The sequence below is a fragment of the Salvelinus namaycush genome, chromosome 4, assembly GCF_016432855.1.
Source record: "Salvelinus namaycush isolate Seneca chromosome 4, SaNama_1.0, whole genome shotgun sequence".
Lineage (NCBI taxonomy): Eukaryota > Metazoa > Chordata > Actinopteri > Salmoniformes > Salmonidae > Salvelinus > Salvelinus namaycush.
In genome coordinates, this window is record NC_052310.1 from 41,273,491 (window position 1) to 41,345,579 (window position 72,089).

The 72,089-nt window shown below is 42.9% G+C and overlaps 1 protein-coding gene and 1 long non-coding RNA gene across 2 annotated transcripts; both read right to left on the minus strand.

Annotated features, from left to right (window-relative positions):
- Positions 1 to 7,833: 7,833 nt before the first annotated feature.
- LOC120045621 (collagen alpha-1(XIII) chain-like) lies at positions 7,834 to 40,994 on the minus strand. Its single transcript, XM_038990529.1, has 24 exons — positions 40,958 to 40,994; positions 38,424 to 38,516; positions 38,225 to 38,266; positions 38,085 to 38,102; positions 37,436 to 37,462; positions 36,889 to 36,924; positions 35,113 to 35,139; positions 28,156 to 28,242; positions 28,022 to 28,048; positions 27,797 to 27,832; positions 27,635 to 27,691; positions 27,505 to 27,528; positions 26,801 to 26,890; positions 26,517 to 26,651; positions 25,514 to 25,558; positions 25,315 to 25,365; positions 25,154 to 25,180; positions 24,914 to 25,000; positions 21,008 to 21,061; positions 20,798 to 20,851; positions 20,458 to 20,493; positions 15,020 to 15,106; positions 9,457 to 9,495; positions 7,834 to 9,210 (listed from the first exon to the last, which is right to left on the minus strand). The coding sequence occupies exons 4-24, from the start codon at positions 38,088 to 38,090 to the stop codon at positions 9,208 to 9,210; spliced, it is 1,035 nt and encodes a 344-aa protein (XP_038846457.1). The 5' UTR covers positions 38,091 to 38,102; positions 38,225 to 38,266; positions 38,424 to 38,516; positions 40,958 to 40,994; the 3' UTR covers positions 7,834 to 9,207.
- Positions 40,995 to 44,488: 3,494 nt separating this feature from the next.
- On the minus strand, positions 44,489 to 50,522 carry LOC120045622. Its single transcript, XR_005476738.1, has 7 exons — positions 50,472 to 50,522; positions 48,093 to 48,128; positions 47,431 to 47,457; positions 47,115 to 47,141; positions 44,782 to 44,808; positions 44,606 to 44,632; positions 44,489 to 44,516 (listed from the first exon to the last, which is right to left on the minus strand). It is a non-coding gene; the product is annotated as an uncharacterized LOC120045622 (long non-coding RNA).
- Between the last annotated feature and the right edge of the window lie 21,567 nt (positions 50,523 to 72,089).

A 72,089-nucleotide genomic window follows, 5' to 3' on the forward strand; every position in this document is an offset into this window, starting at 1 on the left:
CACTGATAGGTCTCCGTCTGGTGAAAAGTCTCCTTTCTCCTTGAGAAGAATGTTATGCTTTATGTTACGGCCGGCTCTGTCCTTTTTGGGGCTCTAATCGAGATTTGGTAGCTAACAAAATCAATGGCGGCCCGCTGGAGGTCAGGGCACCTGGGCACGTGCCCTGCGTGCCTGGTCGGTATTTAGCCATGATTACTACAAGTTTAGATAGCTGGCTAAACTTCCTTACCAATCTAAAAATTGTTAGCTGACATAGCTAATTGAGTGACTGTCAGTGACTGACAGAACAAGATAAAAATTGCTGATGCACAAATGACAAAATTTTGAACTTGCACCTTGTGTATTCTACTATTCTAACTCTAAACAGTAAGTTGAGACCCTGACTGAGTGTATAAAAATAAGACTTTTGTGTGTGTGGGGGGGGGGGTGTTGGGGGCCCCCTAGCGGCCTGGGGCCCTAAGCAACTGCTTATACCTGGAGCCGTCCCTTTATGTTAAAATAGATGTGATCAGCAACAGATCATCTTGAATAGATTTTGAATCCACAGGAGATTCATCCCTACGATAATATTTAATTGACAAACTACCTCTAAATTTCCAAGCATCAATTGCATTCAGTTTAACCTCCAATGAATGAAACTTGGTGAAAGAATACTGTACAAGCCAATGACTGTGAAAATAAGGAAGCCTATATTCCTGCATTCATTGCACGGAACTGATACAATATCTTACAAATGGAAACGTTGACATAACTGAGATACAATGTATCACTATATCTTGAGAATGCTATTCTAGAGCAGTGGTTCCCAAAGTGATGTCTGCAGATGAGGTACTGCAGGGAGTCTGCGACCAGATCTTAATATATATATATATATATATATATTTATATATACTTACATTGTATTGTATTGCACTCTCTAAACGTCTTCAAAAATGTATTTAATCTGTTGTTGCTAGCAATATTCCCATCCCCAAATATCTAATTGTATGTATATTTTGCCCCATGGCAAAATGTGTATAATTGCACGAAAATAGTTCTAAAACGGCTAAATGTTTTCTCTTCCCCAAGGAAAAATGTATAGATTTGCAGGAAATTTGCTTCAATTCTGCAAAAATGTCTCTTTGATGCCAAGGGGGGGCTTTAAAATATTTTAAAGGTCCCCCCCCCCCCCCCCCCTTGGCATCAAAGAGACATTTTCCCCAGGGCCCAGGACTTCATTAGTCCGGCCATGCACTGCAACAGTAATAGTACAACTGCTTGTATACCATTTTTAATCAAACTCTAAAGTAGGAGTTGTATTCAGATATAATGAGGGTGTCCCTGAAGTATTTGCTATCACAAAGGGGGTCCCCTGATGCAAAAAAGTTTGGGGACCCCTGTTCTAGAGAATGTAATAATGATCATTTTATGATATTGAAACACTGACATGCATTACAGTATGCTGCAGCAACACAACAACAAGTATGATTAAAAATGCCATGTATATATGGTATACATGTTGTAAAATCACAAGTTCACACAGCCACACATCAGAGCTTGTCCTATCATAGCCTAAATGAAATTGCACTAGCCTGCAATATGTCACAACAATAGCCTAAGTCGTAGCTATAGTACTTACAATATCGTCGAGTACGTTCCTGGTTTCTCAAAATGTAATGCAGTATTTCATAAATGTAATGAACGAGCCTCTCCAGATGTTCAAACACTTGCGAAAAAAAACAAAGACGGTCATCTCCCTTGAATGGACTGTGATCTGTGACATCCTCCTCAGAAGCGTGTTGTCGTTAATGTGAGTACTTATGTGGAAATAATGGTACTCTTACTCCGTCCAATGACGGCAAGAAAAATCAAGGCTACCTCTGGTGGCTACCCCTGGTGGTCGCATGGTGTTAATCAATGTAGAAACGGAGTTGAATACTGGCCATATTCACACCTTGCGTTATATTATTATATTAGTATATTATACGTTTACATGATGGCCAGGCGTATGTCTTGATTACCTCTCTCAAAGTTCAGTAGATTAGCATACATTTGACTCAGTTTTATCAGAATAGATGCTCTATGCCATATAGAGCAGTCCATAGGCGACTGCAGGTTATTTCCACAAGGTTTAATTGAGGATGCCTCCAGCAACAACAATTTAAAAAACGATAACTCAATTCTTTATTTTTGGAATTATTGACAATGTTCTCAAAATGTGACATGTATTGAACAGTGAAATAACAATTGGCAATCAGTGACGTACTCTGCCATTTACGATCTATAAAAAGCAAAAACCTTTTCTGAAAAAAACCACAACTGTTAAAACACCTTTGACAGCATACTCAACGAAGTTATTGAAACATACTGAACTCTGGATCAGATTGATTTAATTCAAAGGTTTACGGATGAGTCACATTGAGTCTCAAGAAACAACATTTTTAAACCTCAGTTTAATGTTGACGTTGCAAATTGTATTCATTTTCAAGAGTCTGTAACACCAGAGGAAGTTATAAAAGGTCACTTAACTGACAGAGTTCCTCATCTTGTGCAGAATTGGCCTATCAAATATATGCCCATATATGGTGTATAGTTATTTCGCTGTTGCTATTAAATGGTAAAATAGTGCTTATAAACAATAAAATCAGCATGCAGATGGTTTTAACATCAAATGCATTGAAATAAATGCCCTCATATCAGTTCTCAGTTAGCTACTGAAACTGATTGTCACACAAACTGGTTTTAAAATATTATACATAATTTCATTTCTACCTAGCATACATACAGTATATATAGTTAAGAGAAAACAACATGTATGTCAACAGCAGATGAACTATTATACAGTACTATACAATACTATCTAAAATGGTTTCTAAACCTGAATCTCCTAAATTTCTTTAAAAGCTCAGAATGGTGATGGCATCGAGAATAGCTACATTCACTTTATACAAAACAGAATGCATTGAGCATAGACTGGCATAAGCATATCGGTAAAGTCAACCAGTGATGAACCACATAACTTTACAGTTGATACAACACCAGTCTTAAAACAAATCTGTGTACTCTTCATATAAAAAGTGAGAGTGAATTAATTGCAAATTGTCTTTGACAAAAATGAATAATGATTCGAGGACTTAATTTGAGTTTTTGCAGTAGACAACAAAAATACTTACGAAGGACCAATTTTGTGCTCAGTTCCAGAAATAATTACGCATGACCTATCATCAGTTAATAGGTGTTTTTCATGAATTACTTGTTCTAATATATAATGTGTTAAATAGTTATATGCATATTACATGAAGAGTACACTTAATATATTAACACAATATAAGATCAAGACACAGTCAAGTTGTACCAATTGGGAAATGTATACCAAAGAAACATAATACAAATAATACATGTAATAATAATGTCCAGAAAATATCTGGTAAAACTAAAGAGTACTGCCATCATTGTGCAAAATATAAGTGAGAAAAAGCTGAAATGAAATGCACACAAACTTTCAAAGATGACCCTACAGTCAATGCACTAAGGTGACTGCTGTTTTGAATGAATTGCTAGAAAATAATGAATGATTCTTAGTATATTTATATTCAATTTTCGTAGGATTATTCTGGTTAATTAAGGACTGTGGGCTGTATTGGGGACGATGGACTCTCTTGTTAAAAATATTTGAGGTGAACTAAATCATCTATTTATCAAATGAAAAGCATCAAATGGCCTAATTACACATGTATTATGTATCATTGCACAAACAGGCTCCACTAAATAAATTAGAATTTGAATCTTTGGGAGGACAACTTCTTGTTTAGAGCATTCAAAATAAATGGAAACATTCATCAATTGTTAAACACAACAATTGTGGGCAACACTTTACTTTAAGTGAAATTTACAGTAGTTACTTTAATACAGTAACAACACTTTACTTTAAGTGAAATTTACAGTAGTTACTTTAATACAGTAACAACACTTGACTTTAAGTGACATTTACAGTAGTTACTTTAATACAGTAACAACACTTTACTTTAAGTGACATTTACAGTAGTTACTTTAATACAGTAACAACACTTTACTTTAAGTGACATTTACAGTAGTTACTTTAATACAGTAACAACACTTGACTTTAAGTGACATTTACAGTAGTTACTTTAATACAGTAACAACACTTGACTTGATCCACTCTTATAAGGACCATGTTCCACAGAGGTTTTATAGGAGCAGTTCATGTGTAGTTAGTTACATGTAAATACATTCAGAATCAACTTCGTGTAAAGTATGAACAACAAGTGCAGAGTAAGCCTAGTTCTCAGACTTGATGTGGCTTTTATGAAATCTAAAGAACAACCACAATAACTGCCCCTTGTTCGCAGTACCCAATTTGGATATGAATATGGACTCTAGCAAAGCATTGTTCTGTATTCACCACTTTGAATATTCAAATAATTATCTTACGTGCATTTGGATTGAGTTGTGCGAAAGGGTAGAAGACAGTTGTCAATATGACATAAGGAATGCTTCTGTGCATTAGATTATTTTAGGAAACAGGAAAGTTTGTGTTAAACATAGTAAAAGGCACAAGACATCATAGTCGTTGACAAGACGGACATACTGGCAGTTCAGACTTCGGACGTTGTTTTCACACAAGAACGTCGTTAAATTGTAGATCAGCTCCAATAAAAACATCACAGGCGACCTAAATAAGCAATTCATTAGATTCAAAATAATCTCGGCGTCTGTTATCACCTGTCCAATAACTCCAAAAACGGGTCTTGTGCCTCCAGCCACAACAACAAAATCAGGGGATCTTTCTTTCATCAGTACTCAAGAATAAAATAGTTTGGAGGAGCTGTTCAAGGTTAGAATCTCACATAAAGATTTGCCTACAATAGGAATACACTTTCTTATGGTTCATATCGATATTTAAGGGCGACAAACAGTAACCGTAAAGCCCACTGATTCATACAGACAGGATGAACATGTGTTCAAATTATTCCAGTTGAAATTAGCTGCCCAAAACGATGCATGATGTCTTGGATTTAGTATGGCATTTCTCAGGAATATGAATCAAGTTATTCTAGAATACTCATTGAAAGCTGTCAGTATGACTGCTGACATGTATTATCTAAGACAGTCTAAAAATATATATATCGATGAGTAATTCATATGCTTGATATGTTCCGACGCCGGTTTTTTGAGAGGCTCCCATGTCACATCAATGTAATACATATACAACAACACGGAGTGAGCACTTGATAAAGTGTGAGAACCCTCTCCTACTGTACAATACTTACTCTTTCAGCATTGATATGGTGAGTATTACACCTCAGTACAAGAATGTGAATAAATGTAATATACTATGTCTTTAGTATATATAATGTATACCAACAGTATAATGCTCGTACTAAAGTTATTCCTTGGGCACAGGGCAGGCAACATAGCTACATAAACAGTTTGTTATACGCCTGCAGCACCCAGGGTAGTAGAGAAGGCAGTGAGTTTGATATCAGGAATCATCAAAAGCGTTTCCATTAGTTTTTTTGGTTTGTCTTGGAAACACATGAACAGGGAGAGAATATTTCTGTATGTTCTGTGAGCTGCTCTGAATTCTTGAATCACAGTTGTTGGTGTCAAATAAAACACAGGGAAGTGTACACTATAAAAGGTTCATGTCTTACTTTCACATAGTGAATAAAGACAGATGAAAATCAAGCATATTCATCTCAAAGAAATGCATCTGTGTCTCTCTGTGGCTTTGACGGCTTTTCTACCCTGAGAAGCCTTCAACAAAAAACTGCAAAGGAAACTGAAATCCGTTGGTTTCTGAGTCTTACTGAAGTCAGTCTGCTCATTGCTGCCACTGGAGTTCCCCCCCCCAACATTACTGGCTCTGTCTTCAGTCGGCTGGAAAATCTTTGAGTAAAATGGCAACCACAGGTCGGGTCAAAACTCAAAGATATCTCCAAATGTCTTCAAGTTTCCATTCTGTAGCTTTGAGCGAAATGTCACTGAGCAGATCTCTTGAATCTCTACTACTTGGCCAGTTGGAAAGGATTTTGACCCTTTTAAGGAAAAAGAGGTTCATGTCAATGGATAACTATTTCCATACTACCAATCTATATGCCTTTCCCCCATTCATGTGTACTGTAGTGTACTGTATGTCAGTTCAAAGACCTCACCTCAAACAGCACAATCCATGCTTTTTGGCACACACACACATTCAGGTCACTACAAACCAGAGCAGAGCAATGAAATTAAGAGACTTAAATGCACACTTCCCACAATTCATGTTAAATGGAACATTTGCATAACAAAGGCATCCCCTGATCCACAACTCTGCATGGTATTCAATGCAAAGTGATGCAACAAAAAAGGTGGTACACTCACTTCCCTACTGTGACAGTGAAGCCAACACCTTTAATTTGGCTCTATATTCCAGCATTTTGGATTTGAGGTGAAATGTTTTATATGAAGTGACAGTACAGAATGTCACCTTTATTTTGAGGGTATTTTCATACATATGTCTTACTGTTTAGAAATGAATGCACTTTATGTACAGTATCTAGTCCCCCCATTTTAATGTCTCATAAGTATTTAGACAAATTCACATATAGTGAATAACGTTTAGTCAAAAATTAAGTATTTGGTCCCATGTTCATAGCACGCAATGACTACACAAACTTGTTGGATGCATTTGCAGTTTGTTTTGGTTATGTTTGGGATTATGCTGTGCACAATATAAATGAATGGTAAATAATGTATTGTGTCATTTTGGGGTCAATTTTATTGTAGAGACACAGATGCACAAAGATCATACCCCCAAGACATGCTAACCTCTCACCATTACAATAACAGGGGAGGTTAGCATTTTATATCATACCCCCAAGACATGCTAACCTCTCACCATTACAATAACAGGGGAGGTTAGCATTTTATATCATACCCCTAAGACATGCTAACCTCTCACCATTACAATAACAGGGGAGGTTAGCATTTTATATCATACCCCCAAGACATGCTAACCTCTCACTGTTACAATAACAGGGGAGGTTAGCATTTTATATCATACCCCCAAGACATGCTAACCTCTCACCATTATAATAAGAGGGGAGATTAGCATTTTGGGGGGGGGGGGGGGGTATGATATTAATGCCTCTGTAACGATCTCACTCATCATTGTTCGCGATTTATTCATGATTATCCGTAATCATGGTAGCATGCATCCACATTAATGTAGAACTGTTCAGAAACATATTCTATTCTGATTCACAATAAAAGTGACTGCAAAATGAAACAATACATTATTTAAGAGCGCAGTCCATAAGAGCAGACAAAGGATACCAAGGATCTGGAAAGATTCTGTATGGAGGAATGGTCTCAGATACCTCCAAATGTGTTCTAATCACATAAAACATTTTAGAAAAAGTCTCAGTGCTGTTATACTCACAAGGGGAGGGTGCTAGAGAATTGAAAACAGGGGTGCCAATCATTTTGACCCCTATCTGTTTTTGACCACTAATACTTTTATGATATATTTCTCTGAGCAATTGTATTAGTATAAAATAATATAATTTCCCAATTTTTGGAGCGTACAATATGGCTCAGTATTTGTATTATATATTTTATACAGTATTTTTTGCTCATCTTTATGAAGGGTGCCAATAATTATGGACCTGACTGTGTGTTATTTTTAAAGCACACAACTGTATGTACTGTAAAAATGGTATGTTTATTTCTAATTGTCATTTTGAACATATTAGGTCAACCAACATACATGTCCACTTGAACACGGATCCTCAATGATTTCCCATGAACTATGGGTTGAACTCTAACACAAGGAGGGCAAGGCAGGGGGACAAGGCATAGTATGAGGTATAAGAACCCGATGGAGACTTTATTGAGGGTGGTAATCTGACAATCTCTTAATCTAGCTATACATTTCCAGGCAGAGCAGAACACAGAGCTTTTTTACAATGAGCAGCGGTAATGGAGCAACTCTACTCCAGTCCCCTTCATCCATTTCTTCAATACTGATTCATAAACACATAGACGTAGACTACTACATCCTATAAAACAGCTGTAAATAACAAGTCTGTTTTTTCTTATCAAAAAATATATATTTATTGTCCATTAATGGCTTTCTTCATATAAATAAATGGATGAGGTACACTGGCCGTAGAGGCTATGTGGCCGGTTGCAGCAGCATGCCTTAAGGGTGAGCAGCAATATTTCAGTCATCCAAGAGAAAGCTTGTAACATGGGTTTGTCTCAATTTGATAACGTTCTAACAAAAAGGCAAACACCCATGGTTAAAGAGAGCCTGATAGTGAAAAAGCAATGGGTGGCCCCTTAGATTTGGTCCCCCAAAAATATTTACAGATAACTTGGACAAATTGAGGTCAGGTTATATGTGAAGCTATAGCTTAGAATGGTTGGTCACTCTGGCTGTATAACTACTCAGCCAGTGAAAAAGCAGCGAACGCTAAGTATTTGTTTTCTATTTAAAAATGGCAGTTTTGCCATGGTGGAAACAATTAAAGCTTGAAATGGTCTGGCAATCTTAGTTGAAACCGCCTTCATGAGATCCCCTTTCAGAGAAAGCGACAACATGTGCTTGTGTGGCATGCTGGCTAGTCAGGATACTTTATGGGTTTGTGATATCAGAAATCCTAAACGGTTCAAATCGGATGAGATCCATGAGTATCTGTGTGCTAGTGATTCAAATGGCTATACTGTACAGTGCAGACTAAATACAGTGCTGTCTGTCACCGTGACTTGAGTTGTGTACATATTTAGACAGGAATTATTTGCGGTGCTGTTCATTTTGATAGTTTTGATCGCTACAAAGAGGGTTCAACTAAGATATTTCAATAAGCCAACGCTTCATCTTTCCAGCCCCACAATTCAGTGCAGCATGGTCACAACAAAACAAAATCACATGATACAATAAGTTAATAGGCAATATCCATTCACATTATGCACAAATATCATGCATACTGTATGTAGCCACATTGTCATTCTTCCTTATTCAAACATGTCGACATAATGCATAGCTCTAAAATAAAATCCAATACATAAACATTATTACAAGTAATAAAAATAAACAATCTGTACAAAACTCCTGGCGTATTGTTATGATTTTCTTTTTCTTCCCTCAATATAAGAAAGCACATACAAAGTACAAAAATAAATATTCTATGTACAATCACACGTGCCACCTCGAAGTTATCGTCACTGCAAGGAGAAAACAAGAGGCCACAAACCACACATTAGTTCATGCGATGTTCATCGAGGACATAATGAACATGAATACAGTTAATAATAAGCCCTTTTCTACAGTATAAATGAAGACATGATAGATGATGTTGTTGATTATACTAGCATGGGGATCATTTAAGAAGCAGAACTGCCAAGCACTTTATCACCTCAAGATGCAGATCATGTGCGTTTACAGCAGGAAACTAACACTCTTTCACTTACTTTATTCCAACACCCTGATACTGGTAGGCCGTCATCCCCCTAAGGAAAGAGAGGGAGTGAGTAAAAAAGATACACTCTGAGGTAACACTTTACATGAAGTTGTTCTAACACAGATATAAACTTAAGGTAATGTGTTAGCCACACTGCCAAGACTGTAGAATGTGACTTAATGTACAGTATAACACAACGCAGTTTACTGTTGAATAAAAATGCTTTGGTCAGGATAATACTATTGTGTGTGTATATGTGTATAATATTTATGCAATGTACTGTGCATATTGTGTTAAAAAGCAGTAACAACAAGCCAAACAGCTACTGGTACTCATTGGCAACTGACCTTTTCTGAAAGTGGGAGAGCAAAAATGTTGTAGTATTTATAATATTAAAATCATTTTCCTGCAACGCTGTTTCTTAACAGGGGGAAATCCATATTTATGAACAGAACACAACTATTTTTCTTAGGTTTTGTCACAATAAATGATATTGAAAAAGTTTTTTAATTACTTGTTTACTAATCTACTACCTTCCCTGAAAATCCCACCCATAGTGATTGATTGACAGATCTGAAACCCTACCATCTCGGTGACTCTCACAAATATCTTGCTCCTCCCTTGACAATCCCACCTACAGTTACCGACTGACACTGTTAAGAATGTGGCCAGGATAACACATGACAATGACGAAAAAATAAATAAATTGGGACGAATAATATTGTTTTACCTAATAAGGATTTTGAGTATAATTTTGCACTTGGTAGGTTAATAAAAAGCATTGTTTAAATGCACGTTGAGTTTTCGTCTTCTTTTTGTCACAAATAATGCGATCACAATAACGTAGTACAATTACAAATGCGAACTTTGGTTTATCTTTAAATTATTATTTTTTTAAAGTTATCTGGAAGGGCATTGAAGGGCATTGAACAAGAACTGTCAACTTAAAAATTCCAACTGGAGTTTTGAATTTAAATGTGATCACTGATTATGTTCATATAAAAATAATATTGCCAATGTATTATTAATTTATCATTATCATGATCAAATTAGAATTTTTGAGGCAGCTCTATATATCCATAAATTGCAGCCCCAAATCTGCAACAGAAATAATCAAATGTAGCTCCGATAATATTGATCATATTTGAACAGTTTGGGCTAGAGCAGGGGTCTTCAACCATTTATTTCATAAAAACGACTTAATCAAAAATATTTTGGGGGGGAGCTACTCATATACTGCCTGCATGTTTTCTTATTGTGTAGGCCTAATTTGATACATAGAAACAAAGAACAGCACAGCATACATAACGTAACTGTGTTTTGTTTCTTAAAACCACACAAATCATTCTACTGTAGCCTACCTTGAGAATCTTTCCTTTTTAAATGATGAGAGAATAAAAAAGTTTTACATTTGAACAAATATGTAGCCTGCAGTAACAGGATTATTCTTCAATTATTCTAAAATTGTCATTTTGAACAACAACCACAGTGAGTAGGCTATATATTTGACAACAAAAAGTGAAGAAACAGAATAATCATGAAAAGTATGAGGAATAACAAAGGTGCATTAATTGACCGTTCCGCTTTTACTCCAATATGGGTTTTCTTTGGCACCGTTTCTTGAAGCATTGTCACCATGAAAATGTTTAGAATGAACTTGTCTCAGAAGCATACATATTTGATGGAAGTAGGGTAGAAATGGCTTATTTTGTCAATTTTACTTACCAAGCAGAGCTGTTTGTTTTATCCAGATACAAATGATCCTGTGCTTTGTGGGGCATAGGCACATACTGTACAGTGCATTCGGAAAGCATTCAGACCCCTTCACTTTTTCCACATATTGTTACGTTACAACCTTATTCTAACATTTATTTAAACAAATTTCCCTTATCAATCTACACACAATAAATACCCCATCATGACAAAGCAAAAACACGTTTGTAATTTTTTGCAAATGTATTAAAAATATAAAAAATTAAATATCACATTTACATAAGTATTCAGACCCTTTACTCAGTAGTTTGTTGAAACACCTTTAACAGTGATTACAGCCTCGAGACGTCTTGGGTATGACGCTACAAGGCTGGCACACCTGTATTTAGGGAGTTTCTCCCATTCTTCTCTCCAGATCCCCTCAAACTCTGCACAGATATTTTCAGGTCTCTCCAGAGATGTTCGATCGGGATCAAGTCCAGGCTCTGGCTGGGCCACTCAAGGACATTCAGAGACTTGTCCAGATGCCACTTCTGCGTTGTCTTGGTTGTGTGCTTAAGATCGTTGTCCTGTTGGAAGGTGAACCTTCACCCCATGCTGAGGTCCTGAGAGCTCCGGAGTAGGTTTTCATCAAGGAACACTCTGTACTTTGCTCTGTTCATCTTTCCCTCGATCCGGACTAGTCTCCCAGTCCCTGCCGCTGAAAAACATTCCCACAGCATGATGCTGCCACAACCATGCTTCACCGTAGTGATGGTGCCAGGTTTCCTCCAGACGTGATGCTTTTACTGAGGAGTGGCTTCCGTCTACCATAAAGTTGGTTTTTGCTCTGACATGCACTGTCAACTTTGGGACATTATATAGACAGGTGTGTGCCTTTCCAAATCATGTCCGATCGATTGAATTTACCACAGGTGGACTCCAATCAAGTTGTAGAAACATCTCAAGGATGTCTCATTGCAAAGGGTCTGAATACTTATGGAAATAAGATATTTCTGTTTTTTATTTTTAATACATTTACAAAATTTCTAAAACAGGTTTTCGCTTTGCCATTATGGGGTATTGTGTGTAGAAGGATGAGGATTTGTATTTATTTAATCAATTTCAGATTAAATGTAAACGTAACAAAATGTGGAAAAAGTGAAGGGGTCTGAATACTTTTCAAATACACTCTATGTAGCCTACACAGCTTGACTACATTGCAACTGCAAAGAGACAATGGTGCGTTCGCATATGGGGCTCACCCAGGACTGTTACTTTTGTAACTGAATGAAAACATTTTAACAATGTATTTTAACCGATTGATGTTGGGAAAATAGATGGCAAAATGCAGAATGGTGTTAAATGCCTGTAAGCAGCTTGGGGGGTGAAATTATTTCACAGATTCAATCATGTAATATTAGGCCTACTGATTATTTCTCAATTTGTGAGCTACTTATTGACAGCCCACAAGCTACCTGGCATGCAGTTTTCTGCAAAGGTGCAACCTTTCATACGCTGATGGAAGGCTACTCAGAATCAGAGGCTGCGATACAGCAAAGTCAAGACATTCCAGGGCCAAGACATGCCCGGGCCGTGTTCAGGCAAAGTGAAATGATACATGCCGCTCAAATGATATGTAACACCATTGGACCAACACCATCGGATATGACACAACGATACAAATATGACACAACGATACAAACAGCACAACAAAATAGATAAACCATTTTTTTGCAAGTGCCTTTTCATTTTATACACCAGTGGTGCAACTAGTGCTTTCTAACTGCACTGAACTAAAACAGTGGCACATGGGAGCGAAGCAAAACTTTAGAGTGGTCAAAACAATCCATCTTGAGGCGACAGGGTGCAATCGACACAATCGCTTCATTATTATATAATATTTCAAAAGGACACATCTATTTTAATACATACTAGCTCAAAACATTATTAATCATTGAAAATAAGAAATTACCCAATGGATTATGATCATTTTGCACCCCCACTTTTTTACCAGAAAGTGGGGATGCAGCAGCTCCATTTGCTCCATTGCTCAGGCGCAGTAGTAGATGTGTATGTGTGAAAATACTCTATCGTCTAAATTCCTTCAAACTGTACTTTTTACCCCTTTTTCGTGATATCCAATTGGTAGTTACAGTCTCGTCCCATCGCTGCAACTCCCGTACGGACTCGGGAGAGGTGAAGGTCGAGAGCCATGTGTCCCCCGAAACACGACCCCGCCAAGCCGCACTGCTTCTTGACACACTGCTCGCTTAACCCGGAAGCCAGCCGCACCAATGTGTCGGAGGAAACGCCGTACAACTGGCGACCGGAGTCAGCGTGCATGCGCCCGGCCCGCCACAAGGCGTCGCTAGAGAGCGATGGGACAAGAACATCCCGGCTGGCCCGGACTACGCTGGGCCAAATGTGCGCCGCCTCATCAGTCTCCCGGTCGTGACACAGCCTGGGATCGAACCCGGGTCTGTAGTGATGCCTCTGGCACTGCGCCACTCGGGAGGCCTCATTCAAACTTTTATTTAGAAATAAGGTTTAAGCCCAGCCACTGGGCTGTTATTTTCTTTCATCTGGCAACTTCTATGAATGAATCAAACCTCCATTCCCCTTCTCCTTTTCAATACACAAACTCAAAACAGGGTTCGATGAAAATCAATGAGGAGGCCCTGGTTTTTCCAAGATAATCTTTCCCAATACAGTTCTGTTGGCCAAAAAGGTAAGGGACAAGGTGGGAAAAGGGTGCCATGCGAGTGGGACAGGGATACAAATAACGAAAAGTAAAGCCATTAACTATTAAGAGTACTTGACATTTTCAAACAAAAGTCACTGAATGCATCACGGGTTGTGATCAAGAAAATAGATTCTGTAACACATCACTAATCAGTGTAGGTGTTCTGCTACCCTTGCAAGACAAAATAACAACATTCTCAGCAAATCAATTATTAATGTTAGTAAAAGTGAAAAATCATGATGCACAGCTCATCTAAACAAGTGTTCTAAGCAGTATTTGTAGTAAATAGCTACGTCTTGATCAAGAACTTGAAGTGTGCGCATGCCTACTTGGTTAATAAAGGCGTTGCTTTTTCGGGGTAATAACCTGTTACATAACTAACGGTACTAATGTGTTAGTTCAATGTCATTTTCACGCAGCCCTGTTATATTGGCTTTTACTCATACCTGCAGCAAAGCGAATACGAGAGTGAAGGGAATTGCTATGGGTGGTTAGGGAAGCCAAAGTGATGGATAGGGAAGGAAGAGAGGAAGCATACCACAGGACAAGGGGCATCCAGCCCATCCAGGCCAGGTAGGCCCGGTTCACCCTTTTCTCCTTTAAAGCCTCGGAAACCCTGTTTGTGAAATCAACTTTGTAAACATTTGCACATTGCCCCTCCTTTAGGAGCAGTACCCCCTGCTGGCCAATGAGAGGACCTGCTGCCGCTCCATGAACAGACCGAAGCCTGTAACGACAGACACACTTAAACATGCAAGCGGCCTGAGACTGACAGGAACATACTCAATGGAGAGAATGGGCCATGTTCCTGTTAGTCTTACCCCTGAAAAGAAATCCCCCTCTGATAGTTTATGGTCCCTGGTCCTGGGGTAATTATTCAGAACTAATAATCATCCAGGCATTCACTGAACACCAAATGATCATCACTGCTGTAGTTTGTGTCGCTGGACTTAATACTGTAGAGGATGTTTGGACCAAAACCACTTCAGGGTCTATTAGAGTCAATTATCATCAGAGGCAAAAGGAAGTCAGAATCAGAATTCAGAGACTACTGATTGTCACTGCAGGTTATATGGCATTCTGAGGGTCGCTCCTTCCTTTTGCCTCCTGGCTGCACATTGAAAGCAGGACATACCAACGGACAGGGGGCATCTAATCCGGGTGCTCCTTGGTCTCCCTTATCCCCTTTAGTTCCCCTGTTGCCTTTCTTGCCCCTCTCTCCCTGAAAACAACATTGCATTAAAAGAGACAGGCTTAGGTTCCTCCTGGCTGGCTCATCCACACAGTAAGCAAATATGTGTTTTTTTTAAAAGCACAATCATGAAGCTTGAATTCTTACCTAAGTAATTTAGACATTTTACAGGTATTTAAAGATTGATGTGCTTTTTTGGGCTTACGAAGAAGAGTACTGAAGTTTAAGAATTTTGTGGTGGGGAAAGTAAGTGGAGGGAGTTAGGGAGTAGGGATACAGGCCGATGCTATTGGTGAGCGGGTTCCTTAAGTGCCCAATGTAACCTTCACAGACTTGTTGCAGGAATAAAAACACTTTATTGGTTCATCAACTACCACTGTATGGATTATTACGAGGGTATCACTAGCCCCAACACAACATAGACTTGACGACCCACATAGTACCATAACAATATCTTAATTGTCGTATATCACATTTAGAAAGCAGGCTCTCTGCGGTGCATTGTACTGCGAGTGACTGATCATCATGTTTCACTGCACATACTGTACTCTAGACCTGACAAAGAACATGACCACAAACCTCCTTTGAGTAAAGACATCATTGATTATGTCCAGTTGCACTACTATAAAGCCAGCACCGTGCAAAATACGGCATAGAAATACCAGAAATAGTATCGCTCTATTCCAATTCCAAAAAATACTGTTTCCATTCTCCGAAAATGAGAACTAAATTATGAAACGGAAAGACGCTGTTGTTTGTGTCCACTGAAGGTGGCTGGACTGGCTGCTAGCTGGCTACAAGTAAACAAGCCACTTAAGAGTATTCAAAAGCTAATATTTTTCTTTCAAGACATGTTATTCCTTTACTGCTGAAGTTACAGTTATATTTACGGGTATAACTGTATGGTTTACAATAAATTCCAAATTCATGAACCTAGTTCTCTACTGGGAGCAGATCAAATATTTCCAACCAAAGCAAACTAATCTATATAGTGATCAAAATGTATAAAACCTGACCACATTGTCATTCAAACTTCCGCTCACCAAGATCAAGGCATTTGACGGGTTGGATTAGGGGTTGGACCAGTTTATCAAGAAGGAATTGGAATTGGAAGAATAATAAACCCTGGCAAACATGTAAAAGCCCTCTCACAACTTTGCCTCAATGTTGCCTGAAAACCATCAACATTGGCTAACGTTGCGGCAACATTGTGGGGACATTACTTGTCAGCCAAGGGAGAGGAGATTACAGGCTTGCAGGGAAGGTAAATGGCAAGAGAAGGAGGAGGATGAGGAAGAGGTGGATGAGGAAGAGGAGAAGGAGGAAGATTAACCCGAGACTACGGCATTAGAATGCAGGAGGAGCAGGTTGCCAGGGTGTGTGAGAGGGAGAGAGAGGACAACACGACCCGGCAAAAAGAGCCACGGGAAACAGAGGAGGGTGGAGGGGAGGAAAAGGGGATAGGAAGACCTGCGGAAACAAAGGAAAACAGAACAAAAGTAAAAACAGCACCAGGATCCCACAGCCGGCCACAGCCCCTCCAACTGGTTTAGCAAAATACCTCATCATATCAATCTCTTATCCCTTCTTTACACCCCAATGTAGCAAATAAATGTGTTCCACAAATAGGAAGTACACATAAGTGTCAATGTCATATATTTCCTGCTGTCAAGAGCCCAGTTGGAAGTGCTGGGAGGGTCAATGACATGTTGTGACTTTTAAGTAGGGAGTCAGAATATTAAATCAGATGTTAATAGGAAGGAAACAAACATTCTCCAAGGGGAAGGGGGGGGGACATGGGTAAAATATTATTTAATACATTGGTATAATTAAAGTGCATACTCTTATTTTATTTTGCAGTGGCTATTTTACAAAATGAGAGTAGAGCATTCTGTTATTACTTGAAGTAAGAACAAAATATTCAGATACGACGGCACAAGATAAACCAAGGACAATTTATAAGACAACGTTTTGACTGGTCTTCAGAGTAAATAGAATATCATTTTGTAAGTTCTTTGATGTGTCCGTTCACATGTTCCAGTCATCTCATTATCAAGGTTGAACATCTTCAATCTCTTTTGATCTCTGACTTAATTTATACTACCTTAGTCATATTTGCATATTTGAACAAGATTCATTGAACTCTGAGGTAAAAAGGCCACTGCAAAGGTAAAGGACATATGAATATAATTTCTTCAAACATCACTTAAAAGACCATTGAAGGTCACTTTCACTATATGAATCACATAAACTCACACATACTATCAAAGAGCAGAAGATGAGGCTATTGATATTCACATTAACATTTTGATTCAGATTTGCCTAATTAAGAGAGCCTTTGAATCCACCATGGTCCTGCTCATATCACCTAATACAGGCATATCACCTAATAGAGGCCTACAGTACCATGGTCCAGCCAGTCAGTCAGTCAGTCAGTTTGGATTCTCTTAAGTGACTCACAGAAATATAGAAGGAGCTAAGAATTAAGAAAATACAGGCCCACCATGGTTCTGCTCATATCACCTATCACAAGCCCACCATGGTCCTGCTCATATCACCTATCACAAGCCCACCATGGTCCTGCTCATATCACCTATCACAAGCCCACCATGGTCCTGCTCATATCACCTATCACAAGCCCACCATGGTCCTGCTCATATCACCTATCACAGGCCCACCATGGTCCTGCTCATATCACCTATCACAGGCCCACCATGGTCCTGCTCATATCACTTATCACAAGCCCACCATGGTCCTGCTCATATCACCTATCATAGGCCCACCATGGTCCTGCTCATATCACCTTTCACAGGCCCACCATGGTCCTGCTCATATCACCTATCACAAGCCCACCATGGTCCTGCTCATATCACCTATCATAGGCCCACCATGGTCCTGCTCATATCACCTTTCACAGGCCCACCATGGTCCTGCTCATATCACCTAATATAGGCCCACCATGGTCCTGCTCATATCACCTAATATAGGCCCACCATGGTCCTGCTCATATTACCTATCACAGGCCCACCATGGTCCTGCTCATATCACCTAATGTAGGCCCACCATGGTCCTGCTCATATCACCTAATATAGGCCCACCATGGTCCTGCTAATATCACCTAATATAGGCCCACCATGGTCCTGCTCATATCACCTAATATAGGCCCACCATGGTCCTGCTCATATCACCTAATATAGGCCCACCATGGTCCTGCTCATATCACCTAATATAGGCCCACCATGGTCCTGCTCATATCACCTAATATAGGCCCACCATGGTCCTGCTCATATCACCTAATATAGGCCCACCATGGTCCTGCTCATATCACCTAATATAGGCCCACCATGGTCCTGCTCATATCACCTAATATAGGCCCACCATGGTCCTGCTCATATCACCTAATATAGGCCCACCATGGTCCTGCTCATATCACCTAATATAGGCCCACCATGGTCCTGCTCATATCACCTAATATAGGCCCACCATGGTCCTGCTAATATCACCTAATATAGGCCCACCATGGTCCTGCTCATATCACCTAATATAGGCCCACCATGGTCCTGCTCATATCACCTAATATAGGCCCACCATGGTCCTGCTCATATCACCTAATATAGGCCCACCATGGTCCTGCTCATATCACCTAATATAGGCCCACCATGGTCCTGCTCATATCACCTATCACAGGCCCACCATGGTCCTGCTCATATCACCTATCACAGGCCCACCATGGTCCTGCTCATATCACCTATCACAAGCCCACCATGGTCCTGCTCATATCACCTAATATAGGCCCACCATGGTCCTGCTCATATCACCTATCACAGGCCCACCATGGTCCTGCTCATATCACCTAATATAGGCCCACCATGGTCCTGCTCATATCATCTAATATAGGCCCACCATGGTCCTGCTCATATTACCTATCACAGGCCCACCATGGTCCTGCTCATATCACCTAATGTAGGCCCACCATGGTCCTGCTAATATCACCTAATATAGGCCCACCATGGTCCTGCTCATATCACCTAATATAGGCCCACCATGGTCCTGCTCATATCACCTAATATAGACCCACCATGGTCCTGCTAATATCACCTAATATAGGCCCACCATGGTCCTGCTCATATCACCTAATATAGGCCCACCATGGTCCTGCTCATATCACCTAATATAGGCCCACCATGGTCCTGCTCATATCACCTAATATAGGCCCACCATGGTCCTGCTCATATCACCTAATATAGGCCCACCATGGTCCTGCTCATATCACCTAATATAGGCCCACCATGGTCCTGCTAATATCACCTAATATAGGCCCACCATGGTCCTGCTCATATCACCTAATATAGGCCCACCATGGTCCTGCTAATATCACCTAATATAGGCCCACCATGGTCCTGCTCATATCACCTAATATAGGCCCACCATGGTCCTGCTCATATCACCTAATATAGGCCCACCATGGTCCTGCTCATATCACCTAATATAGGCCCACCATGGTCCTGCTCATATCACCTAATATAGGCCCACCATGGTCCTGCTCATATCACCTATCACAGGCCCACCATGGTCCTGCTCATATCACCTATCACAGGCCCACCATGGTCCTGCTCATATCACCTATCACAAGCCCACCATGGTCCTGCTCATATCACCTAATATAGGCCCACCATGGTCCTGCTCATATTACCTATCACAGGCCCACCATGGTCCTGCTCATATCACCTAATGTAGGCCCACCATGGTCCTGCTAATATCACCTAATATAGGCCCACCATGGTCCTGCTCATATCACCTAATATAGGCCCACCATGGTCCTGCTCATATCACCTAATATAGTCCCACCATGGTCCTGCTAATATCACCTAATATAGGCCCACCATGGTCCTGCTCATATCACCTAATATAGGCCCACCATGGTCCTGCTCATATCACCTAATATAGGCCCACCATGGTCCTGCTCATATCACCTAATATAGGCCCACCATGGTCCTGCTCATATCACCTAATATAGGCCCACCATGGTCCTGCTCATATCACCTAATATAGGCCCACCATGGTCCTGCTCATATCACCTAATATAGGCCCACCATGCTTTTAAGCTTGACATTCCAATGGGCTTGCAATTTAACAACTATTATGGATCTTGAACAACCAAAAAGACAAATGATAAATGAGTACTGCTTTTCAATGAAGAATATGTGGGAGAATAACATCTAGTGTTGAGTAGGAGCATGGAGGATCAGCAGCCATTTTAAATACCATAGTTTATCAGAAGTTCTAAATGTACTTAATTAGCACAGAACATGTTTTCGTCCTGTTGTTTGAACAATAATATTTTGCTCCGGAAGACACATCATTGTCAGCTGTTGTCTTACCCGGTTCCCTTTGAATCCTTGTGGTCCTACTAAACCCTGAGAAGGGGAAATTAAACACATTATGAGTTCCTGTGCAAGCGATCAGAGATGTTACCGTGAGGTATAGCTTTGTGCTGTCAATCAATTTGATCCACTCATTCCCTTAAGACTTAAATAAGAGAAGATTCATGTTTTCTCTGTCACTTTAAAGAAATATTATACAATGTTCAAAATAGCTCATTCAACATGTAGCCATTGATTGTCTTTCAGATAGTCAAGATATTGTTCACTTGATATATGAAATGCTGGAAATGCAATACTGTATTTATTTGATGTTCTTGATACTTAGGTAACTACTTACAGGGATGCCTTGAGGACCAATTGGTCCTGGGACTCCTGAATCTCCCATGAAACCCTGAAAATGTAAAAAATAAATAAACCATTCATCTCAAATAGATAAATAAGCTGTTTTGACTGAAAGCTCTTATGTGTGTGCTACTTTTGTGTGTGTATGTGTGTGTGTATGTACATGTGTCGGTGTGTGATAATGATCAGTGATGTGAGTACTCACTCTATCTCCCTTTGGTCCTGCTGGCCCTGCCACACCAACTGGTCCTATTAGACCCTGTAAGGTAAGGACAAGACAGACCCTCAGTGGACGCAGACATTACAATGGGAGGACATCAAAATAAAAATTGATTATTTCATTTCCATCATCAATAGCTCAACAAGCTTCTGGAGCACTTAAAGAGATTCTCCAGTACCTTTGTATAATTTTTAGCCAGTAGTTCTAAAAGTAGCACTCACGATCCAAAAGTGGTCCCTGAAAATTGCGAGGGGGCTGGCACAAAGTTGCTTTCAAACTAGGGATTTCGTGACTAATTTAGGTAAGACCGTAATTCTGCTCATAGATTATGCATGTATGAACTACACATTGACACATCCAGGCCCGAAGCAGGGGATTTAAAAAAAAAACGTTCTTTGTCGCCAAAGTACCGGAGCATGTCTTTAAGTGCCAAAAGAGTAGTTATCCAATTCTGTTTCGGTCGACCATTATCAAATAATAACCGATTGATTAGGTAGTGGTCTTCTCTAGGTTATCCCACTGTGCATGTTATACCAAGCTTGTTGAGCTAAAGAATGAACAGTAACAAAACAGGAGAAAAACATTGAGTTCAGCTGCAGCTCTCTCTCTGTGTGGAAGTCAGGATTCAACAGGAGGACCTTGCATCTCAGGCAGATAATACAGTATGTACAGCATATAGCATTCGGGAGCCATAACGCCATACTGTCCTGTACGCATAACAACATGCAGCAGGAGCATCCCAGCATGCTCTCCTGGTATGACATCACAACGCCAGTTCAAAGCTTTACACTGCAGGAGAGACACTGTTAAGACACCTGTTTTTGAAGATTTGCAATGGCATGAACTCTGACACTCAAACAGTTTGACTTCATGCAAGTAGGCTGAATCTTGAGATCTGATTGCGTAACTCAAAGGTCCTTATAAATCTTCCATTGACATCAACACATGATTTAGGCAGAAGTCTAGGTTATACATGCAAATCTCAAGCTAGGATTCAACGTGTAATGAACAAGGGGACTATTTCTTGCTCTTAACTGCTTATAAGTATTGAGAGCAGACGCATCAAAGGGTCCATTTTAGTACCCTAACACGTTCCATTGCCATACAAACATGGGACACAGTCATGTGAATATCATCCCTATGCCAGAGCAATCCTCGAAGAGTGCCTAAAAACAGAACTGCTCTCTCTGCAGACAATCAGACAGATAACAAAAAAGGACAAGCATGGAGGAAAGCAAGCAGACAGGCAGACAGACAAGACACCAGCGCAGACAGACAGACACGCAAGTCGTGTGGGGAGCAGAATATGGGAGGAGAGGCGGGGTAGGGGAGGAGTGTGTGTTGGGGGGTACAGGACTTGCGCCACTCACCACTCGACCAGGCCTGCCGTCTAAACCATGAGCTCCCTGGACAGTGTGTAAACAGTTAGAGAGCAGAGGTGGGAGGGAGGTGGTGGGAGAGGGGGAGGAGGTGTGGAGAGGGTTGGGGGGGTGAGTGAAGCAGTGATTCGTGTGACTCAAAAAAATACATCCAGTTGTTGATGAAGGGTGATGGTGTTGTGATGACATGAGAAACAGTAACTGCCAGTAACTCCTTTTATAGCTGCAGTTGATTATCTCTATCAAATAATTAAGTCCTGACTTTTGATAAAATAGTTTTCAATGTCTTTCAGATACATATGCATGGTTCAACTATTCAAAGCAGTTTGAATCATGCACAGTGCATTTGAAAAGTATTCAGACTCCTTGACTTTTCCCACACTTTGTTACGTTACAGCTTTATTCTAAAATGGATTTGTTTCTTCCCCTCATCAATCTACACACAATACGCCATGATGACAAAGCAAAAACAGGTTTTTTAGAAATGTTTGCAAATAAAAAACAGAAATATCACATTTCATAAGTATTTAGACCCTTTACTCATTACTTTGTTGAAGCACCTTTGGCAGCAATTTCAGTATCGAGTCTTCTTGGGTATGACGCTACAAGCTTCACACACCTGCATTTGGGGAGTTTCTCCCATGATTCTCTGCAGATCCTCTCAAGCTCTGTCAGGTTGGATGGGGTGCGTTGCTGCACAGCTATTTTCAGGTTTCTCCAGAGATGTTCAAATCGGGTTCAAGTCCAGGCTCTGGCTGGGCCACTCAATGACCTTCAGAGACTTGTCCCAAAGCCACTCCTGCGTTGTGTTGGCAGTGTGCTTAGGGTTGTTGTCCTGTTGGAAGGTTAACCTTCGCCCCATTCTGAGGTCCTGAGCGCTCTGGAGCAGGTTCTCATCAAGGATCTCTCTGTACTTTGCTCCGTTCATCTTTGCCACGAACCTGACAAGCCTCCCAGACCCTGCCGCTGAAAAACATCCCCACAGCATGATGCTGCCACCACCATGCTTCACCGTAGTGATGGTGCCAGGTTTCCTCCAGACGTGATGCTTGGCATTCAGGCCAAAGAGTTCAATCTTTGTTTCATCAGACCAGAGAATCTTGTTTCTCATGGTCTGAGAGTCTTTAGGTGCCTTTTGGAAAACTCCAAGTGGGCTGTCATGTGCCTTTTACTGAGGAGTGGCTTGCGTCTGGCCACTCTACTATAAAGGCCTGATTGGTGGAGTGCTGCAGAGATTGTTGTCCTTCTGGAAAGTTCTCCCATTTCCACAGAGGAACGATAGAGCTCTGTCAGAATGACCATCGGGTTCTTGGTCACCTCGACACAATCCTGTCTCGGAGCTCTACGGACAATTCCTCATGGCTTGGTTTTGCACTGTCAACTGTGGGACCATATACAGGTGTGCCTTTCCAAATCATGTCCAATCAATTGAATTTACCACAAGTGGACTCCAATCAAGTTGTAGAAACATCTCAAAGATAATCAATGGAAACTGGATGCACCTGAGCTCAATTTGGAGTCTCATAGCAAAGGGTCTGAATACTTATGTAAATAAGGTATTTCTGTTTTTTATTTAATAAATTAGAAAACATTTCTAAAAAACTGTTTTCGCTTTGCCATTATGGGGTATTGTAGTGTAGATTGCTCGTGATTTATTTTTTTTAAATCCATTTTAGAATAAGGCTGTAACGTAACAAAATGTGGAAAAAGTCAAGGGGTCTGAATACTTTCCGAAGGCACTGTATGTAGAGAAGTGTGAAGATATGAGTCTCTGATGATTTGCAAATAGCACGTCTTGTATTAACATTGATTAGCATATATATAAATAATAGTCCTCATCATTTCCATATAAAAGGAGTTACTGTGCCATTGATGATGTGACTAGTACATGTACTGACTGTCAGCAATGACCTTCGACACCCAAGAAGTAAACCAGAAGTTAGGAGAAGAGACCCCCCAGTGATACATATCAAACTTATTCCTTGACATGCAACTAAAAATAGAACTACAAGAGACTACATTAACAACATTTCAGAGAGATTATCAGAAAAAAGTTGGCAAAATAAAGAAAATTATCATTAACTATTTCTAACACATAATAAATCATTATTGGGTTATCTGAACATATGACAATGGCAATGGGTCATGTAGATTTCATTTGTTTGTTTTTATATTAGTGGTTGTATTGCCCCTGTGTATTGGATTGCAGCAACCATCCATCCATGCACTTTGAAAACATGAATGCAACTGCTGAGCCAGAAAACCATCCTTGGTGAGTTAGGCCTAGTTTCAAAGCGACATATGACAACGTCAGAACAATCATGCTGCCTGGTTCTAATACACAAAAGTCTGAACAAACAGTATGCCTACCCTACTGTGGTTTCCAGGGGTCTAAATAAAATGTCTAATGGCAAAATGGTCAAAGGGAATTAGAAAAAAAACGACACAAACAACAGCACAGATACAATCTACATAGGGATTGAATGGTGTCGCTCTTGATTGGTGTACTTACAGGAAGTCCAAGATGGCCCCTGTCCCCTCTATCGCCCTTCGAACCAGATGCTCCCTTCTCTCCCCGTATGCCTATGCCATGCTCCCCCTGAAAGAGGTACAGAAAAGTTATTACTGATGTTTAGTACATAGGCATTAAACTCACTTACTAAAACCAATAAATATAGCTACTGTTAACTACAGTATCAAAGGATTCTGGAGGTACAGTAAGACAACAGAGGCTACCACAACCAACTCTTACCTTTGGTCCTCCCAGTCCTTCAGGTCCCTGAGGGGTGAAGACACAATTCGAGTCAGGATATGTCAATCACTTCACGTAAATATGACATATTATCAGGTGGTTTTATGGATATTTCTGAGGGCCTATATTGCTTAATGGCGTGCCAACTGTAGTGTACTCACCGCGGGGCCAACTGGTCCTTGGGGCCCTGGAGGCCCTGGGGGCCCATAGACCTAAAGACAAACACCAGGTCATCAATGATACACTCCTTCATTAGTGGGTTCACTCTAACAACAAATCCTCTGAATCTGACCCTCTCAAGTCCACTCAAACACACATGGGTCATTAAACACAATGAGATATACAGCAGTGGGGCCTTACCATGTCTGACCTTCCTCCCTTATCTCCGGACTCGCCCTTCTGACCCTGAAGCATCAAGATACAAGGTTAGCTTAGGCTACTCTCATCATAATTAGCATGCATAAAACACTATAGTACACCCAATCAGCACTGTACAAATGAATAGCATTCTGAACAGTACTTCACTGCTCCCTAAAGCCAGGTCAGACACTTCATACTGTACGGTCAGATGCAGTCTGAGGGGCACCATTGCGTACCATTGTGCCTGGTAATCCAATGGGGCCAGGGGGCCCAGAAACCCCCTTTTCACCAGTAGGGCCGTCTAAACCCTACAGAACAAAGGAAGGGGAGATCGTGATAGACGTTAAAATATTGGCAATATTTTGTTGTTTTGGATTGCTGTTTTGTGTTTTGTGTGTTAATTTTCATATTAAACTGTTAATCAATTTACATATTTGAATATACATTTTATTTATATAGAAAATGTAGACCTCTCATTTGTCAGATGTTCGAGGTCAAAATAGATCTTGAAGGCCTCAAAATGTTACAATGAATAGTAGTAGTCTCCAACTCGTGGCTGTCAGGACATGAAACTGCCCACAACGAGGGACGCAATGTTGCCCATCCTTTCTCAGAGTCGAACCACCCAGACTGCTTGAATGAAACTCTTTTCAAACAATCCTTTCATGGTTAACAAAAATACAGTACATATATCTGTTAATATGATTAACACTGCATGGTGTCCTCATAATAACCATAAGACAACGGGTAAAGCCATTCCCACAGTATGGCGTAGTCTTGCGGTATGTTTTGGCTACATGGTCTGATGAGTGTAGCCCACTCCAGCGTCAGAACTGGAGTTGATATATTACTGTAGCCTATAGAAGGTCTCTAATTAGATAATACGTGGGTGGTAGAAAGAGCTAAGGGCCTCTCTTCCCTCTAGTTAATGATAGTGCTCTGGCTTTGGTGTGGGAGTGTGCGTAGTGGTGTGGTGTGGGTCTGTGGTTCCCCAGTCACTCACAGATGATCCAAAGGGACCCATGTCCCCCTTGTCTCCTTTGGGTCCTGAGAAACCCATCAGGCCCCCCTCCCCTCTGGGACCTTCAGGGCCCGCTGGGCCAACAGGACCTGGCTCTCCAGGCTTCCCCCGAGGACCCTGGCACACAAAACAGACATCATTGTCGTTGTTGTCTTTACTTTTATCGTCATCATTGCCATGTTGTTGTTGATGTTGTGTTTTATCATCCGTAACATCTGTACAATGGACATTTATACTGGACAATACACAATAGGGGGTGCTCTAACCTTCTCTCCGTCAAGACCTGAAGGGCCTGGAAGGCCAACTTCACCCTTTGTTCCTGGTGTTCCGGAGACCCCTGGAGGGCCAGGTGGGCCCTGGATAGATACAGAGACTCATTGAAAACTGCTAGGCCTACATTTTCTGCAGCATACAGTAACATAGAATGCGCCTCTAATTTACACATCTCCATCTGGCTTTTGGGGGTCACATTATTTTTTTATTTGAAAGATTTTTTTTTTTAATACAGCTGCAGAGTTTTAAAACAGCCAATCACTCGAATATTGTTGCTTTAAATCAGTGCTCACTCGAGCACTCTCACAGCATTTCTCTATCCATCAGTTCCATTCAAATTGCAAACAAAATAGATCTTCCTGTTCAAGATTGTTTTGTTTATTTATATATATCAGATATGTATAGAGAGTACCAGTCAAAAGTTTGGACACACCCACTCAAGTGTTTTTCTTTATTTTGACTATTTTCTACATTGTAGAATAATAGTGACTCAGAATGACTTATTGAAAACATATACTGTTTATCTAGTACCGTATTCATAATAGCAAACATTGTATTGGAATTAAAGTTGCAAAATAGAGTAGGCCTTTAAAATAGCTGTCTGATCACAACTGGCTGTCTTTTTGTTACACAGACCTGCATAAAGGCCGATACATTTCTAACGCATCATTAACAGACTTTAGAAACCGCCACTCACCATCAAAGGTACATTCCGAATATCCTAAGGAGAAAAAAAACACAATGTTAGAAGTCCTGGTACCATTTACAGTACTTCATGAATCAAACACAGGCTCATCACGGGAAGCAGTAAAGAGTTGGTGACGTACATTTTCATTGTTGATGATTTCTGATTTCCCTGGCTCCCCTGCTGCACCTGGAGGACCCTATCAAGTTGGGGGATCAACAACAAAAAAGTATATTAAGAATCATATTCATTCATTTGTGTAAATCTCCCACTGGCATTTATGCGTGACAGAGCCTGTACTTACTCTTGGTCCAGCTGGGCCATCAGATCCTGCTTCCCCCTGGAGGATGATCAAAGGTTAAGACAGTGAGCCTCTCCCCTTTCATTTATCAACCTCAACACAGCATTCAACACTAACAGGATGGGAGTGAACGTTACTCGGGCAAAATGAGAGGATCATGTTAAGTGATCATACGTTTCCTGTTGGGCCAAAATGTCAACCGAGGCTACAAAGAAGTTCCCATCTCACCTTGAGACCTTGGTCGCCTTTGTCACCCTGGGAAAGATTTAAAAAAAAATGTTTTATTGGCATGCATGATATTAGTAAACCAAGGTAGCTTTTTCTGACTAGTTTACAGCTTCTTGTTGGATAGCTTTTAGTACCTTGGATCCTGATAGGCCTGGGAGTCCTGGGGTCCCTGGTTCTCCTTTGATGCCAGTTCCTGCTGCGCTGGGTTCGCCCTTGTCACCCTGCCACAGAACAGGACATGGACAGTGTCATCGACGACCGTACAGGACAACAGACTCTACTGTACAACACTGAGACACCATCCCATTGACTGTGCCATTAACGGGAGATGAATAACACAGGTCACAACGGATCTATACGGATCTGAACCACAAAGTGAATCACATGAAAACAACCAACAGCACAGCTCCTTGTCCACAGCTTTAGTTCTTAACCCCTCAACACAGAGGCACGAACTCAAATCTGCAAAAGCATTCTCTAACAAGAGGACGTTTTCACACATTTGGCAAATCTCTGTGATTTGATGGGAACAGGGTCATGTGAGTGAACGATTTCTCTGAAATGGCCCGCTGTCACGTGAGGCATGTTATGCCGCGTCACCGCAGTACAAGCAGCTATAAGAAGAAAGTCATTCAGGAAGCAGATTTTTCAGTCCATAACTAATGCAAAGATCAAAGCACTTCTACACAAACCAAGCCTCCTGACAGAGGAGAAAGCTAAAGAAGCAACTCGAGACTCTAATCGCAGCTCTAATCAGTCACAAAGACAAACAGTGAGACGATTGACTCGATGGAGCTCTTGTTGTTATGGGAACACGGATGATTGACAGACACAGAGCACAAACACAATGTCCATTCCAGGCCTACCCTGTAGCCCCTCTTTCCAGGAAAACCAGGTGTCCCAGGGATACCAGCTTGACCCTTTATAGTGGAAAGAAGAGTTTCAGTACCCTGGATATATATAGGCTTTTGCGAGCTGTGTTAGCCACACCATTCCAAGGAAATTACCTTTCTTCCAGGAGTGCCTGGAAAACCTGGCTCTCCCTACGGTGGCCAAGATGGCACAAAGGTCAAAGGTAGGGGGAAAAGAAAGAAGACAGAAAGAATTAAAGTTCTACTCTTCTTTTTCAAATATTGATGAATCAATACGTGAAAAAGCACACACGTGCACATGCACACAGAGGGAGGTAAGCTAATTGGTACTCAGTAACCGTGCCTCTTTGAATCAGTAGCCATGCCACATATCCCTAACAAGCATTTTCTATACATTTCCTAATAGTCGGAAACAGCGCGGGGCCTGTTTACACCCACGTGTTTGTCAGTTTTCTTGGAAGAACATCATTCCCTCAGCGCAAGTAAACAACATGCACTGGGATCGATATTTGGAAAGGCATGTCTGGGTTGGTGCATTCTACGCTTGCACATAGCTGGTCTGGGTTTGGACACGGAACTGTCGCTGATTGTCATCCGTCAAGAGCTTCTAGCCCACCGCCAGCCGATTAACCCTCGAAATTGGTTGCTATAAATAGCAAAGAGCACACGAGAGTTATTTAATTCATCCCTGTGTTTGCTCCCCTCTTCAATTGGCTAGATTAACGAGGAGACACACGGCGGATGATGTACGGTCACAGCTGTGACCACAGGACCTGCACGGGTTTATGGCAGGCGGCTGTGGTCCGAGTCCCAAATGGCACCCTATTCCTGGTCAAAGGTAGTGCACTTGATATGAAACAGAGTGCCATTTGGGACGCAGGTTGTGCCTCACACTTGCTTATACAATATCTACTTGACTTCCTGAGACTCAAATGCCGTGTCTTATGCCGAAGGTTACGAGGGTGACTTCTCTCGTAACAATTTACACCCCATTTCAGATTGCTAATCATCAATGTCAAGATATGGTTCTTAAATCCAGATGCAGAACAACCATGGACCTGGAAGTATTTCTCAAAAAGGCCATACACTATTCATCATTGGTTTGACTTGTATTTTGGGGAACATTTGGATTAGGAAATGCTTTGACAGGCAGTTCTACAGACAGCATACTGGGAATACAGCCCTCTAACTCAACTCTGGACCTCCAAGTCAGTTCCACTGCTCTTTTTCATTGTTCACCTCTAACCAGGGACTGATTTAGTGGGTGCAATTAATTATCAGGTAGAACAGAAAACCAGCAGGCTCCGGACCTCGTAGGGTAAGATTTGAATACCTCTGGCATACAGTATACTACCAGTTAACAGATACAAGGCATTCTCCCCCAAAGATTTGGACAAACAAAGGTCTGAGAGGAACAATCTGGAGGGAGAAAGACACTGGACTGCTCCCATCATTTCATCTCAGATGCACAGTATGCACACTGTCAGATACACTGCATGCACAGGATGGTTTAGGACAAGGGTGAAAGGTCAGGGGATAGTTGCACATGGGTGGACTACCTTCAATCCTTGTTTCCCTGGCATTCCCGGCATACCAAAGTCCCCCTAAAAGAGGACATTGATTATCAATAACTACAGTGACAGTGTTCCCAAACAAGCAGGACAACACACAGTTAGTATTGACGAAACACACTGAAGCTCAAATAAAAACACATCAATTGGAGGCACAATTCAACCAACCAAAACAAAACTTGTTGTTGCTATGTTTCAAAGTAATGAAAACAAATGATCAATGTCCGTGACCAAGATCCTCAGGAGAAAAAGCGTATTACATAAACAAATAAGAACAGAGACATGGGGAGGAGTGGTGGAACGTCCCTGGCAGAGAGAGCAAAGGCGGCAGTCTGACTCCTCTAGGTCTGACAAAGGGGCAGGTGGCAACGCCCAACTTGGCAACCCTCCTCTCCTCTCCCCAACCCTACCAACAGACACCCAGCAAGTGCATTTCTGCTGGAGCCTCTGACAGGTGCTGTGGGTCAGGCTCACCGTGGAGGGGGGAGGAGAGTGGGAGGGGGGAAGATGGGGCACCAGTAGACTGCAGACTGTATTGGACAAATGGGGGGGGGGGGCACAGAGCCAGAGCCCCCGCAGCCACAGCATGCCCAACTGCCCCATGGCTTTCACACCAACCTGTCAGGGGGTTGTCACGTGGGGATAGAGTGTCCGTCCGTTTCTGGGAAGATGAAAGCGCCGAGCGGGCCCCCTGGCCAGGGAGGGATCAGGGCAGGTGAGCGACGATGGCTCTAATCGCATGGAGGGGCCCCCAGCAAACACAGCAAAGAAACAGGAAGCACAGCTCCCTTTGATCTCCTGATTCTCTAATCAGCTCGCACCATTCCTCCCATCTACTTAGCCATCCCTTCCCGTCAGCGTCACTCCCCACCCCCTGGTTCTATTTTCACACCGGCATGTGTGTATGAAACTCCATGGGTGTAGGCCCGCGCGTAATTTGTCGACTGATAAGCCTGGTGCTTGATTTATCAATAGGCTAATCTCTTCATTGAAACGATGCGGTCATGGCCTTTCCAGTTCAGAGGAAATGCCCTGATGGTCACAGGAGAAAAGATTCATCATCTGTTCAAAACAAACTGTAATGATCCCTCTGATTCACCAGTAAAGAGGGCGTAAACAGTGTGAGATACTTTAAGATGGCCTTAAAATGGCCACTGCAGCTACTACCACTACCAGAGTGGATCTGAGGCAAGTGAAAGGAATAATAGCACTAGGTAGGTGAATAGAGAGGCCTACTTTCTGTCTTCCCCTCTGGTCTAATGTGCTCTCCAGCTGTGCTGGTCTAGGGCTCTCTGATTTCGAGGGAGCGTGAGGGCAGAGCCCCATTCAGTCAGAGAGACGGTCGGTGTCTGAAGCGCTAGGCTTGGCAAAGTCTACCTCCTCACACACCTCTTCCCCCTGTGTTCTGAGCACCACTGTCACCTTATCCACTGTCTCTGGGTCTCTGTCGTCTGCTTTCCTGACTGGAGTGTCTGGGAGTGCCCACACAGCTCTTACCCAAGGGAGACATTTCAAAAGCAGGCTTTTCCAACAGCCTAACAGGCTCATTAAATCAACCAGTCGTCCAGACCGGGGGAGAGACATCCGCCATTACAGGGCTAATGGTGAACCCCTGTACGGTAACGGTGAGCTAGTTCACCATTACAAAAGCAGGGCAGAGGAGGAGGTCTATGGCTATCCTGTTCACTTCCTCTTTGTCTAGCCTGGTTGACTGTAGCCTGGCGACTGTAGCCTGGCGACTGTATCCTGCTGAGCGGGAGATGTGGAAGTAGCTCGGTCAGACATGTGGTCGGCACCATGTGGACATTAACGATTATGGCCCATGCCACAATCCTTTACCTGTTCTTTTTATTACAATCTGGTTGTACAATACTGTGAGCCTGGTCCAACATTGTGGAGTATAAATATAGAACAAAGTTCCCTTGGGCAGAGGCAAATCCCAAATCCTAAGGTGAATATAGTGTAGCTTTGGAACGTTTTCCTGCAAAAGCGCTTTCTCTTTACTATAAAACAATTTGAGCCATTCCTCTCACTGTTGCTGTGGATACCGTGTCTTTGCTAAAAGCACCCTTCCTTGAAGTGTTTTCCCCTCTCTTTCCCAATCCCTCCGTCTGTGGAGTGTAATGGGGAAAACACACGGCAGCTGCTACTGCTGTGTCGGGCGGCTCAGGCCGAGGAAGCGGGAATGTTCACCATTGAAACCGGTCGGGCCGTGAGTCCGAGACTCAAGGAGGGCAAAGTCGGTATGACAGGGAGCTGACAGGTAAGAAAACAAGTGGCTATGCTACATCATCCAGTCGCGTCACTGGAGAACGTCCCACAGAGGGCGCTGCTCACTGTCTATGAGAGACTGAGTCAAAGGACTGAAGAGGCCTGGGGATCACATGTGTTCAAATCCCAGGGGGGTGAATGGGAGGATGAGAGCTTGTTATTGAAGCTTTCCGGTCAGAGATGGGCAATACAGCCCCACTTCTTCTGGAAGGCTCCTCCCACCCCCCGTGTGGCGCCTTCTCCAGTGTTTACAGATTTCTATGAAATATGACCTGGTCGGCACTCCAAAAAAAGAGATTCAAGGTTTCTTTTGAGTATTTATTTCATTCAGGGGTGGTTAGATTGTATATTTGTGATGCATTATTGACATGTGTGCCTGTTCCAGGAGCACACACACGAACGCACCTGTCGGTCGTTACACCTTAACAAGCTCACAATAAAGAAGCGCACCTGAAGAGGAGACACTGATGACACTGACGAAGGCCAAAACGTTTGTCTATCTACCCACCCCTGAATTAAATAAATACTAAAAAGATACCTTGAATTTCATTTTTGAGTGTGGACCAGCTACACAATTATGGAATTCTATTCTATTTTTTTTTCTTTCTATTTCTACCTGTTCTGAGTGCAGTATGAAATATGACCTGTAATTACTTAGAATATGAGTGAAATAGTTCTCCTTTCAAAAAAATGGTAATTGGGTATGTTAAAAAGCAGCTTTTTTGTGTTGGAATGGTGTGGGAGTAGACCGCTGAGTGGCCAGCTCATCCTCCTCTAGACCATTGATTGACCAGCTCATGACATCATACTCTATGAGGAAATAGCAAGCATTTTTTAAATGGTTTGTTTGAGATCCAAGTTTTAGGTGGGGGTTTTGAAGGTTTTTTTTGTCTCCAATTTAGGCTTTGGCCACAAATACGAGTATAGGGCGAGTCCAAAAAATTATTTGGGTATGAGTTAACAGAAGAAGACATCGTAAAAGTGGGATTTTCACTGGACAGTTACTATAAAAAACATCAATGTTCAAATCAAATCAAATTTATTTATATAGCCCTTCTTACATCAGCTGATATCTCAAAGTGCTGTACAGAAACCCAGCCTAAAACCCCAAACAGCAAGCAATGCAGGTGTAGAAGCACGGTGGCTAGGAAAAACTCCCTAGAAAGGCCAAAACCTAGGAAGAAACCTAGAGAGGAACCAGGCTATGAGGGGTGGCCAGTCCTCTTCTGGCTGTGCCGGATGGAGATTATAACAGAACATGGCCAAGATGTTCAAATGTTCATAAATGACCAGCATGGTCAAATAATAATAATCACAGTAGTTGTCGAGGGTGCAGCAAGTCAGCACCTCAGGAGTAAATGTCAGTTGGCTTTTCATAGCCGATCATTAAGAGTATCTCTACCGCTCCTGCGGTCTCTAGAGAGTTGAAAACAGCAGGTCTGGGACAGGTAGCATGTCGGGTGATCAGGTTCCATAGCCGCAGGCAGAACAAATGAACTAGTTCAACAGCACAAACTATATTAGGGTAATTATCTCAAACAAGCAATAACAAAATCAAGCCACAGACAGTGCTCAATTTATCTATAAAATAACTTAAGATGGCACACTCCACATATAGCTTCCAGTATTTTTCTCCCCTCTCCCCTATGAGGCCTTTCCTCCCCTCACCTCCCTACAGTGTGGATGGAGACATCATCAGAGGAAAGACTCAAAGAGAGGGACTCAAAAGACAACCAATGCTACCCAGGGAAATAAGCCTTCCATTCTGAAAGTGGGCTACATAAATCTCCTAAAAACGTCTCCTAGCCATGTCAACGTCTAGACCTCTGGGCTCTGAGCCTCGCATGGTGGTCCCTTGACTGAAGGGGGGGTGGGGGGGGTCTAGTGAGGGAAATGAATATTCCATCAAGCCCCACTAAACAGGAGGGAATTACACAGGACAAGGCCGCACCACTTGGGCTTTTTGAACTGGGATGATATCTGGGCCAGATTCAGGAACCAGCCCAGAGTTTGTCTATGATCTATGTCTACAGAAAAATACTCCCGGTTTATTTTAGATCATATTATTTACAACCTGCTGCCGTCTGGTGGCTGCACACCCACTATCGCATGTTTCACTGTGAGGCTCCTCTCCTTTGAGGCTTTCAGTGAAAATAATTCAGCCCATTCATGAAAATACATTAATGGACCAAAGTCAGTGGTGTGGGGTCTGTGGCGTGCGTTTGTGCTTCAGCGGGTGTCGGCTAAACAATAAGCTGCCAAAACTCCCACGTCGTGTTTTCGACAGTCAGAGAAAATCACATCGAACCTGTGAGACACCGTTGCTTCTATCGAATCAAGAACACAGAGAGAGGGTGAGTTATAACACGGCTCTTACCTTCAGTCCAAGGTCTCCCTTCAGTCCCTACAGAAGGAGAGAGAAAGACAAGAGAAACACAAAACATTTAGTCACACATTATAAATCATTCCTATGATTTATTTTTCAAAATATGAAAATACAGCCAGTCAAAGTTGAGAGGAAGAGCCTTTCCTTCTGCCTCAGGAAACGGAGTTACAGCCCTGTAGAACACCACCAGATGGTGCAATACACTCTGATAGTAGTGGACCCATGAACAAACTCTTGACGCAGCTACAAAAAGGTATTGGATCCTCCATAAGGAACAGGGTGCAGTGGGAACATGGGAGAGTTTGTATTTCAATGCCTTCACACACCTCTGAACATCTAGTGCAAAACTAACTTTCAAAGCGGTGAACTTACTCTCGTAAAAACATGGCCATGGCTTTAGTTAAGCCTTGGTCTTGGTCGTCCTCTGAGCAACCGACTGTAGGGTTGTCCAACCTCCTCATAAACCAGACTGAACTTTTTTGGGGCTCTGTCATGGGAAAACAGTGAGATGGAGGAAAGCTGGAGTTGACAAGGCAATAATATAACTTGGAGCTGGACGCTGTTGGTTCTTCCAGAGTTCCTCAAAATAGGGGTCAAACATAAATTAAATGGCAATTGCCAGACAGAAATACCTATTTTAACAAACTCACAGTTTGAATCAAACTCTGTATATCTCACTTGAGGAAGTGTACTAATGACTTTGAGAGATCGTGTCATAGAGAGGCTGTGGTTTTCTGACAGCAGCAGCCAAACAGTTTGACAATGCCCAGATGGCTAAGACGTTTAACCTGCTCTAGAGGCTTGTGTGGATGTGACCCTGTTTTGTTGGGGGATGTGGGAGCCATGCAGGCTGTTGTCTCTCTCTCCCTCTCTTTTCAACCCCTATCTCTACCCCATTGTCCTATTCTCTCTTTCCCCTTTTCTCTCTCTCCCTGTATACGTTTTCTTATTTAACCTTTATTTAAATAGGCAAGTCAGTTTAGGAACAAATTCTTATTTTACAATGACGGCCTACCACGGCCAAACCCTCCCCTAACCCGGATGACGCTGGGCCAATTGTGCACCGCCCTATGGGACACCCGATCACGGCCGGTTGTGATACAGCCTGGGATCGAACCAGGGTCGGTAGTGACGCCTCTAGCATTGAGATACAGTGCCTTAGACCACTGCGCCACTTGGGAGCCACATTCCCCCCCCCCCCCCCCTCTCTATGCAGTCACGCTGTGTGCAGGCTGAACCAAGTTCAGTGAAGGGCAGCGGCTGTGAGAGTGAGCCCACCAGAGGAAGTCCATTAAGCCATGGAAAAGTGGAGAAGGACAGACACGTGGAGAGTTTAAGAGTCACGGCTCTCATGCCCCCTGCAGCACTTCAAAGCCAATGTTAGCTCCAACAGCCACCCAATGGGAGTGTGTGTGGGTGTGTATGTAGGAGAGGAATGCTCCCTCGATCAATAATGGTATGGGACCATCCCTGGATGTCCTATACAGTATAGTATAATACTAAAGGAAATGATACAAGCAGAGGGAGAGAGGGCCCATGGCTAGGGGCGAGACAGGCTGCAGTCGGGCCTGAGGTTTATAAATAGAATTTAGAATTGACTGTGAGCAGTTTAAGCTCTAAATACAAAACCTGTGCTATACCATTGACACAGGAAGTACACTGAGGTACAGGAATGGTTACGTGTTGATTCCTGGTCCTGCTGATAGTGTGGTGAGTGGAACAGGTCAAATGAGACTGATCAACAGGTAATATTGTTCATAACAATACCTTGGGGCCTTCAGGACCAGCGGGGCCAACATCACCCTATGGAAGAAAGACACAAAGGTGAAACGGAGACAGACAGAATGAGAAAGAGGAGGGTGAAAATAGAAGCGTGAAAAGGCGATGTAGAACTGCAGACGGCAGCAAGACAGATCACAATGACTTGTGTATAATCCACCTAACTCTTCCTTTTCAACTGGATTTCGCAAGTTCCTATCTGTAGTCTGCAACGTCTGCTAGAGGACGCAGCCCATTGGTGATCAGCACATTCGTTATCTGAGTGTAACAGTTCTGACAAGCCCGCAAACAGCGGATTTTTCAATCAAGTCGTGGGATGATTACATGAAATATATCTTCCTTCTGCTTCGGGTGCTTGAAAGCAGATGGATTCATCAAAAATAAAATTCCACTACTAAAGGAAAAACAGACGGTCATTACTTTTCCGCTCTCGTGAATACCTATAAATCATGCAATGCACAATTTATGAATTCCCGGAGACCACACATTTCAATTGAACTATGGATTTAAGCTTTAATTGAGATCCACAACCTACCTTTATTCCTGCCATGCCTGGCTCACCCTGAAATGACAGAAAGATTCATATTACAGTAACAGACAACACATGTACTGTAGTTACGCCTCCTCTTTCATTTACAAGCAAGGGTCAACAAAAGAGTATGCACTACTTCAATTCAATTTGGGGAGTTCAAAGACTTGTTTCCAACTAGATGGCCATATTTCGCCACAGCCCAGTTGAGGGGAAGGTATTCCTCGCTGTGAAAGCCCAATCAGAAGTTACAGGGCACATTTCTTTCAACTTCCCGCTGTGATATGAACTCGGTTTACATTTTTATGGAGAAGTTTGTTGGGCGTGCTGCTTTACAGACCCTGTCTGTTTCCATGGCCCACAATCTAAATTCCCCATTCTTAATAATCCACGGCAATGAACGTAATCAAGGGAAATATAGTCCGCTAGTCCAATAGCAATGCAGAGAACACAAATGTAGGCTTCCCAACATGAATTGGTCTGCAGATACAGGAAGTCTGGAAGCTACACTTGGACAATTGAGAGATGTGTGCCAATCACGGAGCGTTTGCGTTTCATACAGTATGTGCAGCTAAAAGTAGTGGCAATACATGTCCATTTGTGAATACGTATATGTATAGTGGTGTTGATTATGGAAAATACAAATAATGTTTACCTTCATCCCTGGTAGGAGCTGGAGAAGATGGGGAAGGAACATTAAGAAGTCACAAGCATGTCAACACCAGATTTCCATTGACTCTTTCTATTAGGAAAATACATAAGTCCCGGCAAACGCAAGAGGCGAAACAAACTCACCCTTAGATCTTTCCCAGGTTTTCCTGGTTCACCAGGTTTACCCTACACCAGATTAACACAAAAATAAATCACAGATACATTACAATCATTTTCTGGGCAAACACTCATAACATTTCCACTTCAATGGCCATAGCCTCTTCCTCAATACAGTCACTTGTCCAGTGCTGATGGTGGTGGTCAGCTGGCTGAGGGGACTCACCGGCGGTCCACTAGCACCATTCAGTCCAGAGGTCCCTGAGGGCCCTGGAGGGCCGGGAGGTCCTGGTGGGCCCTGAGCTCCAGGCTCGCCCTGCTGAGAGACCTTCAGTTACCATTTGCCAGTCGATGCCAGGCCAGGCCATGCCAACACAACACATCACAGCACTACACATGCTGGGAATTTTATGGCGGGCAATATTAGCAGGAATCAAGGCCTATAGGGTGGTTTTAAGGGTGTTTCTTTTCATTGAGCACCACGTTTGGAGAGAATACCACTTTGAATTCAAATGAGGATATGTTTTGTGTTTTTGTGTCCTTCAAATGTTCATTCTGTCAAAACCAGTTTGTTTTTAACAATACCAACTCATTGACATAACAAAGGCACAAGTCATCTTTTCTGTGGCATCTTAGGATATTTGAGTGACATGTTACTTCAAAAAAACAAAAACTCCAACTGATCTTTCTTTATTGTTACCCTGAGGCAACTCAACTGTGAGCCAGGGGGAATATCCAACACAAAATAGAAGACTAAACAAAATCCAAAAAGTCAAATATTGTATTTACAACGAGGAACGGATAAGAAGAGGAAAGAGGCCTACACCTCAACTTGTCTTAACATTCTAGAGTCTAGCAGAGCTCATGGTTATACCATCATCCCAATGATTATGTCAAACCATCTATTTCGTTATTTGACCAAAAAATATTCAATGGCGAACTCTCTTAGAAATGTATTTATTGGCTTTAAAACCACATTTCTGGATATTTCCACGGTCATTTTAGTTTTTATTCAAAGGAATGACTAGATATGACATAACAAATACCCAAACGGATGATGTATTACTGTACTTGTGGTCTAACTTTAGAAAAGTCACAATACAAAATCTTGGCCTTGAATTCAAACACTCCCTATAATCACTGTGGAGTAGGCTACACTAACGCTTGCAAGGACCCCATCTTTAGCTCAAGCTGAGCCTCTGTTGCCAGGCCAGACATCGAGGCTCTTGATCATCCGGAACACATCCATCCACATTAGATCCATATTTGATCCATCCCATGCTTTACAGTATGTGTCTGGCCATGATTTATGATCCGGATGTGCTTCCATGAAATGAACACATTCCGTTATGCTGCACAGGACTGATTCCAGGGGTTCAATTTAAAAAACAGAGCCAATTCGGCCTGGGTCTGGGTGGTAAATTCCCCTCTATGTCTTTAGTGATGGCTCTACCACAGTGTGTAGCATTGTCTCCAAACAAGGTACTCTATCCTGGCACAGCGAGACTGCACACCTGGCCAAAACAAGATAGAGGAGGGATGCCAACAGAGGTCCACCTGTGCCAGGGGCCCTCTTTCTAACAGGGCCGGCAGGGTTTTGGGCACAGGGAGGGACAAAGGTCCTTTCAGAGAGCCAGGGTGAAAGCCCACAAAGAGGATTGGAGAAAACTCACTTCCTGACAGAAAAGGTAACTTTTCTTTCCTGTTCTTTTCATATCTTTGCTAAGGTTATGAAAATCATAGAAGCTTTTAATGTTTTGCCCCCCCAAAAATGCTTTCTTTCCCACAGCAATGCAGGGTTTGTGAAAGAGCCAAATTGGGCTCTTTCGACATTTCATTTACGTTAATGGAATTTAAATGGGCCTTGAAACCCAGGCTATTTATAGAATCTACTGCATGTATCTGTTTTTACCCTTAACCCTCTATAGTCACGAATATGTTCAAAGTAAATACTACTGATTTGTTTCTCTTTTAGGATTCCAACTACATCTATCAACTGTTCCAACTGTGTCTCAGACTCTGTCCTTTTCCTCCTATCACAGAATTCAGGTTTGAGACACACAGGTGCCATAACGGGTTAGCGGTGGGTTATGGGGGGGTTGGCGGAAGTCGACGGCGGTTAGCATCCAGGAGGAAAAACGGGCAGGAAGGGGCATAGAGAAATGTACCTTGAGGCGCTTTAGGATTACAGGGTTTATTGGGGGCATGTTTCGCATGGGGATGGGCAACATCTGCTGAGGTCACAAAGCACAGGTGGCCAGCGGTGTAAGAAAGTCACGTGGCAACAAGTTCACCGGGAGGCCAGGGAAAGGAAACAGAACAGAATTTGAAGGGAAGGGGGGGAGGTTGGGTTTGGGAAGGGAAGAAGAGAGAAATAAAAACAAAACATGAGAATGAAAAGCAAGAAATTGTCAAGGCAGGGAGAGAAGAGAGAGACGGTGGGAGAGAAAGAGTAACAACAGGGCAAATTAGGGGGGCAGGAGTTGGTGTCAAAGGGGAGGGTTGATGTGCCCTCCATTGTCAGATTGGTTACTGGTAATTGAATAGGTATTGGTTTTTGACCAGATTGGATGCTGTCAGTTTACTTAACATCAGGCAGCCCTTTTGAGTGCTTGTAAGACCATAGGGGCAGCAGTTGAGTTGTTTATACATCAATCTTCCAGATCAACTTTACTCCTGGCCCCTGTCCTGTTGCAGCTGAGTGGAGATCAGGTAGGATTCAGTCTTGCCAGAGAGAGAGAGTACAGTTCACAGACTTACTGTGGCCAATCCTCCAACACAAGGCTGTACAATACGCCGCTTCTGTTGAGATTCACCAGTATTATCAGGCACAGTTTTAAAAGAGGTGAAGAATACTGTATGGTCCCTTTGCTTTCTGCATAGAACCTGCACTGTACAACTTGCCTATTTTTTTTTTTTACATACGGTATACATTTCCAACTTGAGGTTTTGGTTAAAAAATAAAAAATAATGTCCTCAGACCTTGCCAAAGCAATGTTTCAGTGGCAATGACGTTTGAAACTAAAGTTAAGTTAACATAAAATGTATCAAGTAAAATTGTATGCTGAGGTATCAATGAGGAAATATATACAGTACTGTATGTCATTACTGAGAAGTAGAGACAGGGAGAAGGAGGAAATACATGAAAAGTAGACACGTGTGTTGTTATCCCCCCCACCGCTATCAGAGCTATCCACCATACACACCCACACACCCAAGATGCACCAAGTTAAACTTACACCAAAAATTTGACCGAAGAAGTAAAATAGCTTTAGAGTGCCACTTATTTGACACAAAAAAAACATGTTTACCACATACAGTGGTAATAGAGTAAATGACAACATGTGGTGCAGTTTCTGGCAATCAGAAATAGAACGAATTGAGAAAAAAAAAGAGTTGAAAGTTGAAGCCTGAAGTCTGTCATAATATGTTCAATCTGAAGATAGATAATCAGTGGACAGTGTGAGAAATAGGCCTGGTTTGGAGAACAGCACTACTCTCCTGTAGCCTGTTGACTCCAGAAACGGAGGGGAGGAGTAGGGGAGAACGGAGGAGCACTTGCGAGTGGAGCATTGGCTATCTTTGCAGCACAACTGGGGCACAGTTTTGGGGTTACCCGCAAACTGACTGGAGCGTATAGCAGCCGGGGTTTTCACTGGAAGATCCTGTACAGAGGCCACACACCCACATAGAATAACTGTTGATATACCGTCTCACTCCTGAAACCACTCTGTCGAACAGCATCCAGCCTGAGCCTACACCCCCCTCCTGGTTCCCCCTGTAGGACTAGGAGGACTTGAGTGGAACCACCCGCTGGCAAGGACTTCCCATGCAGTGTGCGCCAGGGGGCGAACAGCATGGCGGGGGCTCCAGCACAGGTTAAAGGATTTAAACAACCCCCAAATGCTCTGACCTGCTCCCTCTCAACTATACATTCTCTGCTGCACTTGTTTATTTAGCCAAAGCATTTGGCAGAGTATATGAAATAAGTATTATTTTCCACATGCTTTGAGTTGTTGTTATGAGGTCTTTCATACATATTCTTTACTGGGGCAACAAGAGTTTATAACAACAACAAGTCTTTATAGCACCCATTGAATAGTGGGAGGTTGAATTACATTGGACATGGAATGAGCTATCTGAACAATCCCTTAACGCACAGAAGAGTATTTTTTCTTGGCATCCCCACACATAGACCCTTATCTTGTAGTGCAGTGTTTCCCAACCCTGGTCCTCCAGTACCTCCAACAGTAGACATATTCATTGTAGCCCTGGTCAAACACACCTCATTCAACTCATTGAGGGCTTGATGATTAATTGACAAGTTGAATCAGGTGTGCTTGTCCAGGGCTACAATAAAAATGTGCGCTGTTGAGGGTACGGGAGGACCAGGGTTGGGAAACAATGATGTAGTGTATGCTCCAGCATGCTGTCAGTAATTGCCTTGTTTAAACTCAAAACAGCCAAGCCCCTGAGAGATGGCCTGATTTGCCTCATGGGGATGCCTGCCTCAGTGTTGCATGTGCTACCCATCATAGACTCATTTGTCAGGCCTCTTTTCTGTCATTTGAACATACTCTGATGTTACATCGCAGACCCACAATTCACTTTGTTTTACGTCTGTACCTGTGAGGAATACAATGTTATTTGCTACAGAGAACACCAAAGAGAATGTAAGTCAGCATACAAGCACATTTTAGCACCATCCACTGTGGTGCTACTGTAAGAGATCACTGAGGGGCAATTTTTCCAAAAACAAAATTATTACAGTTCAGTATGGTCATTCTAGATGATATAGTCACTTTATTAAAGGTCCAATGCAGCCGTTTTATCTCAATATCAAATCATTTCTGGGTAATCAATTAAGTATCGTACTATGAGTGTTTTCAATTGAAATGGTAAAAAAGAAACAAAAATAGCAAAGAGCAACTTCTCAAGCAAGTATTTTGTTGGGCTGTCTGGGAGTGATCTGAGTGGGCAGGGGAAAACTGAAAACTAGCTATTATTGGCAGAGAGGTTTGGAACTCTCTTTCCCATTGGTCTATTAACTGATTTATCACTTGGTGATGTCACCAGGCAGGCCAAAACTCCCTCCCACCAAAATAGGCAGAGATTTCAGGCGGTCTTTTCAAACAGCTCTTACACTAAAAGGGCGTTATCATCATTTTCACAGAATTATTCCAACCTCATATTGTGGAAATGCGTATATACAGTACATTCGGAAAGTATTCAGACCCCTTGACTTTTTCCACATTTTGTTTACTTTACAGTCTTGTTCTAAAATTGATTAAATAAATATTTTCCTCATCTCTGGAGAGACCTGAAAATAGCCATGCAGCAACGCTCCCCATCCAACCTGACAGAGCTTGAGAGGATCTGCAGAAAAGAATGGGAGATACTCCACAAATACAGGTGTGCCAAGCTTGTAGTGTCATACCCAAGAAGACTCGAGGCTGTAATCGGTGCTTCAACAAAGTACTGAGTAAAGGGCCTGAATACTTATGTAAATGTTTTGTCTATTTTTGTAAAAAAATAATAATGTGCATTATTACGTTTCTAAAAACCTGTGTTTGCTTTGTCATTATGGGGTATTGTGTGTAGATTGATGAGGGGGTGTCACGCCCTGGCCTTAGTATTCTTTGTTTTCTTTATTATTTTAGTTAGGTCAGGGTGTGACATGGGGAATGTATGTGTTTTTTGTAGTGTCTAGGGTGGTTGTAAAGTTTAGGGGGTTTATTAGAGTAGTTGGGTTCATGTTTAGTATAGAAGTCTAGCTGTGTCTATGGTTGAGTGTAGGTATCTAGGAAAGTCTATGGTTGCCTGAATTGGGTCTCAATTAGAGACAGCTGGTTATTGTTGTCTCTGATTGGGAGCCATATTTAAGGCAACCATAGGCTTTAGCTGTTGGTGGGGAATTGTCTATGTCGATGTTCTATGTTGCATGTATGCACTTAGTTCTTGCTTAGCTTCACGTTCGTCTGTTTGTTGTTTTTGTCTCGGTTTTTTCCTTCTTCTAATAAAGAGAAGATGTACTTTCCACGCGCTGCGCCTTGGTCCTCTCTCAGTCCCTTTGACGATCGTGACAGGGGGGAAAAAACTATTTAATCCATTTTAGAATAAGGCTGTAACGTAACAAAATGTGGAATAAGTCAAGAGGTCTGAATACTTTCCCGAATGCACTGTATAAAACACAGGACAATCACGTTTTCGACTGCACTGGGCCTTTAACATGAATCAATATGACCCTAATGTTGCTGTAGTAACACAGAGATACAGTTAATGACTCACTTACCCTGTGAATGTAGTCTCCACATACGCTCTAGAGAGAGAGAGATGGATCGTGAGTTAGACTGATTATGTAATGAACACTTTTATGGTGCGTTATAGTGGATTATACCACAAACTCACCTTTTCCCCTTTCAGACCAGGTTCACCCTAGTAAGTAAAAAAAAAAAAAAATGGCAAAGAAGGAGAAAGGATATGAGTGAAGAGAACAGATTGTTGTGAAGAGAGACAGACGCATTAATCAACTAATGTCAAATAACAGAAAAGCTGTCAAAACCTGAAAAGAAAAAATAACTTACTGCAACTCCTTTAGGACCACGTTGACCCTAAAAAGCAATAAAGAGTACCGGTATATCAATCTATGATCAAGAGATTAAAACCATGTAAAAACATCATGTCATCAAACCCTCATTTGCGTTTTATAAATGCAACTTTAATCATTTTACTGCACATGCATAAAAATATATTTTAAGAGGATCAATGGAAATGATCAAAACAAACTTGAGGAGAATTCAAATAAAGTGTAGATCCAAGCAATAGGCAAACCAACCAAAGGACTGTACCAATCACTTGTCATAGCCTGCTCTGCTCTGTTTGACTACACATCGAGGCCTGGGGAGAGCTGTCTAACATCTGCCAGTGGTACACAGTTGGACACATCAAGCACACTCCATGACTGTGACCCTGGTGCATAGGAGTTCCATAAAGGCATTGTGGAGACTGGAAAGATTTCATCTGTGCATTTAACAGACTGGCCTTCAGTACCCTTTAAAATGATGATTGACAGCTGTAGAACAAAAAGGGAGGAGGAAGGGAAGCGCTGCTGAGGTACACAGAAAGTAGACAGAAAGTTCTCTTTGGTAAAAGGGGTAAATTGGTCATCAAAAAGAAAGGAGGATCCAGGCACTTCATATAGTTAATTGAAATGCCTTTTTTTGTATGGCATGTTCAACGGAAACAACGTTTAAAAACAGTTGTTGGGGGAAGGGGAGTGGGAGGAGAGGAAAAGGGTCTCATTAAATGAACATTAATCAACATCGAAAATTATCCACCCCACATGGCCCCGGACAGGCATGTCATTTGTGTTGGCCCAGGCTGCCTCTCTGCATGTCAGCTTCTGTAGGAAGGCAGCGCTCCAAACACGCTCCGAGCGAGAGGCTGCCGACGTGAATAACCCCCTAATAAAACAAAGCCCCTCGTGATAACTCTCCAAATCCAACAAAGAGCAATGGCTTTCTAACGGAGACACAAAGACCTCTAAAATCGGCAGCTGGCCTGATAAAAGTCAGACCTGGAGTACTAGATGAAGAAACAGCTTCCAGGGGTACCACAACCATCGTCCAAGAAGAATATAGTCTTTAGTGAATGTGTCTTTATTGCCAATGAAAAAAAGGAGGCAAGGCTTCAGAAAAGAGAGGAAAGTTATCAATAAAAGAGGGATTCAAGGTCCTAGATGAGATCGGTCCAGCGGTCACAGGGCTGGAGGTGAAGGGGTACAGGACGTTCAACAGTCATTGTGTCATATTCAGAAGCCTCACAGGGAGCTCCACAGGATTCATTAGGGCCTATAAAGGTGTCAGAGTTATGGGGGGAATTGAAGTCTCAATCCCCTGGCACCTCAGTGGAAGCCAAAATAAGTCATTTTGGGGTGATTCTTTTGGAGAGGAGGTTTTTATGGTTTGCCATTTATCCATTCCTGCTTTCTATGGTCTGTCTGTTTCATTCATTGTTCTTTTATACTGTTTATTTAGAGGTGTATTTCAGTGTATTCTTGGAAAACTCCACTGAATTGGACTCTCGAAATAAGTTGTATCACCATATGCATGAAACGGACAAGTCTAACTATTGTTTGCCTTTGCTCCTCTGTGTTTTATCTCAGTCAGTTCCAACTCCCATTTGAAGACCCCATCAACTGACATACATTCTGCCTGTCACTAAAACAGACAGCCCACTGCTGTCAATCAATCAATCAATCAAATGTATTTATAAAGTCCTTCTTACATCAGCCGATGTCACAAAGAGTTATACAGAAACCCAGCCTAAAACCCCAAACAGCAAGCAATGCAGATGTAGAAGCACGGTGCCTAGGAAAAACTCCATAGAAAGGCCAGAACCTAGGAAGAAACCTAGAGAGGAACCAGGCTCTGAGGGGTGGCCAGTCCTCTTCTGGCTGTGCCGGGTGGAGATTATAACAGAACATGGCCAAGATATTCAAACGTTAATAGATGACCAGCAGGGTCAAATAATAATAAACACAGTGGTTGTAGAGGGTGCAACAGGTCAGCACCTCAGGAGTAAATGTCATTTGGCTTTTCATAGCCGATCATTCATGTGTTCTATCCCATTACTATCCAAATAAATCAGGCCACAACAGTGTTTTCCCAATTCATTTTGTGGCTTCACTCAGGGCAAAAAGGTAAACAACTTGCTAAGATGGTCACATGGATAACAAATGGTGCATAAGCAGAATTTACCGACCTGCACGTTCATGGTGATCTTATTTTGTAGGGCATTCGAAACACATAAAGAGTGTGAGTTTACGTCCTTTGCAAGTACAGGAGTGCAGACAGCAATAGGCCTACGCTGTTTACATGAACTGCAAAACTGTGTGCAAAATGACAACACCACTTACCAAGTCTCCTTTCAAGCCGTTCTGTCCCTGTGTGAGCATAAAAGAGTGAATGCATGTGGTAAAATAATCAAAGCAAGCCTCTACTTGAGTATCTTGGCAAAACGTTTAAGAAATATCCATAACACTATTACCTCCTTCCTATAATAACAATCATGTTACTAATAGAGATTTTATTACAATAATGACCCTAATCATTATTAACTTAATTATCCCCATCATCATCATCATCATCATAAGGTGGTGGTGGATTCTGGGCTTTTAAAGTACTTCAATTACTCAATTATTCAACATTTGTCAGGAATGGGGCGAAACTCACGGGCTTGCCATCCAACCCAATCGGACCCTAGAATAAAAAGAGAGGGGAAGACATTTAAACACAGGTTAATAGCAGCTAATATAGCTGCACAGACCACAGCAATGATATGAAACTCCTTATGAAGGGGAAGAAAGGTATTTCCAGGTCAAGGAAATTGAGGATATAGTGCATGTTTTGTGTTCTGCAGCTGTAAGTGGCATGGTGAGTCTAGCCGGTGACAAAGAACCATTAACATTTCTGAAGGGACTTTAAGGGAAATTATAGTGACTTAAGATGCAGCAAACTTGACACACACTTCAAAACGGCCATGTTAAAACATAAAGGGCCAGCTTTGCTATTGGACAAGGCTCTATTCCCGATGAGGAGGCATAAAGGAGACAGTAGACTGGCTATAGATTTGAATAAAACAAGACCAATGATCAAGGCACTTATGCACTTAACCAGCCATGTAATCTCGGTTACCCAGAAGTAAACTCTCGTGTAATTTGGTCAGCTGCGTGATTATGCAGAATCTGCCCACGGGAGATTGCCAGCCATGAAACATCTAACCGTCTGACATTTGGGAGCTCCAACTATGTAATAAAGCTCCACTTGTAAAATAGTACCCTAACATTATAACACCGTTTATAAAGACTTTAACTGGGGAAGCTGCAAAGTCTTACCGGGAAGCCTGGGAAGCCTCTTGTTCCTGGCTGTCCCTATAGAGAGTCAGAAATAGATGTCGAGTTAAACGTTTTTTGTTCAGCTGAAAGATTGACATGAAACTCTGGTGAAAGAGGGTCAGTGTGAGAGGGTACCGTTTTTTCTCTTCCACAGCAATACATTTGGGCAGAGCTATAACAGACCTTGACAGAGGGAGTGATACCACAGGCCACGGGGAGAGCCTTCTGTGTGGGTTGCGGAGGGAAAACCAACTGACTCTCAAAACAGGAGGGAATAAGAGGGCGAAACACAACACTGGAAAGAGTTTTAGAGGGATGAAAGAGACAAAGGTTGGCGCTTTCCGATCGAATAAAGATTGACTGCGAAAGAGAGAACGTCAAACAAGCCGAATGAGTAAAAGTCAATAACGATTAGGGAAAATGCTTGGATGAAAACATTCTGCACTGGGTGTTGGATATGCTACGCGGCCTGTGGGACTAGAGGAGGCCATTCAATATCCCAGGGAAAAAGGGAGGGAGAGCCGTAAAGACAAAATTAGGGAGAGGTGAACGTTCCTAATGAAATGTCTGGGACCGGAGTAGTTATTGGGGGCTATGCATGTTTTCCCTCCCGAAGGGATTGTCTGTTTCGGAAAGACAGCAAAAGGATGTGGCTTGTACATGCCTTGCACATGAGCCTTACAGAGGATCTGGAACACTGAGAATGCAATTCACAATATGGGACCCCTTTCTCTTGCTGTGCTTCTGTGCTTGAACTTGCAAAAAGTATTGAGCTGTATGTATGGTCAACTGACTCAGTCGTTGGTTTATCAAGAGTAACCTATCACATTTAGTTTTATTTCTTCATACTAGTAGGGCTAATTCTGCATGTGGACAACACATCTTAACATACGTCTACAGTATGATTCAATATGACCATTGTGTATTACTATCAACATAGAGAACTAATCTGATATAACCATAGGGGTCCTTTCTCCTTTGTTTCCTTGTGGTCAGGTTGCAGTAGAACAACTACAGTAGAAGAACTACGCTCATCTGTAAAATGACAGTGTGGAGAACAGGGACAGATAAGAAGGGCCACCTTACAGCGGCAGCTAGAAACCCTGGCAGTTAGAGCATTGGGCCAGTAACCAAAAGAGCACTGGTTTGAATCCCGGAGCCCACAAGGTAAAAAATGTGCCAATGTGCCCTTGAGCAAGGCACTTGCTCCAGGGGTGCTGGACAATAGTGATCCTGGCCATGACTCACTCCCTGCAGGTGTCTCAGAGGGAGTAGGGATACGCAAGAAACACATTTCCATTACACCCTTGTGGTTAACGGGACGAATATAAGCACTTCCTCGAATAACCGTTATCTTGCTTTAATTTCTGCTATTTTCTCTCCACCAAAACAATTTCCTCACCCTTTCCTGAGGTCAAGAGAGAGCCTCTTGTGTCGACCTCACCTGCTGTGGGAAACTCCCTTTTAAGTGCCCCTGTTTTTCTGGTTCTCTGTGTACTCCTTCACTCTCCTGCTGGGCTTTACATCCGCAGTAGCCTGATGTTCATTATAAATGCCTTATTACCGGCCAGGGGAGTGGGAACACAGGTAGTGTATGTAACTAATCGTCAATTGGGAAAACACATGTCTACTCCTCATGAGCAGCCAGTCTATTGGCTCCACAACAAGGTACTCTTAACCTTGCTGTCCAAAAACCACAGCGGAACAAGAAAACCTCAAATTAAAACATGTCCAATTCTTCACAGCATAATCAGGATATTGCACAACTGAGTTGCAACGCAGTACCTCTATTGTCTGTCTACTGATAAAAAAGAAGAGAAACAGGGGGAAGAAAGCTGTTGAAGCAGGATGAAGTCTTATTTCACCTCAGGAAAATAAATGATTTAACACAATAGGTCCCATTGGGTTCTGGTGTCTGGGATACAGTAGAAGAGGTAGAGGAATGTCTTCACTTCTCATCCTGATGAAATACGGAATGATCCAGATTACAGGCAAATCAAAGCTATGGCATCCTCAGACAATGCCAAAGTACTCCCACACAACCTGTAATTATCGGTCTTCAATCTCCATTAGCTCTGTGGTGGACTAGCTCAGCAACTTGGTCTGGAAAGTCCTGACAGGCAGACATGTAGAATCTCTGACATTTCTGCTATGTGGTCATGAGTCTGGGGTTCACAAGATAACTTATTTTATAACTGCTGTTGACAAATTCATGGCATTACAATCATGCCAGGCTTATTCAGAGTGGCAGGCCATGAGTCATTGAACTGAAGACTTATGACTTAGTAAGGAGAATTGAAAAGGAGAATTGAAAGCAGCAGTTAACAGTACAGGTAATGCACAGGTTTATTAGGTGTAAGACGAGGTGAAGACACTTACAGGAGGTCCTCGTGGCCCAATGATAGACAGGCCTGGCTCCCCTGGCGCTCCCTATGGACAGATAAACAGAATGTGAGAAGACGCACCAACAGTGGAACAAAATAATGGAATAATACCTCTCTCCTAGTCCTATCCAGTCCTATCCAGCTATCTAGCAGATGTTCTGCCTAGTAATTCTGTATAATATGTACTGTACATGAATAAAATGGTAAATGAGAGAAATTATTTCAAATTAGCCACTAACATCTGTAACACATACAGTTAGTCTAGTTCCTACACACGCACACCTAGTCTTTCCCACGTTTCAGGCGAAGAGGCTTTAGAACATATTTCTATACGTTTTCAGCAAAGTCAAAAGTTCAAATTTCAGAAGCATACTTTAAACCTTCGACAGCAGTGCTCGCTCAGAAGGTCAGCAGCACTGCTGTACAAACACAAGAAAACTCACTGGGCTCCTCTGGCACAAAGTGGGTGATTTGCACAGTGTCAGCCCCGTCCATACAGACCTACGGACCCTCGCAGCACAATCCCAGAAACTACTTGGGCCAGACAGGGCCGGCTCGGGTTTCCAGCACTTTCCCTAATTAGCTTTCGCCCCAGAAACCCTATCACAGGGACATCTTTGATGGCCCAACCATCCATCACAAATGCAGGTGATTTTAATGTTTCTCAACAAATGCCTACTTTGGGACGGGAAGTATTTGTTTTCACACTCTGGTTAGGTGCTGTCGCCTCGCAGCGCTACTGGAGAAGATGGATTGATGGTGCCTGTGCCTCACAGTGGCCAAAAGGCAAACCACTGAGAAAAATGGTCTTCGAATCTACTATAGTTCAGGGGTTTTACAGTTCCTCCCATGATACAGAGATCCAACAGACTGGACAAGTGAAGATCTACAGATGCCCTTCTAGAGCGGTCAGATTACTGGTGTTGGAAAGGGTCAATCTCAAGAGGCCGAAAATCATGACTAAGACCAGAAACATCTCAAAACAAACACACACATTTACAACCCAGGACTATGAAACACCAAGAATAGAGACAGCCTTTTGAGATTTCATTTCCTCCAATATTAAATCTTCCCATACCCATGAAGTCAGTGTTCTTTGGGTGAATGCTTCTCTCTCTGCTTAACCAATTCATCGTGGTTTTCCTTTTCTCTGGTCTTCTGCCAGTCACTTGCCCCATACAGTACGGCCCACCCACAAACCCGCAGAACTCATTTGTTTTAAGGTTCCCCTTGTGTTGGCTCTCTGTCTTTGTTCTGGAGAGGATGTTTTCACATTTAATGAGGATTTGCAGTCAAGCCTCCCTGTCTAACCCCTGTGTTTCTTCATCCTCTCTCCTGGCAGCCAGAGCTAACCACACATGGGGATACAGGCCACAATATTACACTCCTAAAACAATTGGTGCAGAGAAATATGAGCTAAGCTATTGGATTGTTTTGGACCCAGATCTGTTGAGAGCACCCAAAGCCAGTGCCGTTGTCTGGTTCTACATTTACAGTCTTGGTTACTATTTCTGTTTCCTCACAAGTCCACCCATAACTCCTGAGGTTCTCCACCGGCAGGCAGACTAGCTGAGCCATGTTGAAGTTGTTTGGCTAGCTTGCCTCTCTCTACAGTATGACAGTGAAGAATGCAACGCATGTTTCTCCTCTAGCAGCACATTCAGCTCTGCACATCCCATATCACCTCAGGTTTGATGAAAGTGAATCCAAAAAGCTGTTGCCTCTGGCTTTGATTGGAACAAAAGAGAGGGCAGATCTGATCGCTTTTGCAACTGTGACCATTTAGTGGACTGGAAAAGTCTACATGGTCAGATAACTATAGGCCATCTGAGGGAATGAACACATATTGAGAACTTCGAGGTGGAAATAAGATTTCACCAACGCAGATTGGTCATCAGTGTATATAATTTCAGGTAGGGTTCTGAAACCTACATCTTAGTGGAATCTGCTTAGTGTATCTGGAGTAAACCATGATCTCAATAAATGTCTCTCAACTTTCTAGAGGGAGCCTTAAAGCTGTAATATGTATCTTTTTGGGCAACCTGACCAAATTCACAAAGAAATGTAATACATTATAGATGTATTACAGTCCAACCAGGTCTTGTGTCTTGAAGCCGCTTAGGCTAGTGCTAGCCAACTTCTTTCGCCAATTAGCTTCAGCTGGGCTGGTCTGCGACCGTGGCAAAGTTGGTTTGACATTGGATAGCCTATCTCTGGGGCTAGTTAGGGACCGTCAATAAATTACACAATGTAAATGGAACAATAGTTGCATGTTGCACATCTTTTAGTTGTCTCATTAACAGTGGCAACCCGTCATTCAGGGCAGGTGGGGCACCTGTTCAATTAAAACAAATATATATATTGTGGCAGACCAGGGGGTTTGGTTAAGACATTTACACAGATCAGACACGGACAGAATTGTATTAGCTCGGTTTCAAGGGTGTTTATTTAAATAATAAACAAAGAGAAAAGAATAGGTCTCCTCCAGGAGACCTCCTCCGGGATACTGTCTTCTGGGCTCCTGGGTCTTGCTGTATCCTGTGGGGAACAAAACCGAGGTCCCTCCATTATCTCTGGTACTGAGCGTGACTATACGGGAGTAACCTCTCTTCCCCAGTCCCTACCTCCATCTGCTGCCCTTCTGGTGCCTTTATGGGACTCGTCCAGCTGGTGAGCAATCAGCCACTTGATTACTCACCAACCACAATCAGTCCCAAATTAGTCCTGGCCAGAGAGCCCGTCGAGACCAGGCCTCGATGAGTCATCCCTGGTGGCTAACCTGCGGTACGCCACCCCACCTCCCCTTAGCTCTGTCGGGGAGGGGGCTATCGTCAGTGCGACATATGTCTCACTTCTCGATAGGGCATCCGCGTTACCATGCTTCGCCCCTGACCTGTGCACAACAGAAAAAAAAGAAGCGTTGTAGGGACAAGAACCACCTGGTGACCTGATCGTTTATGTCCCTTCCCCTGGCCATCCAGACCAGGGGAGCATGGTCTTTGACCAGGGTGAAGTGGGTGCCCAACAGGTAATACTTGAGAGTGTCTAGCACCCACTTCACCACTATACACTCTTTCTCGACAATCAAGTACTTTTTTCGGCTTATGTACATGATGGTGCTCCTCCCCATCGTGTACGTGGGACAGGATGGCCCTGAGTCCCGTGTTGCATGCGTCAGTCTGGACCAACATTGGACCTTCCACTCCTGGGGCTTCACGTTCCCCCGTCTGATCAAATACCCCAGGTACTCCAACTCCTCAAACCATAGCTTGCATTTCTTGGGGTTCGCTGTCAACCTGGCTTGCCTGAGCGCATCCAGCACCGCCTGGAGGCGCGTCAGGTGCTCTTCCCAACCTTGGCTGTGGATGATGATATCATCGAAATAGGCCAACTGCATACTGTTGGTGGGGTCGGAGGACTCGGCCCATCAGGTGCTGGAATGCGGGCGGGGCTCCGTGGAGACCGAATGGGAGCACCCAGTACTGATATAAGCTGCCCGGTGCCGAAAACGCTGTCTTCTCCCGGGAGGATGCTGCCAACGGTACCTGCCAATATCCTTTGGTCAGGTCGAGGGTGCTGATGTACCGGGCCTTTCCCAATCGGTCGATAAGCTCGTCCACCCTCGGCATGGGGTAGGCGTCGAACAAGCTGATGTCGTTCACATCCCGGAAGTAACCAAACCCCCTGGTCTGCCACAAGTGGTGGAGAATGTGTGGCAATCTGATAACGTGGTCAGATCAGGGTTGACATTTACGCAGCATCAGCATCGACAAGTAGATAGCTCAGTTCATCTAGTCCCAACAAACACAACAGGCGGTTCAGGAACGAGCGCTGGAGGAACAGAGGCTACAAAATGTCCACCTAGTTGAGGAAATCAGGAAGCTACAAGGAGGAGCGCCTACTGAATCACATCCAAACCAGTTTTTAATCAAGCTAACAGGGGAGGACAACATCGAAACATACCTCTGCACGTTTGAACGGACAGCGCTACGGGAAGGATGGCCAAGGCTTAAGTGGGTAAGTCTGCTGGCCCCGTTCTATTGTGACCTTAACGACGAACAGGCGGAAAACTATGACGGTCTCAAATGGGAGATACTTAGCCGCAACGGGTACAAGCCCAACTGGTCGATGACTGGAGGTTCGTGGCCGATGCCTCCCCCCGACCCTAGATGAGCGACTTACTGTGCATCACCAGGACATGGCTCTTAACTGACGTATCCACCCTCTCCATCATAGACAAAGTGGTCATGGATCGCTTCTTACGGGCGCTACCCCACGACATGAAGAGTGCAGCGAGTCTACGTGTGCCCCAGACCTTGGAGGAACTCCTGGGAGCAGTGGAGAACCATCAGAACACCGGGGCACTGCTGAAGGGGAGCCGGGACAAATCGGGGACCCGTCCGGGGGGACGAAAGAACACCCCCACCGCCGTATACCCTAAACCGACAGTCTGCGGGGCCAAAAGACCACAAACCTATGGAGAGATGGCCGGGGGAGAGCGGACCCGCCGGTGACGACCCCAGGTAGATGGAGACCAAAGGAGGTGTCCCGGTGAAAGTCAACAGACACGACACCGAAGCACTATTGGACTCTGGGAGTGTGATTACGCTCGTAGCCACGAGCCTGCTGGCCCAGGGGACCGAACGTGGTGGGGAGATGTCCATTACATGTGTCCACGGTGACACCAAGCGGTATCTGACCGTACAGGCCAACATCGTGACACCACAAGGGAGCTGCCAGATGATGGTGGGTGCCATCCTGGAGTTGCCGGTACCCCTTCTCGTGGGACGAGATTGTCCGCGGCACTGTGGAGGCACGAGCTGAGGAAAAATGGTATGAGCTGGCGGGAGACGAGAGCGAGGACGACCCGTAGCCTGCGCGGCCCGGAAGCAAGTGGTTGACAAACCTGTATCTACGGGTCTGGATTCGGAGTCCCAGGGGGTGTCGGAACCCGACCCTTCTGGTGAACAAATGGAGGAGTAGTCCATCCTCCCCCTCATCGATTTCGAGGGACCAGTCGGGACACCCGCCATGGGCCAACTGAGGGGACAGTTCGGGACTGCTCAGTGGGAGGATCCAAACTTGAAAACTGCCGCAGCCCAAGTGATAGCGGTGGATGGCCAGCTACTTCCAGGGGTGAGTGACTGGCAATACCCCCATTTCCAAATCAAGAATAACCTTTTGTATCAGGTGTCACGCCAACAGGGGGAACTTTGAAAGGTACTGTTGCTGCCCCAACAGTACGTGGGAACTGTTCTTCAACTGGCCCACACCCATCTGTTGGGGGCGCAACTGGGAATGGTGAAGACCCGGGAACGGATCACCGCCCGGTTCCACTGGCCCGGGATGAGGAGGGGCGTGGAAGAATATTGACGCAGCTGCCAAGAGTGTCAAATCACTGCCCCCAAAAGCACACTTCCGAAATCCGCTGGTCCCCCTACTGATCATCGGGTTGCCCTTTGAATGCATCGCCATGGACATAGTGGGATATGATATATATTTTGTGCCTTTTTGCATGTTATTTTGGCATTAATACGTGTAACATATCAGTATGAAACAATGTAAAAAAAAAAAAAAAGTTTGTTAATTAAGCCGCGTGCAAACATGGTCTCTTTTTAGCACCATAAATCTAGAGAATGCCAGACTTTGATGACAAAGTTTGATGACCACCATGCAACCTTCCTGTTCAAGTGAGCACAGCCCAACAAGGTGAGTCCAAAAATGTATACTGTAGCTAAGAAAGTATTACTAAGTGTATGTTGTGTAGTAAGCTGTTAGTAGCCCATGTGCCTCACCCTAATAATTTGGTCCCTTTCCCCCTCATAACTTAGACTACTGTTCTGACTTGGTGGTGCACATGTAGCCTATAGCTTGTTTTAGAGAAATATAATCATTGAATATTGTAATATATAATATCTGCTCCTCTGTGCCTTATGCCATAATTTGTACATCTCAATTATCAGCAGAAACCACATCTGTTTTTGCAAGTCAGCCATGTTTTTTTAAAGGCAGTAAATGAGACTGAATTATCTGTTTCGCTGCCAGACAAGACTCCGCTGATAGCCAGGTGTAGCAGTGGTAAGGATTCACTCCATGGTGCTGAAAGGAAAGCTCTGTTGTTGGGACAGCTTTATGTAGGCCCTAACTGTTTGTGGGCACCGTTTGTCACCGTTATAGTGCAATTAATGTATTGTTTAGTGTTGTGTAGTGGCTTTGCTGACATGCATCCCACGATTTTGCTAAATCGCCACTGCTCATTAAATGCTTTCAATATTTGTATATGGTTTTCAAGTCGTTGAAATTAGGAGCTATTGACATTAAAAAATATTTTCTCATGTACATTGTGTAATTTACTGATAGTCCCTAACTATCCCCGTAGGGTTATAGAATGTCAAACCAAATTGACCATGGGCATTATGGGCGCATCTAGCTGGGTGCATCTAGGCAAGATTGAAATAAACCCAACCCAAGGCAAACTGTTCCATAACCTTCTTTTCCCCCCCTATCACCTCGCAAAACTCTGTTTGGGACGATAATTACTTTATGACCAAAATTATGCTATTTACACATTATTGTCAATTTTGACACTAGAATAAAATGTTTCTGACTCATATCGATGCCAGACAAACAACTTCTCATTTTGAAAATGGCCTTTCAGGGGCAATCGCTCTTTAAATTAGAACTCTGAGACTCTTATGTGACAATTATTTGCTACTCTGTTTCATTGAGTGAAAAAACACAGGTAATCCAACCAGGGTGGGAAATGGTTTTCAGAATGTGACCCTAACGCCCAGGGCCCTTGAAATAAATCAACTATTACCTCCATACACTACTGTACAGTGAACAAGTGTGTGCTTCTAACCACCACCACCACCATCACCACTAAGCCTGTTGAAGCCTCTCTCCCTGCCTTCTCTCCTGCAGGCTTTGGAGGTTGGCTGTTCCTACTGACGTCCCTATACACTTACCTTCTCCCCTGCGTATCCTTTTATCCCCTGGTCAGTCACAGCAGACACAGTCGCATGCAAAGTGTGAAGGAGGAAAGAGACAGAGAGGGAGATGAACCGGGGTTAGACAGGCACAGAGAGACACGGGGCATGCATCAGCCTCAGAAGTGGTCAAGGGGAGGGGCGGGGAGGGGAAGGGAAGGGAGGGGTGGGGAGAGGAGAGGAGGCTGGTCTTTTGGCTGGGCTGAAGTCTAGGGCCACGGGGAGCTGTCTAGTGTCGAGACGTACTTTTCTCACAGAAGTAGTAGTGACTGAAGGAAAGGGAGAGGCAGTGAGCTGGGAGCGTGGGATAAGCCAGAGAAAAAAAAGGACTTCCTTTGAGGAGGTGCTTGAGGACCACATAGTAGCTTAACTCCTCTACACTGTGTGAAATATTGAGTGCTCTGCATGGGCTTCACAGCTGGAGCGATGCTGCAGAAAGCCCCACGTTGGAGAGGGAGTGTTTTTAAAGCCAGAATTTTCAGGCCACAAACAGGAGTCGTATTTGTGAAAATTCACCTCCGGTGCGACGACTCAGCAAAACAGAGAGAGCCGAGGTACTGTTAACCATATGTTGCGGTTTAAGATTGCCTTGAAATGAGCTAAAATAAACGAATCTAAATAAATGAGAAAATAAAAAGTCTGCACGCAAAATGGGGGAGAGCCTTCACTTGTCAGTGCAAACTGTTTTCCTCATCTTTAAATAAAAAAATGTGTGCATGTCTCTTGGCAATTCCACATTCCAAAAAACGACAAAAACTTCAAAATATAGTTTACACACGGAATAATAAAAACGTGAATATGTATCAAGCCAAAAAACGCGACAAATATGAAATATGGGGAAGCTGTGTTTCTAACACAAAAAAAATAGATACAAAAATGATTGGCTTTTATAGCAACATCATTATGTTCTACTAAATTAATGAATAAATTGAAAGCTACAAGTTTGAGAGAGAGTGGGAAGGGGAGAGGGAGTAATGGAATATTGGATGATGCATTACACAACAATAGAGCATTTTCTGATCTGTGACTTTTGAGATATTTGAGTATGACATTTCAGTGATTTGGCATGTTTGTACGCAGCTAACAAGATCAGCTCCATTAACATGATACAATGTTTGTTAAATGACTTTCTAAGCATGACGTGACGCTTTAAATGCAGGCCATGTCCACACACTATAAGTGCAAATATTAGGTGATATATGCGGTTATGAATGCCATGGCCGCATAAAAGAGCTTTGTTTGTGAAGTTGAATTTTCAGCATTATGCAAACATGTCAAGTTACAGTATAACTACACATCTTTAGCTATGTCAAAATATACCCAACCCAATCCTCATATATCTTGATACTCTGTGATATGTCAGTTTTTATAATTGATGAACGGGCACCAAAGGTTGCAATCTGCAATGGGCAATTTTAAACTTTCTAATAATTACATATGTATATACAAAACCTTTATCTGGTTATAGCTTGACGTTTGGTGCCCTTTCTCTTCAGTCTTTTCTTTAAAAGTTTAAAGACACTACTCAAGTGTCCTCTATTTGGTCAATGTCCCTTTGACTGTTTCTACACATTACTCGGTTGCACATTTTCATGTCACTCACCATTCTTCCAGGAATTCCCATTGTTCCTTTGTCACCCTAATAAGCAACGCAAAGTCAAGAGGAAAGGGGTAAACAATGATGATATCTTCTAGAACTACTACAATCATAGCCAACAGGTTAACTTTGCCAACCTTGAGCTAGCTTTCATCCTATCATGCCATCAAAATATTACATGATGCTCTTCTCAGCAAATACAGATTATGTATGTATTTAAATTGATGGCAGACAGTCAGGTTTTAGAGGTCAACTTTGGTAAAGTTAAACCACTGTATAGCTTTGGAACTATTCACAAACATTCTGGTAGGTTGAGCTATTTTGATGCAGTCATGCTCAAAACTGTAGCTTCCCTCATGGTTAGCTACAGTATGCCAGACATTGAAATAAGTCCGTGCAGCAGTGAACCAACGGTGGTCAGAAAACAAGCCTCATCAGAGATGATTTGAAACAAATGGTTAATAAAGGTAAACATGATGTCAGAACTCACTAATATACTGTGTAACTTTCCCTTAATCACTTAAACATCAGATGCTTGTCAGAGATGAGGTTTGCCAGCTGACCAGCTTGGGGCCAAGTCCCATAAGTCGTTACAACGCACAGCGACACAACATGTGCTGGATACCTGAATCTGTGAAGGATGTTGGGGGGAGAGGCCTGGGTTGGACTTCCACTCTCTCTCCACCCCCCTCAATATAGTATGGACCTAAGTACTAACCTAACATGGGTGGTCATCAATATAAAGCTGACTATCTTTTAGCGAGTCCCACAGGTGATGGCTATTTTTAAGAAAATAAAGAAAAATAGTTGCCCAATAACAAACAAAAAGAAAAGATTGTTAATAAAAACAAAACCTCTATTTCAAATCTCGCTGTGATTAAAAACAATGACCCCCATGCTGGAACATCACTATCAGGTCTCTATAGATTTTCTGGCTTAAGGCAGGGCTCTATATGCCCTCTCCAAGGTTCTGATTCAAGACAAGGCCTTGCAATATCATACCTGCTCAACATTCCCCTATATTCAGTTTTATGCCTTTATAAGGAGCAGAACGAGCCATTTCCTATGGTCACTTAATGCAGCTTTCGCTCAAACTGTTGATTCCCGAGCATCACATGAACAGCTGGCTCTCTAACCTTTATCCCGCGCAGAGCCAAGTCTGTTATTGTGCAAGGCAGCATTCCGAGAGATCTCAGACAGAAATCTGATCACTCCCCACTCTATTCCCCACTGTGTTTTCCTTCTATTGTTGAAGTCCGTTGCCCTAAAAAAGACAAGAGTTTAGGCGACCACTTCCACCTCACCTCCCACCCCCTGTCCCCTCTGACCCCCTCCCACCTGTCACTCTCAGCCTGGGATTTAGAGTTGCTGGGACTGCGGCAGTCTCAAATTCACTGGTCCCTGACCACACTGCTGACCCCCCCCCACTGAACAAACATGCATGCATGCATGCACTTACGCACGGACACACACACCCCTGCAGGAGGATTTACAAGTGTATTAACAGGAGTAATGAGACTCAGCTGGACTATATGCTCGAGCCCAGCACACTCTCACTCCACGGACCGGCTCCACTCACCACCGCTAGCACGGCTGCTGCTTCAGTATACACACACTCAGACCAGTGGATTACTTTAGATGAGGCATGACTGAAGGAGGATGTATAGGGCTTAAAAGTATTATGATAGTCAACACTCATCTTAAGAGTTTGTGGCGTAATGTGATAATTACGTGACGGTTGTCATTGTAGAATAATGAATCACTGGGAATGAGTTAGTGGAAGCTGCATGGAGATATTGTGAAATGAATATATAGCAGGCTACAAAGTAGAAAATAGTGAAGTGTTAGCGTGACAGGACCGTATAGAGTTCCAACATCACGCGAGGTGGTTTTGCTCTTTTGTTCAAAACTCACATCTGATATACCACACTCTATGGAAAAAGGGGAGGCATTACTGATTTATATGCAGACAAGTTCCCCCTCCAAAACCACATCCTTTCCAAGAAGAGAGGAGAGCACTTGTGATAAAATGTCCAGTTCTTTGACAGTGTTATCAATCAAAAATCCGGGAACTTATCATGTCCGTACTTTGACAAAAACCTGTCAGCTAATCTCCCTTGAAAATCTCACCCTGTGAGCCTTCCCTTCCGCTTCAAACTGTTTTATGGGCCTGTTTCACCAGTAAGCCTGACAGGACTGAGGGGGGTTCACAGGTTAGAACTGGCAGCTGGGATCAAAGGTCAGCTCTAAGATGGCCTCCTATTGCCATGCTATGATGGAGACCATGTGGATTTGACTGGTTGGGAGTTAGTCATGTTAGAGCTGGGTAACCAGGAAGCTGACAGGGACACAGTAAAGCAAAGAGCTAGGCAAAAGAGGGCCTGAGGTGATAACAAGACTACTGCACTTGTGTCTGCGATGCTAGGTGAAGGTCTCTCATTCTTATAAAATTGGGTTCCTAATGGATTCTTTCATGAAAAGGGGCATAACCTTTTCAATGCAAATGATATGTCCAATCAAAATGTATTAGTAAAGACTGCTGTACATCTTATTGAATGGCTGCACCGTTTGTCTATAAAGACATTACAATCACACAAGAGGAGTGTATAAAGTACGCATATAATGCACTCAGTCTCTCTGTTAAGGAGATATCTCTGAGGTATCTTAGCTGAGAAGCTGTCATAATCACATTTTCACTCATTGGTTGATTGTCCAACTATGCATTTTTTTTTTCTTTCAATGATCATTCGTTGATTAGGGGAAAAAATTAGTGGGACAAAAACAACTTCTCAGTAGAGAGATCAGAGAGATCTCAAAACACACAGACCGACAGACAGACGGAAGTTAAAAGACAGTTACCGGAAAGCCTGATCGTCCGGGCGGACCCTGAAAAGGGGTGAGAGAAATGGGTACAACATAAAAAGTGAACGTGACATTATTACAAAGAGAGTTCACATCACACTGAGCCAGGCCAGAATAAAATGGTTTTTGGAGCGTTTTCTACAGTATTATGTCATTATTGAACTTTCTCAATGCAGAGTATTTGGATTGTATCCAATACTGTATGTTAAAAAGTCGTTTTCTGTGCTCATTGTATTTTGTCAGGTTCAGTTAAAACAGGCAGACACAAAAGAAAACAAAGGCCGCATTCCACAACAAAATAAGAAAACGAATAAAACATTACATCATTTCATTTGGTTTGATAGACCTCATTGACATGAAAGAGACGATAGCATGCTTCCTTAAGTCGAGGATCAATCATATACCACAGCTGTTTAAGTTATTAATTATCTGTAGCATACGGTAGATTCTCATCAACATTAAAGAACATCCAATGACATCCATTTGTTTCAATCAGTATGTAAATACATGCAAAGATAGGTCTTGTGAGAAGGCATGCCATGGATTCATCTACGTAGAGCTCTTTATGCAGCTGGTGGCTAACTAAGTCGAATGAAAAAAACGTATTTTGGCTTAGCGCCTTTCACAAACCAACAAAGCCATGAGGATGTCCGATACTGTGTACAATATTGCCATGTTCAAGGAGAAAGGAACATGTCCTCCAACACTGAGTGTTTTGTTTTCGGTGAGCTAAGGGAACAGAAATCGACGGCTCTTTTATCCGTGCTGTATCAGTAAAGGACACAGCGGTAATGACTGGTTAAACGGGAAGAGGAACCCTTGACATTTCCCAAAGTCACTGGCCATTGTTTGTCCACAGAGGAGTATGTTATCTCTATGGGGGAGTTATATGGCTTACAGACTGACATGTTGACTCTAATCTCCCCTGAAAAGCCAACGAGAGTAATGGTTGTGTCTGCTTCCTATACTGAGCGCGTGGGCGACTATTGGCCGGGAAGTCATTAATCTTGCATCAACAGTCCATCAACAATCCTAAAGGAAAAAGATGTTAACACACTCCCCCATCTCATATCATAATTCTATTTGATCTACTTAAGTGAAGCTAGATTTTATAGATGTTCAAGCCCAGGGGAGTGAATCAAGCGGCTGCTGTTAGGAAGCCTAATGATCAGCGCTTCTGTGGAGCACCTTGCATGGCCCTGGAGGTCTGGGGCAGTGCTGAGGTGAGGTGCAAGGCCAGGTGCTGAGTGAGAACATACTGCACATGGGTGCCTGACTGCTTGCCTGCCTGCTACAGGGCCTCTGGGGGCCGTCTGCAGGGGTCAGGGGCCCTACCTCCGGAAGGAACCCCTCATTGGAATTACGCCAGGCACATGTGGCTCCCATTTGGGCCGAGTGCTGGTGGACGAATGAGAGGTCCCCCTCTTGGGGTTTCCGTGGCCCCTGGGGCCCGCCTGTACCTTTAGTAGTACGGGTGGAGGTGTGGGAGAGTGGTTTGGTTTACTGTAGATCTGAGCTGATTGTAATCTAACTAAAAGGCAGACAAAAAAGGCTACAAAAAGGGGAGACCGAATTAGTTTCTGGAAAACAGGTCTGTTAGCAATTCATTTTCAACAATATGTCCTTCTCAGACAAATGTACACTTATAGCGGTCAACTGTGTGTGTTGAGCAACGCTGAATCTGAGCTTAAGAATGGTGGAGCGATGGAGAGCTCTTATGCTGTTCAGTTTAATTTGAGTCTGAAGGAGTTTCCCATCAACACTGATTGTTTTAGAGTGTGTTAAATGCACGAGGCCAAGCGCCTGTGATATGACCTATGATGAATGATGGAGTATTATATTTTTAAAAGGTCCAAAGCCCTCAGTTTCGGGGGGAACAGGAAAGCACCAATTTCATGTCATTTTACAGTTGCAATCACATGGGGTAATTGCGTTCGCTTTAATATCCCAATGTAAATAGAGGCTAAGAGTATTTATACAGATCGTCTGGACCAGCGTGTTAAGAAAAGCTGAGGCGATTCATCAAACACAAGGGGAAGCGCCATATTGCTCCCTCTTACTACTGAAAACAAACACTAGCATTTAGTCACAGTGAGAGAGATTCTCAATTAATCCTTGACCTGGATGAAGAAAATGTGTCGGTGATTTATTTGTCTTAAAATACCCTTTTCATATATAGGCAGTGATTTAAAACGTAACTTGATCAATTACTTCCAGTGCTATTCCTTACATGAAAGTTCACTTGCAGGTTCATGGAGACCTGTGTGGTAGCGCTATTGTGTCTCTACTGTATAGCTGAGTGCTTCTAGTATGAATAGCTAACGCATTTCAAGTGGAGAGGTTTGACACCACAGTACATAATGGCACTTAACTTCCAAAAGGATTCCAACCACAACTCAAACCTCCACTAAATAATTTGGGAAGTTTCCTTCCTTCGTTGACGTAATGAAAGCAGAAGTGACAGGAACACCTACCCTGTGAAACGTGCATCTATTTTTATCATACGAAATAGCTATCAACTTCATCCTCGTGTAATAGCTAACAATTTCATAATTAAGTCGTTACTTTTGACTTGACTGGAAATCAGCCATGAACTTTTCATCAAGTGTGCAAAGCAGCCGCCCAGGTGTGAGTGTTTCTCCGGGAAACCCACAGAGCCCACTCCTCCCAAGCCTGCCTTTCTGTCTCTGGCTATCCCTGGCCCTGGTCTGGCTATCCATCCCTGCTTGGCTGCTGCTGACCAATCAATCACTGCCATGGCCCAAAGCTGGGCATCGACCTTCCTCCCCCCACTCAGCACCAGGACGCAGCTGTCGCAGCTACGCCCAATTTTAGCCCCATTCCCAAGATGTTCCATACATCCTGCCCTCCCACAGGACCTGGGCTAAGACCAGCAGGTAAGCCGAGAGATGCTAGGCTAACGCTGACATGGCTAAGGGTCCCTGAGTATTGGCAGGATACAGGGGAGACAGGGAAGACGTGCTCTCAGACATCCGAAAGCTTCTTAGTTGTCAAATAGAGACACGGTGGAGGAGTTTGGGAGTGGAAAACACGCCTGGTCTCCTGATTTAGCAAGTACCTTTAAACACTCCTCAGTGGTCCTATGATTCATATTTTCCAAGGAGTTGACTTTAAGTTGAAGGCATAATAACATTCACACCCCTGTGTAAATGTACTATTCATAATGTCAAGACCACTTGATATTTCACTGAGCTGAACCACTAAAATGCTTAGCAGCTGATAGCAGCTGTAATTGATGTCCTGTAGCACTAAATGGAGACTCACTTAAAATGTACATTTGACTAAGGATAACTGACTAACTGACGAATATCCACCGTTTTTCCACCCCCACAAACAACGCAAGTAAGAGCGACTATAATGACCACGTTTAACTAATTGCCTTGATATGCTCAATGATATGCCTTCAAAACCATCACGTCGCCACTCTTTACAAGGTCTCTGCAAACACACCACACAGCAGCACCAAAAGGGTGCATTTAGGCAAGATTAGGTGCTATCAAACAGAGATATCACTGTACGTTTAAGGACATACATATACCTATTGCACACAAAAAAAAAACACTCAAACACAAAAACACAGTCACTTTACCACTCTCTGCATGGTCACACAAGGTATCAGCTCTACTTACAGGGGGTCCTGCAAAAGAGAGAGAGAGATTCAATTAGTCATTCGGTATAGGAAAACATTGATCAGGTCATGACAGAAATTGAGTTAGGACAATGTGAGATGGAAAGTTTTAAATGTTCTTCAGTTCAGTTTACGGTGGTGGTCTGCTTTGGATTTGTTCTGTACCGGTACAATGCGTCACCTCGACAACCTTCCTGCCTTTGAGTTATAGAACAGTAAAAATCATGACTCAAAACATCTCTGTTGCTGTTAGGAGAAGAGGTTTTTCACCACTTCCATCTACAAAGCACAAATCACAAAGGTGCCGGCTCCGTGAAAGTATAGAAGACTTTATTGGTCCAGTGATAAGGGGAGTTCTTCCAAACCATCATGACCCACCCCACTGGGCACCCACTGGCTGAATCAACATTGTTTCCACATCAATTCAATGAAATTACACTGAACCAACGTGGAATAGACGTTGAATTGACGTCTTGTGCCCAGTGGGACAGCTTCTGCCTCGCTCATGCTCTTTGTCTTTGTCCCTAACCACCTTCAGAGACACAGAAGGGACTACTGGGCCCGTATTCGCAAAGCGTCTCGGAGTGGGAGTGCTGATCTAGGATCAGTCCGTAAAAATCTTGTTTACTATGATCTAAAAGGTCAAACTGATCCTAGATCAGCACTCTTGAGACAACTTGTGGATACGCTGAGCATATAGGCAGGTCATATTTTTGGTGCGTCACATCAAGAAATTTGGTGCATAAAAGTACTCATTTTGGGAGCCGGACTCTCCCTCAGCCCTCCCATGAGACAGTCCTTCCTGGCCTTGAGACCTTTCCCCTCCCTGGTAGTGTTGGAAATAGTCTGCCTAGCAATTTCTGGATTGATGAGAACAGGGATGGAGAGAGGGAAACTCGGGCCAGGGAGACGCCAGATGACACTACACCGCCTGTAGCATGAGACTGAGCCCAACGCCAAACCGGTGTCGCTCCTCGAGCTTCCTCCACACCCAGCTGAGATTAATGCACTACTTATTGCATTTACTTTTTCCATTGTGGAGAGACATCCACACAGACGTGACATTACAGGCAGTTTTCCAGGACCCAGATGAAGTCTTCTCCTGGAACAAGAAGCCCTTTCAATGGAGTATCTCTTCTCAGCATGCTTACTGAATCCTGGGAACTGGTTCTTTAAAAATGATTCCCTGAATCAACATTTTATTTCACTCCTACGATGGACTCCATGAGCTGTATTACAGATCACAATACCAGAAGTGATGAGATACTAATGGAATCAATGCTTTCTATAAGTAGAACAACTGATAGTTGAAGTTCTATAAAGAACAACCCTGATGGGTTACATAACACTTTAAAACTCTCATCAGGAACACAAGGCAGGTACAGAGGCAATACTCCAGCAGTACTCAAAGCGTAGGAGCAGGTATATGTCTTACATTATGACCACACCTTCCTCTGGCCGTTTAGAGGGATCATCAGAAAGACCTCAGTCACCAGACAGAATCAATTACCGCAAAATCAAGTCCGGGTCAAACAAGGTAGGGTCACACAAGATGGCATCACATCAATGACAGAACAGTGAGGAAAATTACTGATGACAAATCACTTCCCTTAACGTCACATCAAATCACCAGCATTAGCTTCTCAATGGCTTATTTTGTCTGGTCCTAGTTTAGGACTCTATGAGTAAAAAAGACGGCTGTCAGGCCAATTTGTTCAGGGGGGAATATTCCCATTAACAATCAAGCCAAGCAGTGGAACTGGATAATTTATTTTGGATCATACGGGTTTTCCAGACGGTTTGCATTAAAAACAACGTGAAAAATGGGAATGGAAGTAAGCACATGATGGTTTCTCTGTTAAATGGTCTGTAGCTGGACAAGTAGTCTGCTCAGTGAGGAGGAGTAAAAAACCTGTGGGCTCAGGACACCGAGAACCCCATGGAGCCACACCGTAATGAAGGAGGACAGAGTCTGAAGGTCACTCTTAATACATACTTATTATACTGCAAGAAGCTGTCATAGACATTAGAGAAACAGCCCTGAAATGAATTACTCTCTAAACGGACAGAGGGAGACTGTCAGGCCACTCCTACAGACCTGTGATCATTCTGACATGAGCAATAACATCCAGGAAAAACAGATGATGCAATCAGGGATGACAAAACCTTCCCTTTGAGGGTTGCATTATTTTTCCTTTTCTGTTTTTCTAGCAATTTCTAGCATTTTCCTAAGCTTCTGCTTACTGGGAAGGCGCTATTTTGGACTCGACCCTATAGTAAAGACTATAGTACAAGCAAATGTCAAACCTGAGTGGGTCAAACCCACAGGAGATGTCTGGTTCCAGCCAGAATGGGCAGTGAATGTGTTCATTTCAGATACGTTTTACTTTCACTTCATCACAATATACAGAATCAAAACACTAAACTTAATTTTTTTTAAACCCACTAAACTAAATTCTGAAGAAAAAAAACACTAAACTCAATTTAAAAAAAACCCACTAAACTAAATTCTGAAAAAAAAAACACTAAACTCAATTCCTAAAAAAACAACTCAATTCCTAAAAAAACAACTAAATTCCACAAAAAAAACACCCATACACGTATTAAATTGCTTTCTCAAATAAGGTAATTGTCAGAGTTGCCATATAACAGGAGATGACTGATTCCATTGAATGTATTATGTTTATGATGTTTCTTCACCTGTTCCATTACAGGCCTACAGTCTAATGCAGAGTGGAGGGCAGGTACAGTACAGTAAACCTACCTGGATCCCCATTGTGACCTCTCTTTCCCCTCGACCCAGGAGGCCCTGGTTGAAAAACAACCAGCAGTTAGTTGCACTCCACACCCACTTCAGCAATACCCCTTTACCCAGGCTGGGCCTACTCGTACCAAGCCAACATCTTCACATATTGCACAGTCATTCTAGATCTGTGCTGACTGTGTATTTGCAGCTCTGAATGTCCTGGAAAGGGATATTGGCAGCTTATGAAACTAGAAACTAGAGAAACTGTGCTGAGCTATGTGTGGAAGTGCTGGCCAGCCTTCAATATGCAGCCAAAAAATTTATAATTAAATTTAAAAAAGCCAGAAACTAAGCATTGGGTTGCAAGCTCATGTACAGCGCTAAGAGACGGGGTGCTCGCCAAAAAACGCCCACCCTGCTCACCGCAGGCTGAGTCACTGATGGGCGGAGAAAACATTTTGGGGTGCTCCAATAATTCTTGTGGGGGTGAGCAGCTCCAGAAGCGAAAGCCTAAACCCCTTGCACGTAAGCACGGGGAAGCAAGCATGGACTCAGATTCCAACAGCATTCTGGGCTCACCATCACATCCTGTTGGCTAGGCCAGCAGGCCGCTCTGGGACATCTATAGACAACCTTGGTCCAAAGGCACGTTGGGAGGCATGGCGTTGCAAAAATAGCTCATGTGATGGCGCCCACAAGACTCCAGTTGTACAATGCAAGGGCCATGAAGCCAAAGCTTTACACTCTACGGGGCAAAGGCGACACACTCAACACGTATACAGACACACATAAAATAGGAAGTTGTTTTGACGCATTTATATCGAGCATGCCAAACGCCGAGCTCCTCCTCAGTCGGACAAAATGCTGTCCAAGTACCACTGACACCTGCTGTCCTTCTTATGTAAGGACCTGAGCTGGTGACAGTCGGAAATGGAGGTCTAATGTTGCCTGCCACACATGCAAACTCTTGGGCGTGTCCCCCTCCCTCACCACTGATAATAATTCAGAGGGCAAGCATCTACCCAACACTGAGCTTAAGTTTGAGCGATAGTTACACTACGTGGTTAAAAGTATGTGGAACATTTCGTTACAAAATCATGGCATTAATATGGAGTTGGTCCCTCCTTTGCTGCTCTAACAGCCTCCACTCTTCTGGGAAGGCTTTCCACCGGTCTTGACATTTCTGTATGGACCTCAGTTTGTGCACAGGGGCATTGTCATGGTGAAACAGGAATGGGCCTTCTCCAAACTGTTGCCACAAAGTTGGAATCACAGAATCGTCTATAATGTCATTCTATGCTGTAACGTTAAGATTTCCATTCAATGTAACTAAGGGGCCCAGCTCGAACCATGAAAAACAGCCCCAAACCATTATTCCTTCTCCACCAAACTTTACAGTGGTACTATGCATTCGGACAGGTAGCGTTCTCCTGGCATCCACCAAAACCCAGATTCGTCCGTCGGACTTCCAAATGGTGAAGCGTGATTCATCACTCCAGAGAACGCGTTTCCACTGCTCCAGAATCCAATGGCAGCGAGATTTACACCACTCCAGGCGACGTTGGCATTACGCATGGTGATCTTATGCTTGTGTGCGGCTGCTCGGCCATGGAAACCCATTTTATGAAGCTACCGACGAACAGTTATTGTGCTGACATTGCTTCCAGAGGCAGTTTGGAACTCGGTAGTGAGTACTGCAACCGAGGACAGACAATTTTTTTTGCAGCACTCGGCGGTCCTGTTCTGTGAGCTTGTGTGGGCACTATTTTGAAGGGGTGTTCACATACATTTGGCCATGTAGTGTATGTCTGTCTCGAACTCCACAACAGATGCAAAGATTGTTTTCCGCACAATGATAGTTTCAGCATCACTTCCTCATACAACACCAATAACCCAAACTTTTTTTGTGTGTGAACAGTAAATTGACACTAACTCAAAACTTCAAAAAGGCTGTCATTTCCTTGGATTGATGCTAAATTCACATTAACTTTTGAGTTGGTTGAGTACACTGGATCAGAGGCCTTATGGGTTACCATCTTAAGACGATCCGTGTCCTGCGATATAGATCCAGGAATAACCTATGGAATTTCAGTGCTGAAAATACCCTCCCAACCCCCTCTTCCTGAGCCAATCTCCTGGATTCCGTGCTTCTCCAATTCCCCTTCTAAACACACACTAGTGGCCGGCACAAATGTGAAATGTACTGTAGGGGTAGTGGAGAGTTCCCAATACACTAGACCAGACAGGGGAAACCACAGGGTTATATGGAAAAGGCTACAGTGTGCTGTGCCAGAACAGTAAGAACACTGTCTGTTTTAGCCTTATGCAAGACAGAGCCAGAACCCAGGGGTCACTCTCAATGGACATTTTTAGGTTGACAACCATGCAGCGTTCAAAAAGTCTGCTTTGTGATGTGGTAAGTCTGGAGCCATGCTATTGAATGGAATGCAGCGGCGCTAGTGCTGACATAGAACACGCTTGTTCTCTTCCTGTTGTTGAGATTCGTAAAGCCAGTATCTAAAAGCAGCTTTGGGTTGGTTGGTTGGCATTTGTATTGAAAATCGCATGGGACAGGTTGTTGCCGGTAGTGGTGATGGAGAGCCAGTAGGGGGCACTACTTTCAATAGCCAATAGTACAACAGGGTCTGTGCCACAGCCAGGTGATAATTTAACGATGCTATTTTAGGCAGAAAATGATAAAATGTTCATTATCAACAGAACTTGCTCTACCACGAGCACTAAAGGGCATAAACCGCATAGAACTATAATGCTCATACTACGAAATGTTAAAAAAAATATATATAATAATGATTTTGAGGGGAAACGAATACTTTGCAATAACAATCAATTGATTTTGCTCTCTGCCAATTTCCTTTTTGCACATAAAGGATTTTCAGTTGCAGTTGTTCAAGCATAGGGCAGGATTTACTGTCATTAACCAGGTCTCCATCCAACCTTTTCATGTGAGTAAAGTACATGTTGGATAAAAAATGTCACAACAGGCCTAATGGAAACAGCTAAATCGTCGGTAAACTTTTTAAATGTCGACAAAACAAAATAGTCTGTAAAATGTATTATGCGAGCAATGGCGGCGGAAACGCCTTTATGCGCAAATATTGATATAATAACCATCATATCGAAGTAAACTTGGAGTCACACGATTATATGTTGTGTGGTCCTCCCACTACGACTCGGGAAAGCATGCAGTTTATTAGGCTATAGATGAAATACATTATGATGAATTTCAAAGGGCGGTGAAAGTGCACGGTGATGAGCTTGATGCTGCTTTCCAATAAATAAAGAGGGTCTTATTCTGGTGACATGATGATCAATGCTTGGCTGCCGTTTGACAAATAATCTTGCTCTTTTGTTTATTATAGGATTCTCATCATGTAGATAAACTACCCACACTGTATCTGAGAGCTTTTGGCTAGATCGCACGTGCAAAGACCAGAGTGGGCACATTCATTATATAACAAAACATGTTTTGTGACATAAGGATCTGTAGAGTTGAAAATGTGATAAAACCCATTTACTTGTAATTTTTATTTGGTACATGGAAATTGAATCGCAAAAGATATTTTTATGTGCACTACTTCATCATGCCCAGTTTTTTTTTTCACCCAAAAAACTCCATTTGATTTTAGAATATTTGTATGGAAATCTGTCACCAATTGGATGGAAACCTAGCTACTGAGAGAAAAACCTCCTCTTCTTATTGAAATCTGGAAAAATCATAACCAAATAAAAATATGACTACAGTATATGAC

Excerpts from the sequence above, each read along its gene's own strand:
- LOC120045621 (XM_038990529.1), bottom strand. Across the intron at positions 36,925-37,435 it reads CAGGCATGGCAGGAATAAAG|GGTGATGTTGGCCCCGCTGG; the intron begins GTAGGTTGTGGA and ends TTTCTTCCATAG. Across the intron at positions 25,366-25,513 it reads AGGGAGGAAGGTCAGACATG|GTCTATGGGCCCCCAGGGCC; the intron begins GTAAGGCCCCAC and ends GTTTGTCTTTAG.